The following is a 72,089-nucleotide window of genomic DNA, read 5'->3' on the forward strand; positions in this document are numbered from 1 at the left end:
AAAGGCACGTGTTAGAAATTTATACAAAGGCTCTAGAGACAAGCGGCAAATTCAACAGAGGAAGGTACGCACTCTGTGCTCCATTACATGGTGCATTTTAAAAACTCTTCAAACAGAAACAGTAGGGTATAGTCAAACTAAGTGAAATTAATTGCGTCGAGGGAAAGCAGCTGAATGAAACAGTCCCCAGCCACTTTTCCTAATTTAGTTGGGAAAACAAAGTTATAACAAGAGCACTCTGCTATGGAAGTCAATGAATATTCCGAAGAAAGCTCCGGCTTTGAAGGAAGAGAAAAGTGCATGATCAGTGGACATCATAAATGCATGAGTTTACTGATGCAAAAATGCAATTACTTTATTATGCATAAATTTCTTTAATGATCAGTATAATTTATTAAGAAGCAAATAGCTAAAATGATGCAGTAGCATCATTTTAGCTATTTGCTTCTTAAATAAAATCAATGGGAGGAAGAAAAATGAAATCGAATGCAGTGTTATCTGTCAAAAAGAATAGTAATGAAAAATTAGGATTTTGAAGGAGTTCGAAAGAATTGGATTCAAAATCAGGCCATTAACTTTATGCTAAAGTCTTCAAGGAAATTTAGTTTACCAAATGAAGACGTTTTGTGGATAATTTCCTCCGAACCCAAAATCCAGATCACGGTTAAGCGATCAGCTATTGTTAGCTATCAGATATTTGTTTATATATCCAGAGAGTTTCTGCATTTGGTTAATTTAGTTCCTTGAAGTTTTTCACAATCTCAAAAATTTGCCTTCTTGAATTAATAAAATTAATTCCAATCCTATTCTTTCCAACATTCTAAAATATTAATAGCTTAGCTTTTCGATAACTTTTCTCTGCAGTTGTCGTTTTCTCTTTCCTCTATAATTTGATGAAATGTCATTTTACGTGGAATCTTTAACTCAGTGACTATCATAGTTTTTTAACACCGTGTAAAAGGCTAATAGCAAAATTTCTAACTGTTACCATGGGGGCTCACTATTGTCTGCATCCAAAATAAAGCTGAGTATATTTGATTAAATTTTGGACCAACATATACTAATAATTTTAAAATCTAATGCAATTTAAAATACTTTCCTTTTCATACTATTTTACGTTAAAAAATGAACCGTCTAATATTCCTGCTTTTCAGATTCTAAACGATTAGCTTCAGGCGTTGATAATAATAGATATTTTGTATTTAAGGATGAAAATAACTATACAACTAAATTTTAATTTATATATTATTCATTTAAAAATTGCAGCAGTAAACTTTTCTTTGAGGTACTGTACCGTAATATAAAACTATTAAACATAAAACTGTTATTCATATTCTTGTGTTTAACTATACTTAAGCCATTTAAATAGCAAATTTTTTTTCAAGCGTGTAAATTTCACTTTGAAATATTCAGTATTGAAGTTGTAGTTTCATACAGTTATGCATTTTTTCCTCTCTTGTATTACGGTAAATTATCATGTATTATGGTAAAATGGCTTTTCATTCTTTTCAGTTTGTGTAGAATAGCTGTGTACTTAAGTTCTTAAATATCAATTCATTTTGCTTAATTGTATTAAATAACGTGCAAACAGTAGATTGAATTTTGAAAATATTTAAGATGTTTCCTATTGCATCTATTAGGTTTATTGATAAATCTGGCGTCATGTTCGCTATCTTGGTAAAATATAGCCACATTCCATAACTTCGGAGAATTTTAGAAAAAGTAATTATAGTTAGTAGAGTGCTTAAGGGCCCACTGAGATAATTTACGAGAAAAGTCCAGATCGCTTTCGCCCCACCAGTGGTCGGACGGTTAAGACCGCTGAAACTGGAAGCGCAACCCGAATTCAGTCCCAGTGATGTAGTAGAATAGTGCAGCACTGGAGTACCTAGGGACAATGATTTTAACTCCCTCGAAAAATAAATTATTTCGAATATATCATCATAAATACAAAATTAAAAGTTCTAAGGTTTAAGCAAGAGTCCATAAAAGTAGAGAAAATTTCATAAAAGTCACAAGTCCGTAAGGTACTTATGTATATTGAGCAGTAGGTATAAATATTGAGCTGGCGACACGTGATGAACATGAGAAAAATACGAGCACAGGCAGTTACGAAAATATAGGGCACGTAATGTATAATTTTAACATAATAAATACAAAATAACATCATAAATTGATAGCCCAAAATAGTCAAAGTTCCAGCACAAAATTTAAATTATATATATGTCGAAAGATTGTTCAATAGGAATCAAAAATGCAAAAAGTCTAGTTTCCATTTATACTAGATAAAATTCAACTAAAAATCTCTTCTAGTATTTTAAAGAAGACAAAAATGTTGTCTATGGAAGTAGGTGCAGGACGAATTTCATCCAATCGATTCGTGATTATTTTAATTACACCAAAAATAGAAAATTCTTTAAAGATTTTGTTTACCTCACTAATGACCTGCAAAAAGTCCTTAAAAGTAGAAGAGATAGTATTTGTAGAGATTTTAGTCTGACTTCTCGTGTTGGGTCTAGCTGCATTAGTGAGCGGTGGAAATTGTTTGTGGTCCTTTGTATGGATTCCAGATCGAATTTTTCTTTAATTACTAAGTGATATGGTAGGATGTTTTGACTAAGAGTGTCACTTTGAGTCCTGGGGGAATATTTCCACCACGTGGTTCTGAATGAGTGTTAACATTCTGTTTCTTAACATTTGTGTTCTTCGAATTACTTGAGTTTTGGGGACAAAAATGAAAGCTGGCTGCATTGTCACCACCACAGTTACAACACGTCGATTTTTCACTGAATTTTGATTTACAGTCCGCAGTTTTTTGCGCCAATGAACATTTAACACATTTCGGAGAAAGTTTGCACTCCTCCGATGAATAGTAGAAATGTTGGCAATTATGGCATTGGACAATACCGCTTTTGTATTTGTATGGTTGGTTCTATTTAACATCAAAACATAGTAAATTACTGATGTCATAGATTTTATCAGTGCCCCCAACATTAGCTAATTGTACTTGAAATAGAGGTAATAGAACACGAGTTTTAAATCTGAACATTTGGTTCACTTTAATAACATTAAGGCCTTCTGCAATTAACTCATCTTTAATTTCCTCCTTAGGGATAGTCAGAGAGTAACCTTCGAGTAACAACCTTCACAGGTTTAACACGTTTAGCATTTAGTGTGTAATACTGTACACCGTTGATATCTAGGTATCTCGTAATCTCACGGTGATGATCCACAGTGAGTGGTAATAATTTTAAGATATCCCCAGAAATGCTGCCTGTGAAGATCACATTTAGTTCATTATTAAGTTTCTTAACAAAGTCATTGAATTTAATTGAAAGAATGACCATAATCGGAATTATACGTGGTTGTGGTAGTTTATCCTTATCTGCAGCATTAGCACTATTAATATTTGTATTTATATTATCAACATTTTCATTAGCCTTCTCAGTATTATTTTCACTACAGTTAAGAGTAGCAAATTTATTCGAGATTGCAATACCAACATTGTTTTTTTAACATTTTATGAGGGCTGACGGTCTTCCTAGGGAAAGTAATCCGTTCGAGCACGTGGTTTTAACCTGTGCGCGTTTTTTAGAATTACATTTAAGTTTACTAGATTTTTCTAATTCTTTACCATTTTTAACGGCATCAGAGAACAGTAGTGCATCAGAAGGACTGAGTTTACTAGCACATTTCAATAGATTATTAGTATTCTTATCACTATTATTAGACATTTTACCTAAAACACAATTTTCATTCTCATCACAATTTACAACAACAGAATTGGCAATAGAACGATTACGTGCTCTAAAATTTTCGCACTTAACTTAATACGCTCTTGCGTTTGGTTTCAACTTCCTTAATTTGAGTTTCAGCTAGGAGTCTTTAAGACACAGCATCCACATTAGGATTTTCGTTAGTAGCTAATTCACAAATATTACGAAATTTTTCACCGAAATCCACAGTGATTTTTAGAAATCCAGTAGCATTAATGAAATCCACAGCTTCGAATTCCTTTTTAAGAGTCCTTAAGTACAATATTTCATCCATGTCTGAAGGTTCCATTTCTAGATCACTAGAATGGTCGTCACTATCCGAACCTGAATCATACACATCATGTGTTTTCATAATTTATATCACAGAACGCCAGAATACTCCAGCGTCGAAAGCAAATCCAAATGCATTCAGCTCGAAACACCATAAGCGTATAGAAAACGCGTGCTCACAACGGAGCTCCTGTAAACTACTCACACGGTGTCTAACAGTCGAATCCTTCGATCCCAGGCAGGAATAGGCTGACTACATGGTTGGTTTTTCTCATCTTCGCACTACGCGTCAGTTTCTCTTAGAACGTCCTCCGAAAGCGTCCCCCCCCCAAGGAAGTACCTCTTGGGTGTTTATACTCATATTAAAAAAGCACAAACTATTTGAGTTCCACACGACAAAAATTGACTAAGGTACTTAATTCCAAAACTAGGAATATTTGACGTCATTTCCAACTTGCTTTAGAGGGTCAATTGATAAATAGATTAATTCGAAGCTGATTTTATCCCTTACCTGCCATTCAGTGATATTATTTTCTTATTTGCTACAGTGTAACATTATTTAGTTCTCAGTTTTGTTATAATTGTTATTTTGAAATAGTTTGCACAAATGTAATTTATGAGATTTCAAACGCTGAAAATGCGTTGATAATATTCGCTTGAAGTTTTATTACTTTAGAACCAATTTTAATATTCATTGAAGAAACCTATTGAAGAAACCGATAAAAAATCTAGGAATATTTAAATTTTAATTTATAAGGTATTTTTTCCCTCCTTCCAGCATGCCTTCGTGGTGTAACTGTTAGCATATTCGAGCTGCAGGCTCCAGTCCAGCGAGAGCATTGCTCATTTTTTGTGTGTTCTACTTAAATCCTATGACTCAACAGTGGCAGCCGAAATAAAAAAAAATGGTGGATGATGATTCTTCACCACCAGGATTTGGCGATTAGCTCCCCTAATTCCCAGTCACCCTTTAAAAGGGGGAGTATATAAGATAATTTCTCCCTCCTTCCAGAACCCTTTCTTGGTGTAACGGTTAATACAATCGGCGCGTATTTGAGAGGTCCAGGTTCGAGTCCCGGAGAGGTCATTGCTGATTTTTTATGTACTTCTGCTTCAAACAAATAACCTAATGACTCTACTATACAAATAAAGTTACGAGTTATCTACGCACCAATACTGAAGCCTTTCAGAGTTTTCTACTGTGTGCAAGTTTCCTTAATATAAATACTGGGATCGTGAGGAACAAAGTAGATTGAGGAATATTTACAAAATTGATTTCTTTTAAAATTTAAAAATGCCAAAGCAGGAATATTTACCTCATTTGAAACTTTTTGGGAGAATTTTGAAATATTTTTGTAAACATTTAAACGTATATGTCTACGACCACCGGTTACAACTATAAGCAACCGAATAAGAACTTTTATGGCCACGGTGTGTATGTAGATTACCGGAAAGCCTTTTCTAGTCACCTTAGGTAATTCCAGGACGAAAGAAGCCTCACATTATGCAATCTTGGAACTGACTCAGTTATAAGGTTTGAGGGTTATCTTTTTTGAATCTAGAGTTATATTTAGCTTTAAAGCGACAATAAAAGATCACGTTTTCCTTGCCATCTTCTGGTTATATACTGACATCAGAATAATACATTTCATGAGCTATTCTGTTTTATCTGTACTAATTGAGAAACTGAAGTGCAATGTTTTATTTGTTACTCGAAAATCAGATTCCGACTTGATACTCGTACTCATTTTATAGGAATTCGAAGTGACTGTATAAATCAGTTGCTTACTGACAGCGCACTTATAAATTAAGTAAACTACAATATGGGCACAAGAAATAATTTTTATCTAAGCATCTTTATAATCTAAGCAACAAAACGGTGTATCAACTGAAATAAGGCACAAAATCACCCAAAATAATTGAAAGAACGAGAAAATAAAACCGAAAAACCAACTGGGAAAAAAATTCTAAAAAACAATGCAATGCGATAAAATGATAATCTAAAGCCGAACATGGAAACACCTAGAATTCCATTTTAAACGTCTCTTGAGGTCAAAGAGAAAGGTCCATAAATGTTCAGTCCCACATTAACAAAATAAAAGTTCCACTAAGTGACAGTGTGTGCAGTTTCACTGCTTACAGAAATTTTCTAATTCATGGAGTAGTGAGGGTTAAAATAAAAATGATTAGTTACAACTGGCGCGATTTTGGTTAACATGTAAGGAAAAGACTTTTACATAATTTCAGCTTGGCGGTGGAAAGTGGGTAATGAAAGAATTGTTGAGAAGCAAACAAAACTAATTACACATGAGAAATCCAAGCAAGTTTGTGAACAATTTGAAACTCAGGTATTTTTATGTTTAATTATTGACTGGTAGGTTGGATAACTGATTATGGTAAAGGCAAGCAAGAGTTATCATCTTTAAGAGAAATAGATGTCTTCAAAGCCATCTAATTGAAACTAGCTTGCAATCACGTTACTCAGTGGGAGAATGTACTTAGCGTTCCGGGAATGAATTTTCAAAGTGGTTAACTGTCCTTTCATGTTAAAAAGCTGTTATGAGTGTTGTGCTCAGCCTAAAAATTAAATCTAGTAAAATTCCTTTCTAATGAAAACATTTATAATAAGCACAGAGGGGAAAAAAAACAAGAATCATGTAATTAACCCATTCAAAAACTAAGGGATTGAAGCTAAGATCAACTTCATATCTCTGCTTCGCAGCTTTACCCACCAGTCTCTAATAAGTACAAATTAACGAGGTATGGCAAAATATGCATAAAAATGATGTAACAATTTCTTGTACATAATGATCCAAGAGTAAACTAAGAGTTTTACAAAATTACTGCTATGCAATTACTGTACCACATCATTATTTATCAACATATAGCAGGCACCCGTTACACCAAGAATTAAAGTAAACAATACTCCAACAAAAAATATTGTAAATAATTTAACTACAATAATGGTTTCAAGAACATTCCTGAAAGAATAACCAATTAGATAAACACTTTCTTAAACAGTTGCCCGTCACGCTTTAAAATATATACTTGTATAAGTTACTCATTATTATGAAAGCATAACATCTTTTCTTGAATAGTGACCTAATTATTATAAAATTGTTCAGTTCTAGAGAAGTATGTGGAGTTTACCATTTCTTCTGCTTTACTCTCTCTACTCGTCCAGCGAAAATAACTTTTTGACAGCCTGGAGAAAATCTGAAAATCATATTTATCCTTGAAGTTTTCCGCTATTATTTGTTGAATATAATTCGCAGAGCTTTACTCACATCGAAGGGCTAGGCTGTTTCTAGCTGCACTCGAAGTCTCTAGTATTCGAATGCAATCTTGTTTACGGGTTGAGCAAGAGCTAAAAGTTGAAAACAAGTTACGGGAAACTTTTCGTTCCAGCAACAAGAGAAGTTGGATTTCCAGTAATCAGAATATTTGACGATGTTGTACAAAAGCTAACAAACGTTTTTGAGACCATTTTTTTAAGGACGATTATTATCTTTCCTCTTAAAAAGTGCATTTCTTCACATTTTATGTCTTTTTTCATTATTATTTCCGAAATATACCTTAGCAATTTCAACTGCATTGTTTATTATCATCAACAATATAACATAAAATTTGTAGCCTCCACACATACATTACGTTTCAGGAAATTCTTTTCGAGATAATTTTTGATGGGTGATGAAAAAATTTGAAATTTTTTTGTTACATAATTACCAATATTTATTTTAAATTATTTAGAACATTTAAAGAAGTATTAACAAATGTTAAATTATTAGTTAATTTTTAATAATTATGCAGTTTAATTAGTCAATAATTACATTATATTTTAGTAACTTTCTTTTTTTGTGTGTCGTTTCTAGAGAAATTATTTAGTTATGAAAATATGTGCAATTGTATGAAACGAGAATACTTCAAAACGTTTTTCGATCATCAAAAGTTATCCTATAAACTTTGATTTAGAGCATTTTGCTTGGTCTAAAATATTAAGAGCATGTGTAGGCCGTACCTTATTTTTGATATTCTGTATCTAGGAAAAAGTGAAAATTTTTAAATGTCACTGATAGACGACAGCAGGACGCAATTATATGAAAATGCATATTCAGCGCAGTTACCAAAGAAAGTAATAAAGTAGTAATTAGATAGTATTTTTTTAGCAGTGCTATGAATCTCGAAATGCACTTTGTGCCCAAATCGCTTTTCAAATGGTTGCCATATGGTATTATTAAAAAATTAAATAATGAATAATCTGTATGAATGTATGTATATTCCTTGCAATACGGAAATAACGACGACGCCTAGAGCCACTTAATTTCAAATACGCATAGCTCTCCGTCCGAATATGGGCACATCGAAGCCGAATTCTGATTTTTGAATTTATTTCGGATTTATTTCATATTTGTACAAATTTAATGAATTTTTGATTCAGATACTCAGCGATTCGAAAGCAAGAAGTGGCTACTGTTCGAAATAAAACAGTTTTATCTCGAACAGACCAGACTCTTGCCATTCAGCAAAATATAAGTTTTCAGATTTAATTCACAAATTTCCGTTATTTGAAAGCATTGTGTTGCCACTGCCTCAGTTAGAATACTTATTATCTCCACTCAACAGAGTGTTGCCATTCAATGAGGTAATAGCTTTCATATTTAATCTTTCTATTACTGATTAGCAAATAAATTAGTTGAAAATCAACAAACGAAGTTTTAAAAATACTTTTTTTTTGTTTTTTAATATGATGCATTAAATTTAAAATGCATTTAAATCATGAGTTGTCTAATTAAAAATATTAAATATTTTTAGAATGACACTAGCATTAAAATCATTACATACGCTTTTCTGTTTTATATAACTGTTTTCGGCTGCTAGTTTCTAAAGAAATAATATAGAGAATCTAAAAAAACCTCTAACATTCTAACGAGAATTCTAAAGATATGCTATTTTTACATAATTTACGATTTTGCTCTTGAATTTTATATGGCATAAGGGAGAAGAAAACAATGCTTTATAATAAAATTAAAAAGATTAAAAAATTGTATTATTAGGAATGATTCCAAGAGTAAACTGGTAGTCTGTAATGTTCAGTGACAGTATAAAAAACCTTAGCAAATCCGCTGATGTGACTTTAAATCTAAATCCTTTCAGATTTTCTTTATTTTTACTTTTATTTTTATTTATTTATTATTTATTGTTTGTTTGTTCATTTGTTTGTTTTGTTGCTTGCTTAGCGCGAGTTAAACAAGAGTCGAATGGAAGTGATTTACACAGCAAAGTTTAGCATACAAGTAATAATTAAGCATTAGAAAATGGAAATCGAGCAGAAGGAAGGAAGTCTTATATAGACAAAATGTGTGAGTCCAACAAAGATTGCTCTTGAGAAAATATTACAACCAAATTTCACAGGATGTAAGCCGATCAGGAAATAAATCTGCAGAGATATTCGAGGAAATAGGGGCAAAATGAATTGCTGTACCTTTCGAAATGGTGTAGTTCGAAGCAGGAAAGTTACATGTAAAAATTCCCGAATGTTAACATAAGGAAGTTATGGCTTGGTAAGTCATTTCTTGCTTGAAGTGTCAAACTTCAAATGCGCAGAGGAATCTCTGAGATCTACTGAGAGAAGCTGTTAGCATTTCAATATCCTCAATGAAGAAAGACACATGAGCTGTCAGTTGGAGGTGATAGGCAATTATAACGAAACTCTTACCTTCTTTGTTAAATATCCTAATGATACATCAAGTGGGTGGAAAACCGTTTTAGTGAGAAAATCACGGGAACAGAAAAATAGCCATTTTCGTAATGCTCCATGTGAAAGATGACACAAACAACCTAAGATTTTATGTCGTTTTAAAGAATAAACACCTTCCTAGAAGGAAAACTAACGATAAAATATTGATAAGAGTTCAAGTTGACAAAGACTATACATGGATTGGCTGAAGTCAGTGTGGTTTCTGCGTTTTGGAGCATCGGCGGTCCCGTCCATGGTGGCTGTTGACAGCATAGATTGACAGTCATCTGAGTGGAAACCTACGTAAAAAAAGTGTACATTAGCTGTCCTTTAAAGACTCATCTGTTTAGTTTTCACCACAACTAGGGGATCAGTGCTATGAAGATGCCGCCAATCAGGAGACTAAGAAAATCCTTCCAGTTTCAAATGGGCGAATGGACTGAGAATTCATGGATTAGTGTCGAAAAAGGAATGGTGTCCATAGGTTCCAAAGTCATATTCGTTTCCCAAACCGATAGACGGATCAGAACCGATGCAGGACATCTCGCATCATCTCGGAATGAAGATTCAATAAACGCTTTTTGTGACTATGAATTTTCGATTGAAGAATAAAAAAATTTAAGTTTAAATAAAGACACTGATTACAGTTTCTTAAGGTATGTAATGACAATCAACATTATAAATTACTTAAAGGTATTGAATTTTCTTTCTCAAGTATGTGCCATTTTGGTCAAAAATTTAGTGTAAAAATGCGGTCTATATATGGACCGCATTCATGCAATCAGGTATGCGGTCTATATATGCGTTAATGCGGTATATGCACGCATTCGCGACGAATGGAAACTGTATACACCTGTGGGAGGCGACGCTAAAAGGCTTAGGAAACAGTAACAAAACTTTTACATATGCTACTTATTTTTTATCTAAAATCTATCATTTTACCGTAGTCTTCAGCTATACGAATCGGTATTGCTTTCACACTACATAAGAAGATAAAAGAGGTTGCATTTTGTTGCATTTCCTATACACGCATACGAATAGACCCAACAGGTTAAAATCGTAGTTAAATAACAAAATGAAATTCGGACATGGATGTTAAATAACGCGTTTCTTTTACGTTTGGTACTTTGTAAACATTTATCAATCCTTTATCAAAAGGGAATCCAATAAAGAAAAGCATTTCCTTTGTTTAGAAAGGTATTATCTAGTAAAATCAGGAAGTTACCTAAGTGTTGAAAATTCCACTGCAGAATATGCTTAGCAAATGTCGAAAGTCTTAAAAACAAAAGCCGAGTTAAAATATTGATTATATTAGAATTTTAATAAGATTTTAAGAGAACTTGTTGCACTTAATTATAATCAACTTCACTTGCTTTAAATCAATGATAAAGATTGAAGAGTTTGTCTACGATATTACCACTTTTCTATCTTTTGTTGTTTTGCTCTTAAGAGCTAGATAAAATGCTCGGATGCAGATATTTCGTAGAATAAAACAGAACAATGCTTAAAACTGTTAGTTGAAATAAGTTATTACATTACTTAATATAATAATAGGCACATAAGGGACTAACATTGACATAAAATAGAGTGCCTCCAGTAGAAGTATATGCAAACTAAACTCTGATCCATGTTAATTTGGTTATTGTTTAATTAATTTGTTGACGATTGTAATGAGAATGAACTTAAAATGCGCTCAATGCGGGCTATTACACAAACACCCGCATTATATTAACTAATAAAAACAGCTGTGTACCGAAATATACGGATATAAAAATTTTTTTATATGGGAAACTGTGGATAAAGAATGGGCTCAAAATATAGAGAAAAATCATGTAACTATTAGTGCATATTCATGTATATGGTTCGTTTATAAGTAAAGTAATAGACTTTTTTTTTAAATATGCGAAGGAATCATGAAAAGAATCAGTTGCGTTCTCGCTGGATTCGATCACGAGGCCTTTCAGCTATCACCTGGATGTGGTAAGCATTAGGTTAAAAAAAATTGTATGTGAGCTATCTCTCCCAGAGAGACTGCGGAGTGAAAAGACAGTCTTTCTGCCAGATCTCAGTGCTGATGAATTGTAAAAGAATAAGTTCTCTTTATTTCAATGAAAGGATTTTTAATCTTTTTTCTTTGAAAAAATATACTTTAGGATTTAAAAGGAATTTATTGTTGCAGCTAGGAGACAAATAACTTCCTGTAATGTAAAAAAAAGATGGAGGAGACTTCGACCTATTAATTACTGTCATAAAGCTGGAAACAACATCATTTAACTGAATTTCAACGGATTATGACAAGCAATGAATTACTAGTGTTAAGCAAGGTTTTCATGTAGATTGCTTACTTGTAGTTATGGTTTATTAGTCAATAACAACATACACATTATTATTGTTCAGTAACTTATTGCTATGGCCAATAGTTTCATATTCCCAATTTGGAGACCTTAAGTTGGGGATATGCAATTAAACTGGAGTAAGCGTGGGGGATAAGAGAAGTGAAAACTGCGGGTACGCCAAAGAAGTAGGTTCGCGATCACTTATGAATATATAGATCGGCTATCATGTGAGTGAGAGATTCTGTCATTGGTCGCTGTGTCGGGTTTCATTTACTCAGAAAAATATATATGTGTAAAATCTTTTCCTCCTTCTGGAACACTTTTTTTACCGTAAATATTTCTTAGATAACACCATAAACTAAACGGTGATAAAATCTAAGCTAATTTTCAGTAACCATGGTTAACTAAAATGAATTGTGTTACTTGATGTCACTTACTGTGTTACTTGTTACTTGTTACTTGTGTTACTTGTTACTTGTGTTACTTGATGTTACTTGATGTGCTTCTTCAAATCTACCTCTTCGTAACTTTATGTTAAAATTCTTTATTCAGCGAGTATTAGCATATTTCTTGATGTAAAAATGAGTAATTTCTGTAATTCAGCTTGATGAAGAGACCTAATCCATTGCATCTTTAGTAGATAAGGGAGGGTCTGCATCTCTTCCCGTAATCATTGTTAGGTCCGGTTACGATTAAAATGCATGCGTTAATAATAAAATATTAACTTCCAAATACGGTAGCGATAAGTTTATTCCAGTACATTTCTACATTCAAAGGAATATTACCTTTGAACCAGTTGAACATGGACAAGGTTTACATAATGATGTTTATTTTAATAATGTCAAGTCCAAATATGAATAATTTGATTCATTCCCGAAGCTGGCTTTGTTTGAGTTGTCGACGGGAAGCAGATTACCTAGTTTCTGAATTGTGTCTAATATGTTTACAGTGTCCAGTTACGCCGCAATTTATCAAAGCTCTGTCGTCGGGTTCACATTACGTCGTCCTTTCTTAGCGATTTATCACTTCTTATGGAATTCTGTATCAACAAGATAGTTATTCCTGATCTTTAAATTTACGTATTACTTGAAGTAATATCTAAATTTGAGGCTTAAAAACTAACATTTGAAATTAACTTGATAATACATTACTATAGCTGCAGCACCTGGTTAAAACAAAAGAATGTGAAGTGACCTGGTGAGACAATTATGGCATGTAACGGAAGTAAACATTCAGATATGGAGCAATTTTAAATTTCCTTTCAGTTTTGATGTTTCTTCTCTTTCAACAAACAAAAATGAATAAATCAATAAATGAAATAATAGTGATAATAAATACAAAGCATGAAATAAATACTTCTAAAGGAATAAAAAGTATTTGTAAGGTTATAAAGTATTCTCAATTTCCGTTCCGCGTGTCTTAGTGGTGTGACTAGTCCAATCAGTAATCGGGAGACTCGGTTTTCATGTCTGCTGCTTCGGAATAGTACTTAATGCCTATACAATGGCACCCAAACTAAAATGTAGTGAACGATAATCCTTTACCACCAGAGTTTGGCAAACGGGTCCTTAGCAAACGCCTACTAAGTGGAGAAGACTGTAAATATGTAATGAATGTAACCTTTTTTTCTTCCTTAGCTCGTGTCTCCGTAGTGAAACCTGAAAATACATCGGATTCGCGGTCAAGAGGTGTAAAGTTCGAATTCCGGAAAGGGCACTGCACATCTTTCACGTTTCTTGTTTCGCCAAAATAGTGAATGCAAAAAGTTACTCTTTAATTAGTGTTCATTTAGACACCGAGTAAGCGCTCTACACGGCAAAATGAGTTTTTGGCCTAGCCTGCTTTGTTAGAAATGTAAACTAATCACGCAAACTTATAGCAATGGCAAATATATAAAAGCAGTAAAGCAAATTGATAACAAACAGAACATACAAAGACCACAGCACAAACTGATAACAAAAACGAACATATGAAAGCAGCAACACAAACTGATAGCAAAATAAACATTTAAACGAAACTAAAAATATTTATTAGTACTAACTTATTACTTAAGCTTGGTGTTACAAGTAAAGGAATTAATAGAAACCGAGCTTCTGCTGCTTACGTCTTGCGAATACAATAGCAGCTCAATTATTTGAAAATCCAAATATAAGGCATCTTCTCACTTAACTACTATTGAAAAGCTAGCTCACCAAGATCAACATAGCACTACAAGAGAAAGATTCACAATCTCAACACTCTGGCGTAGAGTTGACAAAGCTCTCTTTCCTGAATTAGAACATTGTTCTTTATTTTAATTTGTTAAATTTCCGTTTTTCCGTGGACTAGAACAGAAGTGCAGGAACACAGGTAAGATAGCTGAATACTACTGATAATTCGACCTGACTTCTAATATCATAGGCCAAGGTGTCTAAATATTGATTTTCCTGGTTTTCATCCCAATGTGTAGTACGAATAAAAGCCATTTTACTTGAGAAAGTTTACCACGGAAGCTACTTCACTTTTACCATGTAGGCCTAGTGTGTTTACTTATATCGTCAAATAATTCAGTCTAATTCATTACAAGAAATAACACAAATTCCGAAATTTCGGTTTCAACATGCAAGGTGCTGAGGATAAGAGGATTCCAAATTTCATTTTGAAATTTCCTTGGTCAAATATTTGAAGTCGCACTAAAACTACGCCGTCTGTCAATGAGTTTAAGACTCTGATTTAGCTCTGACTTAGTTCATCGCTTTTTTAAATGAATTGTTCTCTGCTAGCTCACAACTAGGTTTCTATGTATAGGGGTTCGTACGAGAAAAGCCTACGGGTATTTTCAGGATCTCTTCATGTTTGTGATTTCACTGATCCTATCTTTTCCCAAATGAAACTTCGTGAAATTCACAAATGTTGCCAAACTTACGCCTGTTTTGCCAAATAGAGCCAACATATAACGATTTATCTTAATGTTGGCAAATTTAGAAACATCATTTGGGTATATTTAGCATATTGCAGCATTTTGCTTGGATTTACACAAGAGGTATTTATAATTAATAGTTGCTGTCCTAAATTTCAACCTGAAACATAAATAAAATGTTTTCAAATAAAAATACGCAGTAATTGTACATAAATTTAACAATGTCCAAAAGAAACAGATATAATTTTCAGTAACTCAAAATATAAAATAAATATACAAAAGGTTATAATACTGTAAGAAATAACTGAATGCTAACTAATTACCAATTATTTTAATACCAGCAACAAAGTATGAAAGACAATTAAAAAATGTGTTAAAGCAAAAAATATTTCCATTAAATTACAACAATATATGAAAAACAAAGGAAAAAGAAAGTAAAATTATATTTGTAATAGGTGAAATTCACGTTCATGGAAAAAGGAGAGTAATATAAACATTGAATCAAATTTAAAAAAATAAAGCTATGGAGTATGGACATTTTTCTTCATATCAGTTAAGTAAAACATCAGTAAAAACTGCAATAATTAATTCCATATTACCTCCACAGGAAAATTGCAGAATATCATTTCTGTTATTACTATACACTAAGTCCACTAAAGTCCTTACCTTTATTTTCACAACCATTCGACGTAGCCATGCATTTCCAGTTTCAAAAATATTTTAATTGACGCAAACAGGATTTATGTTTTAGCATTTTTAAATTAAAAATCAATTTTGTAAAAATTACTTAGTCAGTCTGACTTTTTATACGTGCCTCCAGCCACTGTACTTAATTTAAGAAAATATTGTACTTATTATAAAAAATATGGAACTAAACGTTTGGTTCTCATAAGGCAGAACTGACAAGATATTTAATTAAAAATTTCTATTTTTGATATCATATTCAATTTTCCATGAGGATTCGGTTAATAAAAATTAGAAAAATTCGAGGTTGAGGTTTTTCCTTAAATCCCATTCAGTAATATTGTTTTGAGCTTTACTAACGTCACTAAATTATGATTTTGTTACATTTAGTATAGCAAAAGGATTTTCGACAATTTATAAAATCAGTAATTTATAAATTTTCAAAATCTAAAAAGGCATTAGTAATATTCCCATGACATTTTATTACATTATAATCATAAGCTGGTAATCGTACAAAAAATTCGTTAATTTACAAAAAGGTTTCATTTCTAATTATAGCAAATATAGCGAGTTGGCTGCCTGACAATCTTTCACAGAACACGAATTTTATAAGATTCGGTTAATGAGATGTCTATTTTGATACAAATTATATTGATCAGAATTTTTTACAATAATCTGCATAGAAATGCTCATCACTTAATCCCTTAACATCAGAAGCTTTTTCCTAAACATATATTTTATTTTAAGCTACTTACTTTACAAATGCAAATTATTTATCTTTTTAATTTGTGTACGACACCTAATTATAGTCCCGAAATTTAATATCAAATATCTCCGTCAACTTTTGTCGTAGGGGAGTTAAATTTTTTTATTTTCAATTTTTATAACGAATACAAAATTTTCTTAAGTAAGGAACTAGAGATCATATAAAAAGCCAGATTTCGTTAAAAACGTTTTTAATTTAAAAATACGAAATTTCTGGGTCATTTAGAAAATTTTTGTAAGTATATACTAATATCTGAGTTTTGCGTTAGTTTTTAATTTAAATATGCACAACATCGCAGTTTTTGAATTTTAATAAATTTGAAAAAAGCGTTTAAGTTTCGTTATTATTATAACTGTATGAATTATTTCTTTTTTACAACAAAAACGGTAACTAATATTAAATTTTAATTTGTATTTATATGCTATAAGGATACATTTTCCTAGAAAGTATTTGCAGCCAAAAGAATAATTAATTATTACACAAGTTATTATTACTTATACTGGTAACATTTAACTATTAATTGTATTAGAAAATAATTCAGTTCCATTCTAGAAAGGAGGAAACGGCTTTCCGTTTCTTTAATGCATACCTTTTATCATAGCTGATGTGCCCCAAATTTATTAAAAAATTATTTGATTTTGATAATTTTACGATTTGTTTCAATTTTCAGTTTGTTTCATTTGTAATTGACTATTCTACACTTACGGGTATTCTTGTATTTTATTATACAAAACAATAACACAGTAGAATGAAGATGTTTAGGCTGATATGACGTTTAGTTGATTGATTAATTACTTATGAGGATGCACAGGAGAGCTGGGTATTTAAAGGCATGTTTTCTTAAAGGCATGGCAAATTGGTACTATTACCCATATGATGCGCAAGACTCTTGCCAGCGACAGACGCAATCTTGTATCCATTGCCACGATAAAATTCGTGGGCTTATTTTGATTAGATTAGTCACAAGAACACAACAGACTTTTGAGCAGTGAACGTGCTATGCAGGGAAGGAAAAAAATTAATAGAGTCTCATTTATTGTACATATACAGTATTATGAAAGAAATGGACATATACAGTATAATGGAAGAAATGGACTTGATTAAATTTGCAGGTGGTTTGGGGTGTATAGCATGCAGAATTCAGTACACAGAGCTGCCCCCTCTGGCAGCAACAACAGCACAAATGGGGCAGAACATCAAGTCGAACTGAGCTTCGATACATACACTTCATTCTCTGGGGCTTCAATTCTACGACAGGATTCATCATTCATAGCGGCTAGTGGGTGGTTGCGAGTCAAGCTCTAGGTAACGCATGACGAGATGTTATCAACAAATGAGATATATAGAGAACGCGCTGACCAGGCCAACAGTCGAACACCCTCTGTGTCAAGGAAGGTTAAGAAAGCACGAGCATCATGCGGTCGGTCGTTCATAATCTTGTTGAAAACTGGCGTTATGCGGGCTTCGAAGATAGGTTCCAACCAAATGGCAACTTAAGATGCCAGAAATGTAATGGCGGTTATCCAGATTACCAGATATGCGAAGAAGAAGTTACTGAGATATGTACTCAATCGCAACTCAACAGCACATCAGATTCTGGGGCCGTAAGCCGATTGCAAGCTGGCAACTTTCAAATATAAGCTGGCATCTGTGTCTCCATACACGGATACGTTCCTAATGATGCTGCATACAGAACCAGCATTCGTCAAAAAAAAAAAAAAAAAAAAAAAGGGGGGGGAGATGGTGCCACTGTGTCCAGTGTCATTGTTTGTCGCACCGCTGTAGGTCTGTGCTGAAGCGGGAAGGAAACCTGCAAGAAAGGCTGCCGTGTTGACAGTCTATGATGCTGCAGACTTCATCACACTGTCACTGCGAACACTTTTCGTTCTGTACATGAGCCAAGTTCCCGACTCAGATTACGTGTCGTGGCTATATGGTCTCCAAAGGTCGAAGGGAGAACGTGTCTGTTTTTTGCACCATTAGTGGCTTGGAGTCGATTCATGACCTATCGATTACATGAATCGTGAGATCTCGACCAACACGAGCGGGAATTATGCTGAAAGATAAACTGCAGTTCTCTTTCTTACACCTGGCATGACACGATTTCTGCACAAAGAGCCAAATTTCAAAAGCGGTTTTCAGAAAAGAAACTCTCTGTGCAATCTTTTTTTGTTTTCGGTGGTCTATTGATTTTCAAGAAGGTTTCAGCAAGAGATTAAACAAATCTTTCTTTCCAGATACGCGGGATATCTCTCTGTCATGAATCTGTAATACCACTATTTCGTTTACGCCCTCCTGTGCGCAACTGGAATGCGAATGAGCTCGTTCATGACCATCAGAGCGGTAAGCCGATTTCGGTCTAGTAAACGTAGAATAAGCGGAGTTTTAGAAAGGGTATTATATTAAAAAGTATGATAGGGAACACTAAAAAGCTGAAACTAATTTCATAAGCAATTTTCTCCTTCCCTTCCAAATACCTTTGTATCGTAGTTGGGAGAACGTTTGGCTAGCAATTGAAGATCCGGAGTTCAAATCCTGGAGAGGGCATTTTCGTGCTTTCAGCTCTGAAATAAACCTAATGACTCCAAAAATATGTTGCATAACAAGAATTGTTTATTTGAGTTTTTTGTTAAGTAGATTTCTAATTTTTCATTTCCCAGGTTACATGTTATTTTTGAGACAGTATAGAATTAAACTTATTGTTAATTTATTTAGCAAGTTTTAGTGTTTTCGTTGATTTAAATAATAGAGAAAGATAATTAAAGTGCTTTTTAACCAGTTTATGCGAAAGCGTTAGCTATGTTTCAAAATTTATCAATGCCATATAGGTGTGAGTGAGGCATGTGAGGAAACGCAAAATAAAAGTGTATACACATTAAATATCGGTGCTAAAATCACGCAAAAGTATTCAGAATGGTTGAAATTTGAGATTTACCTCAAATATTTAAATTTGTCATCATAGCTGTGAGACTTATATTAAAATTCATTTACTATGTTTACTCTAAGCCAAGGAATAAATCATGCACATTTATCTAATTAACTAAATAACATGTGATCACATAAAATAACATGTCACCATGTACCGTGTAGAAATTTTATGTTTTGAATAATACAACGTTATGTTAGCCAATGTGTAGCTCATAAACATTAATAGAAATATAATTATGTGTATTGTTATATGTCTACTGTTTTCTGTTTACTCCATGATTACTCTTTATACCTAAAAACTGACTTCTCTAAATATAGAAGAATGACAAGTTGCAATAATATTATGTTTATATCTTTTAGAAGTAAGAAAAAAAAACCGTGTTTTGTAATATATGGTGCAATTGCAACAAGTTGCTTTTCATTATAAAAGAAAAGGTATTGAATTTGTATGACTTTCTAATGTTAAATTAGTAAACGTACTCAATGAACAAATTTAAAACACTACAATGTATTTTCAAAAAATGATGTAAATATTAAAATATCATTATGAAATAATGTCAGTTACTTTAAAAGAGTTTTACGCATTAAAGTTGTAGAGCTATTAGGTTATTTGGAAACAAGAGACTTGAAAAATGAGCAACATTTTCGCCGGGAATCGAACCGCACGCCTCTGGAATACGCCCCAGCGTGCAGACCACCACACCACGAAGGCACGTTAAGAAGGCGGGAGAAATACCTTATAAAGTGACTGATACTATTGAACAGAACTGAAATACAAATTGTGTAGAACCAAATATGAAATAAAATCACACGTTTACATGCCTGAAATAAATCCAAATGGTTTTCTACTTGTCTCTTTAGAGAACTGCAATATTTTTTATCATGTCTTAATTCAAAAACTTTTTTTTTCTGCTTTATTTCAGCTCTCCTATTTACTTAACCTTTATTTTTAACTGTTGTTATTACACTAGATCAGAATGAAATATTTTCTGGAAAACATGCAAACAAGTCTTAGAATTTGAGACAATCATAACAGCGACAATGTTTTTTCAGACTCAGACACCTAGCTGGATATCACGAAGAGTAGCTACTGAAAAATTAATTCTGTAGTTTCTTCCCTTTGACATAAAAAATTTAACTTGCTTTAAAGCTTAAGCTTTATTCAAGAGAAGAACTCGAACTTTCTTTCCTAAATCTAGTTTCGTAGAATTTTTTGGATTCCACACCACATAGTTAGTTCACTAGATATCATAGAAGGCATTTTTATTTTGCAATTTAGAACAGAAATTTTTTGTAGTAGGTTTTCGAACATTCCCTCAAACTCTGCTTGTATGAAAACTAAGTAAATGCAAACTATTCGAAAGAATTTAAATATTTAAATTTATAATTTTTTATGCTTATGAGTATTCTGCTTATTAGAGCGGGAAATGCTAATTTTTTTTTTTCTGCGTGCCACTCGTTTGCTATTTTGTGAATGATGTTCAAATTAATAAACGCTCTCCCAACTACGATACGAAGGTACTTGGAAGGGAGGGAGAAAATTGCTTTTTGTGTTTCCTATCATACTTTTTAAATAATACCTTTTTTAAAACTTCGCTTATTCTAAGTTTACTAGAACGAAATCGGTTTACCCCTCTGATGGTCATGAACGAGCTCACTCGCATTTTAGTTACGCACAGATAGGCGTAAGCGAACTAGCTGGTATTACAGATTCATGACAAAGAGATATGCCGCTTCAAATATATAAATAACTACTTTATCTTAACCGAAAAAAAATCTAGAAATAGAATGGAAGTACGCTTAACGAGTATAATGTGTTCCTGAATCTTACTTGTCAGTCGTTAAACGAAAACATGTTTACTATAGGAACCAATGTAAAATAGGATAGTGCCTTCATTCGAAAAAAAAAATTACTCAATCAAACTGATAATAACGTAATTCATTACTTGTAATACATCCTCTTTTACAAAAAAAATAATCTAAATGCATTTGGTTTTGGCAATGTTTCAAAAGTTGGTGAAAATGAAACACAGGATTATCCTTAATTTACAGCGAGCACAGCTAGAGCGTTATATAAGGGCCTGCTTCTCAACGGACGATGTAATAGTTTTCTAATCTCTCAGCATATCTCTTATTTCATTGAAAGTTTTTTGCTTCGCTAAGACTGTTATTTAAGTTTTTGCAACCAATTGTCATCGCCCTGTAGTTTGTTTAAAGAATTTAACTAATGAGTAATATGTATGAATGTATGTATGTTCCTCGCACTGTGAACAAACAACGGAACCTAAAGCCATCAAATTTTGAATAACGTAGTCCCCCACTCAATTATGGGAAAATGGAAGCCCGAATTTCGAATTCGTTTTATCGTCCATTTTATATTTTGTAAAACTTTAACGAATTTTTGATAACGATTTCAAAGCGAGCAGTGGAACACTGTACGGAATAAAATATTTTCATCTCCACCGCGCGAGTTTGTCCATCGGAAATTCTAAAGATACGCGTTTTTAAATATTTTTAGCCGAAACAGGCGTCAGCCTAAATGCTCTCGAAACTTGTATGTGTGTGTAAATGAAAGCAATGCCCTTTTAGGCTTAACATAATGTCTGAAAGCTTTAATTTTTTTTTTTATTTTTTTTTGGGGGGGGGGGTTGTTATGCGAATCATTCGTTATGATGGACAATCGGCAGGTTTCATTGAAACTGAATGCTATTACTAATATAAATTAAAATTTAAGTGACGACGTAAGAAGACCATAAACTGGTAAGATACTTGTAGAGTTCGTTTAAATTAATTAATCAGTTATTTTATGATTTGGACTTTTAATGGCACTTCTTCATTCCATTTACGTACCAGAATGTAAATTAGCTCGCAGATATTTAAGATTAGGTTTGAGATTGTAAGACACAACGTGTTCTAACTTTCGAAGTCACATAGATTACTAGGCTGCTAGCCCAGGTAAGACTTTTAGTCTTTGCCAATGCATTATAATCGCCGATATTGAATCTCGTATCTCATTTGAATTTAAATTGCATTTGGCTGTTACTTAAAGTTATCTAGCCACAAATGCTGGCTGAGATTGTAAGCTCTAGGAGTGCTTTCTCTTCTTCCTTAGTTATAAACAAAAGGTATTTTACACACTTCTCAAGTTTCAATTGTTATTTTAAACCTAGCGATTATTCGCTTAACATTTACCAAGAGTTTGGACACTAAGAGATGACTGCAAAACATAACAAACTTTATAATAATACTAATATTCGTTTAAAGCAGAATTCGAAAAATAAACATAACAAAACAATCAAAGCGCATAAACGGGGGCACATGATGTCAAAAAATTATCTGCGTGCTCTTGACATGTTCACAACCCAACAATCATCGATAAAGAGAAGCAGAAATATACGTACCACATGACAAAATGCTATCTTAAGGCACATTATATTACTAATGTTAGATAAAGAAAGAGGTAATTAATCTAATTATCTATATACCACGGACAAAATGTTGTATAACACTGCTAGTTAATAACAGTTTTGATTAGATTACAATTAATAAAAATCTTTACTTTCAATTTAGCCGTTATGTAAGTAGTATGTGCTTATTGGTGTTATAAGGACCATATGATAGGGATTAGTTAAATTTTATAAACATTTAATTATTTTTAGAATAGAAAAAAGAAATCGCCAAAATAAAAAAAAAAAAAAATTAATAAATAAAAAAAAAACTTGAGGGATTTTTACGAAGAATTTAAAGTCAAAATTTATACCTACGTACCATATATGATAAAAGTTTAATTTAAGCACTGAATAATTCTCATGTAATACAGATAACTCATGTATTTATTGAATTGAAGTCTTTAACCAAAATGAAAGTGAGCTCTTATCTAAAGTAAAAATAACACCAAAGTTTTTTATCCGATAATAATCAAATTAAATCTTTTACTAAAATAATAGTAAAGCAATATTCTAACCTTTTATTGTGAAAGAAACTTTATTAATTGTAATTTAACATCAGTAGCATAATATTCGCTCTTCTCATGGTTGCTGTTCACTTAGAGGAACACATTTTCCTGTCATCAACAGTAACAGGATAAATACGCAAAAATATGCTTGTAAATATGAGCAACCAGTGCATCCGTTTGAAAGCTTGAATAGCTTTATTATGTTTCTTCAATCATATCTGTCTAAATAAAGATGATCTGTGAATATCCATAATATCCATAGCTGCCCCCATTATTAAAAAAAAAAAAAAAAGAGTATTTCAACATCAAAATTTTCTACGCAGTGCGACTTATTCTGCTTTTTGAAATAACAAAGATACACTCATGGACACAAAAAAATTAGCGCACCAAGAAATAATTGCGGGATCGTAACGAAACTTGCAATGAAGGTACATGTCGGGGAGATATGCAAATGATTAGAAATGCAGCATGACTGCGCATTACGTATAGCCGGTAGAGGGTGTTGAACGTCGTACTCTGTGGAGTATAAAACAGGTAACCGAAGCTTGTTTGTATGTAATGAATCGTTTACAAAGGAAGAACTGAGGTAGACATGCCATTACGCCGTGTTCGAAGTCAATATGAGCAGTTGTCGCAGTTTGAGAGAGGAAGAATCGTCGGGATGATGGAAGCTGGGTGGTCAGCTAGGCGAGTAGCTCGTCAATTAGGCCGCTCTGATTGTGTTGTGAGGAGGTGTTGGGACCAGTGGACCCGAGAGATGTCATGTACACGAAGACCAGGCTCAGGACGCCCTCGACAGATCAGTCGTCGAGAAGACCGCCACATCGTAAGAAATGCACGCGTACAGCCAACTGCTTCATCGGCCGCTATCCAGGCACAGGTAGCACTTTCACTAGGGGCCCCCGTGTCTTCTCGAACGATACGAAGGCGCCTGGCTGAAGGACAGTTGGTATCGCGGCGCCCATTACGTGTGCTGCCCCCTGCCTTGTGCTGCTCACCCATCGAAGCCTCCGTTTGGAGTGGTGTCGAACACGAGGAAACTGGACTGCAGCGGAATGAAACCAGGTCGTCTTTAACGACGAAACCAGATTCAATCTCGGTAGTGATGACAATTGTGTTCGTGTGTGGAGAGCCCGTGGTGAACGCCTCAATCCTGCCTTTGCTATACAGAGACACATCGCTCCCACAGTTTGTGTAATGGTATCGGGTGCCATTGCCTACAATACACGGTCAGCCCTAGTATTGTTCCGTGACACCATGACAGCCCAGTGGTATGTTGATGAAATCCTGCAACCACATGTGTTGCCACTCATGCAACGGCTCCCAGGAGCCATTTTTCAGCAAGACAATGCTCGGCCTCATGCGGCAAGGGTGTCGCAAGACTGTGTCCGCACTGTTACTACCCTTCCTTGGCCTGCCCGATCCCCAAATTTGTCTCCAATCGAGCATATCTGGGATCATTTGGGACGACGAGTTGGGAATCCCACGAGTTTGAACGAACTAGAGGCAAGATTACAGAAAATATGGAACGAAATGTCTCAAGACATCATACAGAACTTGTATGACTCAATGCCCGATCGTATCGCATCGTGCATTCGCGCTAGAGGGGGTCCAACGGAATATTAACTCTTCCGTCCTTTTGCCTTTTTCTCTGAAATAAATTATCCTTTTTCTTTGATTTTCTTATCGTTTACTTATATCAAAGTATTCATTACGCATGTAAAATTTCGTTTCATTTTGACGACTCCTTCTTTGTGCGCTAATTTTTTTGTCTATGAGTGCATCATCTTCTTTATCGTTACCTACAGTTCGTACCTTTGTCGTTACGCACACACACACACCGTATTCACAAAAGTCTTTGCGCTGCTAATTTCTTGCAACCGTTGTTCGTAAACATCCAAATATAAATCCTTCCAGTTACAAAAATGTTTTAAATGATCCAAATATTTTCCCTGCTAAAAATGCCCCGTAGAAACCCATAAAATTTTTTTACGGAGAATTGGCCTACGGGTACCCGTACAGCTCTGCGGGTACCCGTAGGCCAAATCCCCGTAAAAACCCACAGACAGAAATCCGTACAACTGTACGGGTACCCGTAGGCAAAATCCCCGTAAAAACCCATAAAAAGAGACCCGTACGGTTGTACGGGTACCCATAGGGAAAATCCCCGTAAAACCCATAGAAAGAAACCTGCACGGCTCTACGGATACCTGTAGGCCAAATACCCATAAAAAACTTGTAAACAGAAACCCGTACGACTGTACGGATACGAGTAGGCCAAATCTCTGTAGAACTGTAGGCACTATAAACAAAATCCCAGTAAAAACCCATAGCCAAAAATCAGAACTTTATATGCATATCCATTGGCCAAATTTCCATTAAAAAAATGGATATTCCGTAGATCTATGCCTTGTAAAAACCAGTAAACAAAAGTATGTACACCTATACAAGCACCCATACGCCAAATCCCGTAAAACCCACTACACAAAAATCCACAGCCCAATAAAGGTACCTCTTGGAAAAATCGCTGCACAAAACAGTAAACAAAAACCCATAAACAGAATCAATAGCATTATACCATAGTGGAGTATCTATACATAGAACAGGTATCCATATACAGAATCCCTATAAAAAACAATACACAAAAATAGAACTGTAAATCAAATTTTCATGAAAACATAAACCAGCAGAAGTACATAATTAGCACTGATGAAATGTACAGAACTAAATGGCGGAGAAAGCATGTAAAGTAATTTTAAATAAAACTCAATGCGAATAAATAAAAATTTTAAAATATCTAAAAGCCTACGAGTTCCTGTCCTTCTTAATGCACGTCAATATCTATAAACATATTACAAAATATTTGCATAAATTCTCTTTACAAAATTTTAAACTACCTTTATATAATTCTGAAAATAAAATGAATAGATAGATAATAACCAAAGTCATGATTCACAACCATCGAATAATATATGTACATATATATATGTAAGAAAAATTAGGAATATGCAAAAGATTAAATTAGCAGCGTAAAATTAATTTTCCTTCTCTATTCTAAAAACAGTAATCTTTCTGCACTGCATCATTTCGAGATTGATTCATGTCATATGACCCTTACATAATTTGATGTTGTATAAAAGAAACTAAAACTCAAATAGCCAATAGTAATTTTACAGCAGTATTAACTATCAAATACGAGTAAAAATGCATCAAGAAGCAAAATTAACTCGGTCTGTATTAAGATTTCACCTTTAACATAACGCATTTGCTTTTTACGCTTTGGCCTAGCTGGATTGCTCCTTGTTTCTTACTACACATTTATCAAATATGTTAATTTTTGGAATAGGCATAAATAATGTGCTAACTTGTTTGTGGCTGCAACATATTTGTTAAAAGAAAAGTTGAATTAAATCTACCTCGACTGCCAAATTTCTTATTCATTGTGGATTGGAGTTTCAACATCTCTAAGCCATCAAAATTCTTGCTGTTCATTATGGATTCAGCTGCTTGTATTCGACTACAGAATCTATTAAATCTATTACACATATATATATATAATATCATTTCATTTGATGGTTGCCAATCATTACTTTGACTGTATATATATTATTGATTTCATTATAAATATATACATATAGTACTGTATCTCACTGCATGTATTTGTATTTCAGTTCTTTAATTGGGAAATTAAACAATTGTATTTAATCACATCAGCTTGTTTAACAATTTGATACCTAATGAGAAATGTATTGCCAAAGGATGGTATTTTCTAGCATCTGCTTAAATTTTAAGTTACCTACAATGCACTAAACCAAATTAAAAAACAAAACTAGAAGAAACCCAAATTTTCAGGAAGAGAAACATTACTAACAAGCAAGCAAAAAGAATACGGGACTTGCGTATTAGAAACTTAACATAGAGTTCAAATTTAGCATACTTGCTATCCCCTTAAAGCTCGCTTACCAATGATAGTCACACCCTGCAACTTATTATGACACGCATATACATAGATGTTTTGCGTGGAAGAAAGGATGAATCCTAGAATATAATGTAGTGAAGAAATAATAATACACAAACACTGTGTCGACCCCTTATTACAATACTTTGAATGTTACCTGTATCTCTCAAAAGAAATATGAACTCAAAAGAAATATGAACATAAATGAAACATGAAGATAACATAAAATAAACTTAATAATACCCAAAATACAATAAATTATATTGTAACAAAACGAATTAAAAAAAATTACAAGTTTCAACAAATACCAATTCTCAATGCACAGTTCGGGAATTAAGGAAATATCTCATAGCGTATAATGTTTTATTCTGTATCTCACTTTTAGTGCTATATAATCTTCAACAGATTTTATATAAATAAAATCTATAACATAATGGGTATTTATACTATATGTAGTTCTTGATGTAAAAATGATCAACTTTCGTACTGTAAAAATTCCATCTATGTGAATAAGTATGAATATACTCATATACACATAATTATACTAAATAACTAATTTAATGAAACTAAATTTCTATAGCAAAATGGGGAAAGTGTAGAATCGCCCACTGCTTGGCGTGTTTTTAAGAATTGCACATACTCGGTATCCATGCACACATCGACCTATTTTCACTTAAAAAAACATCCCATAATTGCACAAAAATGCCATTGTGCACTCCTTTGACTTTATTCATGTACACATCGACCTATTTTCACTTAAAATGTCAAAAGAAAATTGACAAAAATCCAATTCCTTTTACTTTTGTAAAAAGTGCCAAATAAATAAGTGGGCGATTCTGCACTTTACCCGAAAAAATATATAAAAATACCATTTACTTATATATATTAATAATTTATTATTACACAATGTTTTTCATATATAATCTCAAAGGAACATAAATTTAATTAAAGCGATGCATTATTAGAATAAATTTGAGTCAGTATTTTAGGTATAAGTTATTTAGATTTCTATTGTAGAAAGAATACTTTAGAAAATGTATAGAAATATTATTTTGAACCATAAAAATTCTAAAGAGTAAAATTTAAAGTACTGAAAAGGTAGCTATTATTTTTGACAGTAGATTATATAATATAAAAATACCTCATGCTGAGCATTTTCTGAAATTACAATGCCAAATGAAATTTATATAGTGCAGTATTTAGCAATAATAACTTTTTGTAAACAAATGTAGCTATATTCGCTTAATTGTAATGCAGTAATTTTAACTGCATTTGTATAAGGCTGTACAGGAGATTTATTTATATGGGTTTTCATCCGCAGAGAACAACCGGATTCTCTGTGGAAGTGCTTCCGAAAATAATATTTAAATATTACTCTAACTATATTTGTTAACTATATTTGCAATGCTATAACAGTGCCCTTATAAGACTCATGATCCGAAAAGCTTTGGTTTTAATTGTCTCGTAAAAACTTTCAATTACTTCTGCAAAATTCATACCCACGTAAAAATTACTACACCGAAGTCAATTGATTATACAGCAAAACGTTCCTAAAACAATCAACTCCACAATTCAAGATAATGCCAGTTTCCTGTAGCCTTACAAAACTATGAATGAATTTTTAAGTCCTGTTATTTGATTATTGTCCAGACAAATGTGCCATTATCAGAGGTGGTCATTTAAGAAAAGAACCACTATATGAGGTTTCAACTTAATGTAATTTTTTTCAAATAAATAATTCACTTTTTATACTCCCAAGGCTAGTACATTTAATATTACATAAATCTTATTCACAAATCTATTTCTATTTCAAAAGCAATTTATGAAAAACACATTTGAAATTTTCTTCATCAAACTAATAATAATGAAAGTTAAAGTATGCATAAAAATGATTATATGTGTTTTAACAAAATAGCTCAAAATATTTAATGTAAAAATATGGTTCTAGTCTCATACATGTAAAGAGAAATAGACCAAAAATAAAAAACAATGTAAGCTACTATGATCATCTAAATTTTCACATAATTTTAGTAATGGAAAAAAGATTGCTTAAGCTTGTATGTCTTGTCTACCCCATTCAATAAGTAATAAACACATTAAATATTTCATTGTTTATTTCATTAATAAAACTTACCTTTTTTGCTCGCGAAATATAATTAGTATATTTTTTAAAACATTCTTTTTGCTCGGCCACATCACATTAGTCGAAAAATTGAAAATTGAATCATGCAAGATCCTTTTTAAGTAAAGTATGCTCAAATTTATTAGTACATAATATTAAATGATAAAGCATCTACATGAACAAGCTTTAAAAAAGTATTTCTAAACCGTAATCAAAAAAATAAATTTTCCAAAATATAGTTTCAGTAGAATTAAAAACTATATTTCTGCATCTGCACACTGAACCAAATTATCAAGTCTGAAATTATCACTTTTCAGTCTTTAAGCACATTGTTTTTCAGGTTAAAGGTAAAGATGGAAAATCAATTTCATGCACAGAAACTCCATTTCACTAGTCAGTTATCAGCAACGTTCTCTTAAACATTAGACACGATTACACGTGCATGGCTTTAGTTGTATATTCATAGTCAATGCTGGTATTTTATTATTTATTACTAATTTCTAAACAGTAAAACATAGTAAAATTTGTAATACAGTAAATCCTAGTAAATAATATATTGCATTAATACAACCACGAAGGAAATAACATCACCATCGCACAACAACAACTAGAGCGGCGCCATATTGCTTGTTTGGGAAACTTCTGAGAGTGGGGGGAGGGAGGGGAATTTGTTTTCTCAAGTCAGCGTTAACAGGAAGAAAAGTTTTCCGATTGTGAATGAACTTGTTCGCGTTAAAGAGATATTGGTTGATATCGATGTTTATTTGTAATATCAGAAATGTAAGTACTTATGTGTGTGTATTCAGAGAACCAACTCGTAGCAAAAACCACCTCCCTTAGACGACCGCCTCTGAAAGAGACCAGTATTTCTGAAAACATAAGTATACTTTGGTATTGAATATTCCCTCTGTAAGGCGACCATTCACAAAGAAAATTCTGCAAGTGTGTCTGGTCACCTTAGAGAGATTCATTCCGTAGATGCAATCTCCCTAAGACGACCACCTCTAAAAGATAAACGTATCTCTGAGAACGTGAGTATATATTGGTATTGAGCATCATCTCTCTAAGGCTACCACTTGCAAAGATGAATTTTTATTTAGAGAGACCTCGTTGTGTGTGGTGTATATGATTACTGTTATTGTTTCCGAAAAAAAAAATTAAATCAAATAAATAAGCATATTTAGTAAAAACCCTCTCTAAAACGACCACCTGCGTTTCCAGGTTATTCTGATGGTCTTAAAGAGATCATATTTTCATTCTGTTAATTTTATTGTTTACAAAAAGTCTATTAACGTCAGATAAAAAAATAGCATAAAACCATATAAACCAACAGAAGATTTATTATTATATTGATACCAGTAAGAAAACCAGTAAAAGTCAATATAAACCTATACAAACCAGTACAAAGTTCTCCCATTGAAATGTTGGTTGTATGGGTGTCAATTGATACCAGTAAGAAAACCCACAGAGATCAATAGAAACCAGTAAAATTCAGTAGAGACCATCAAAAATTCTATAGGTACCAGTAGAAAGTTTTACTGGTTTCTATGGGTCATTTTGAAACCAGTAAAAAAAAACCCACAGAGACCAACAGAAACCAGTAAAAGTCAATAGAAACCCATAAAATCTTATAGATACCCATAAAAAGTTTTACTGGTTTCTATGAGGCATTTTTAGCAGGGTTGGTATTTTTAAATTTAAAAAAAATCAGTTTTGCTCAGAACATAAGCCTTATATTTTGTAATATAATATTATTAAATATAAAGTTATCCTATCCTTATATTTAGTAATATTTTAAACGCATTATAAAACAACGCACAAAAAGTCCAATACGACAAAAAATGAATGAGATATTTCATTTAAAAATTTGTGATTTTTAACGCCATTTTCAGCTATGATATTACTTGATATTCTTTTGTGATTTACTTGCTTGTAAGAATCTTCAGTTTCTAATTTTGTTACAAATGATATGGAGAACGAATTTTCACAGAAAAAACTCAAATGCTAATTTTTTGCCAAAGTCTATAATGACGTTATAAATATCCTCATTAAGTATTATTATTTTAGAATTTACAAAAAAATAATAAATTTACAAAGTCATAAATCAAACTACAAATAGTTTTAATATATAATTTTGTCATTTTGTCATATAATTTACAAATAATATTACCTGTATGACAATCCTGAAGCCTCTTGTTGCTTTCAAAAACATGAATTCTGCAAAATTCTGTGAATGAAATTTCCTTTTTGGGGAAAAAATATATTATTGTTTATTATTCTTCATGACAATCTGCACAGAAAAACTCGTCAGTAAATCTATTAACATCAGAAATATATTAATTGGCATTTTACTTTTAGTTAAGTTCGAGTGCAAATACGTCTTTCTTTTATTTTTTTGCGGGCTCTGAACATGACGTCTAATTTTAAATTTATATATCTCGGTCAATTTCTATTGTATTGGAATCACACTGGCACATTTTGATATATATATATATATATATGTATATATATCAAAATAGCTATATTTGTATTAAACAAGGGTAAATGTATTAATTTCTAATCTTAATATCTTAATTAAAGGTAAACGTATTAAATCAAAATATCATAATTCTTAAAGTATATTTTATCTTAGCTTTATAAATTCAGGAAAATAATATAGCCAATTATTTATAACTTTCAAATGAAAATGTTAAGAAATTGTTTTTGATAAATAAGAAATAACATCGAAATGCTCATTGGATTAAATTCCAGATTTTCTTGCAATTCTTCCTATTGTTTTGTAATTTCAGTTTTCCGAAGCTTATATCCACTAGTAATAACTGACAAATTTAAAAACATAATTAATTTTCGAATTCGTATAGCCAATTTGCGACCCTTCTATTAGTGATTCACTTGCACTTGCCTCACCCTTGTACCGGCTCTGATTGCATTTTTTCATAATCATTATAACATTTTTCTAATTACATGTGTAGGGAGAGGGAGAATGTATAAAAGAAAAGATTCCTAAGTTTTACATAATTGCGCTTAAAAAAAACTAAAATATGAATATTTGTGTCATTTAAAATTAATTGGAAGTATAGATCAACGACAAACGGTTGAGAAAAAGGCGGCCAGGTAAGGACTTTTGTACATGCAGCGTGTGTATGTGTTTGTGTATTATGAGTATTAAATTACAAATGTTACAAAATAGTCTAAAGATATTCTGTTGAAAAGTAGAAAAAGCATGCTACTTGAATACATCTTAAACATCTTAAACTTTCACAAGCCAAAATTCGCATTCTCAAGTTTACTGCTAACTAACAGATATGATTGCACAATATTTTTGAAGGATAAAAGAAATAAACTTTCATTTATTTATCATAATGTTGACTTGAACAGTATATTACTTCTTCATAAACAAATAACCTCATTGTGCTGAATAATCAAATAATCTAATCTTATTTAGTTCTGTTTAGTCTAAAAAGAAAGTATATTTTCCGATTTTTATTTTCTACATGGAATTGAATTTGAAGGTTACAATTTATCAGAACTTATGATCATTTTATAGAATTTACTTGAGAATTAGGGTTTATATTTTTAACTCCTCGTAGGGCTTTCTATTCTTATTAAATTTTTACCTCTTTTAAAAATGGTTTCTTTTATCTTTTAGTTTTTTTCAAGAGAGAATTCTTCAGTCTGTACTAATCCATTCTCTCAGTTATTTAAAAATTATTGCTATCGACAGAAATCTCTATCTTTTTGTTTTTGATAAACGTAAAAAAATTGTTTTCCATGCCATTACACACGTCATTCTGCCGTTATAAACGATCGTGGGAAGTTTAATATTATCTCATTTAAACATTGTATCAGTTACAAAATTATCAGTATTTTCAATATCACTCATTCAACAGTCATTTTATGTTCAGTTAATAAAATTCACATCTCCGATATTCAAGAACGTAAGTCAGCCGGAAATTTATAATATAATCAAACTGATTTAAGCAGCATTATTTAAATTAAAATGGTTTATAATTTTTCAAGACACAACCTGTTTCTTAATCTAAAAGTACCCGCATGTCTTGTTACTGTGATGAATTCGTAGAAAATGTAATAGATGCTTCGGAGATGAAATTTTCTGTGATATCTGTGATGAGTTTTCACAGCGTTTTTCGAGACTCGCAAATTTGTAACAATAAGCTCTCTATTCATGCAGTCGGTGACCTGCGAGACCGCTTATTGCAAATAATGCTAAAATGATCTCGAATCCAGAAAATTTAAAATCTGACATTTCGATGGATGTTATATATGATATCTTTCAAAAAATGAAAAAAAAAATATTCCAGATCAATGTCAGAAAAAATTACGAAACTGGACCTGTAGAGTCATTACGATTTTTTTAGTCATAAGTAAAATTAAGTTGTAGAGACATTAAGTATTTTGGAAGCACGAAAGTTGAAAAATGAGCAAAGCCTTCGCTGGGAATCGAACTACGGACCTCTGGAATAGATGCCCAGCGTGCAGACCACTACACCGCGAAGGCAGGAGAAACACCTTATAGACTTAAATAAAATAAAACCGAGCATGACGCAGTTTCTTTAATGGAAATAGAAATTAGTTTTGTTTTTGGAAGGAACTAAATAAAACTTCAGAGAATAACGCATTTTTCTGTGGTTTCCAAAATATTATTTTTTCCTCTTGTCTATTAAACATGCAGTTTTGGAAAGTTAAATTATCAATAAAATTTTAACTAAATTAAAAAAAAATTAACTAAATTAAAAATAACTAAATTTAAAAAAATTACTTATAATTCTAAGCAAGTCTTGTACAAACATCAGAATTAAGTTTTATGATATGGGAACTTGTTAAAAGAACAGACGAAAAAGAAACTACTGTAAAATAAAAAAAAAAATAAAAAATAGGAAAGAACAGTTGTACTATGTTGAAGCAAATTTAACCACTCAAAAGATTAATGACGAGAAAAAATGACTCCTTAACACAATGAAATTAAAATTTTCAATCAGTTTGCACCTTCATTTCCCAAACGGATTTTAGCAGTTCGACTCGATTTTCTCACATTTGTTTTTCAAAATATTCACGCTTTTAATCTATTACATGAATTAATTTGATACATTTAACGAACTTATATAATTTACTATATATCAATATAATAACAGTAATATCTGCGTATTCCCTGGGTAATTCGCTTCAGGCTGTAACACCGATAACAGCAAAAGCTATGTAGAACAGGATATTCATGTAACTTATAGAAACTCGATGAGATTTAATTAATAAATATGGCACAGTAAGACATTATTTATATTAATGAATAACAATAAAATATACTGTGCACTATATCACTCTTGGGATGTACTATATGTGTGTTCTGCGCACTATATCACTTCATATACTGTATTGTTAATCTAATAATTATGAAATATATTCTACAGAATTTTGATTTATCACTAATGGATCATCATGGATTTAGTTTAGAAGCACTGGTAGCATCCTTAATCATCACTTACAAGACTAAAATATAATTTAAAAAAAAAAGATTGTTGTTGTTGTTGCAAGGTGTGAAACTCCCGGCCCCCCGGGCCGAGACAAGTTCAGCCTCGCATAACAGGAGCCAACCCGTTAAACAATAACGGAGAACAGCCAGCCAGCCATGTTCCATCAAATTATCCAATCAAATCAAAATCCCTATCGCTTTTCTATTCTGATTTCTTCTCATCATAATTTCTTCAGCTATTTGTTTAAATTTCTCATAATTTTCAAAATTCCCATTTTTATCAAACTGGTGCCTCTCAACTATGTCTCTAGTAAAACAACAAGATTCAAGGAAGTGGCAATTATTACCTTGTACTTTACAAAATTTAAAAAATTGAGAGTTTTTATTTTCTTGAAGGCCAAATCTTTTAAAATATGTTGGAAATCGTCCATGACCAGTAGTAATTAAGTTCATATCTATATATTAAGTATCTTTTTCCTTTTATCAGTTTTCAAAAATCTGATATAATCATTATTCTTTCTAGACGATTCTCAATTTTCTTTCCATTTTACAAATACCTTCTTTTTCATAATATTTAATAATTTTCTTTCCGAATACATCACTTCAATATCTTTCTTTCCTAGGCCTTGAGCAGCTTCCTTTACCAACGTGTCCGCCCTCTCATTACCAATATACTCAATATGGACCTTGATCCAGAGTCAATTTTTATACGAGTATTATGTATTTCACCAGAAATTTGAAATAATTTTAATTTGGTATATTAATAAATTATTAGTGTGTATATAAGAAATTGCGTATAAAGCAGACAAAGCATCAAAATAAATATCTATTTTATGTTTGTAAGTTAAGTTTTCATTAATCCATTTTAATCCACAAAAATCGCTCTAATCTCAGCTTGAAAAACTGAATTCAGTGGATTTAACGTTTATTTTTGGTAGTCGATTTCTGTTTTCATATAAATAAACCACACATGAAGAGCCAACTCCATTATTCGTTTCCGATCCGTCTGTACAAATATCAATCTGACCTACATCCAGAAAGTTCTTACGTAATTATTGTCTTTTAGGCCAGATTAGTATCCATATCACAATATTTGTGAAAATATTCTTTCTTTATAATCACATCTTTAGTCTCTAATTCATTAATAAAACCATTATCCAATAATAACAAAAAATCTGAAAGGTCTCAGATTTTAAATTGCGTCCGAAGGGACGTTTTTTTAACGTTTTGTGCGTTACTTTTATTTATTAAATATCATATTCTTTGCACTTAAACCATAAAATTCAGTTCAACAACAATGTCGCAAAATAATTTTAAAATGAGCATATCTTTAGAATTTCCGATACACACATTGGTACTATAGGTTCCGCGCGCTGGGGATAAAAAAAAAATTTTCCCCGGTAGAGTGTTGCCATTGCTCGCTTTTAAATCGTTGAGTTTGTTAATCAAAAATTCGTTAAAGGTTTACAAAATATGAAATCGATAATAAAATAATTCCAAATTTCAAATTTGGGGCTTCCAGATGTTTATATTCGCAGTAGGATTACGTCATTCAAAATTGGATGGCTCTATATCGTTGGTACTATAGGTACCGTTGTTTTATCACAATGCGAGAACGCATACATACATTTATGCAGATTCTTCATTATTGAATTTCTTCAAATATAATACCGGGCGATAGTATTTGGCGGCAACGATTTAAAAAGGGATACAGCCTTTTAAAATTTTCAACGCAAAGTCGCAAAACGAAAACAATAGTCCTTCAGGAACAAAGCCCCTATTGACTAATAAAAATTTACGATAAAAATACCTGTATTGTATTGAGAGAGGGGGCACACCGGCAAGAATACATGCCACTGCTATTGAGACAGTTCTAAATATTCTAGTGACTACTAGCACCCAGCTTCTCCGCCACACTGTCTAATTTTTGTCTCAGCTTTATTAGTCCCCCCACTCGGGCACCCCATATACCAACACCATAATTATAGGAGTAATGGCATTTCCAAATAAAAATCCCAGGGTGGTACTATTTTGAGAAATAACATCAGATGGAAATGTATTTTTATAATATTTTAACACACCGTCAGTCCTCCTTTGAATACGTTTAAAATTTTCTATAAAATTCAATTTACAATCAATAATGATGCCTAAATATTTGATTGAATACAAAAACTTAATTCTTTTTTTATTAAACTTTATTCTAGGGAGGCTAACGCCTTTCCCACCCCCGGGGATGAAGCTATATGTTTTTTCAATATTAACTTCAGTATATTCTTCATTACTCCAATCCTTTAATTTTTGTTCCACTTCCATAAACTTCTTTTCAATTTTTTTCAATGAAAATCATAAATCAAAAATAAAATATCGTCTGTATAACATATTATAACCACATTATTCATATATACATATTTCTAATAAGTTTGTTGGCGATGAGGCTCCAAAACAGGAGAGCACTGCACGAGCCATGCAGACAACCTTTATTAAAATATCTTTCAAGAATAATTTCATTCTGATTATCAAGGAGGACAATTTTTCTTTCACTAAAATAGTTCTTAATTATCTTTAGCATTCCACCAGTAACTTCAAGTTTCTTTAATTCTTCAATAACTGAAGCCAACGAACAAAGCCAAATGCTCCCTAGAAATGAGATCAGGGCCACGTGAAATTCCTTTGTCTAATTTTATTTATCAAATGAAATAAGGCTTGTTCCACTGATCTACCCTCAAGAATCTGTATTAAAATCCAGATATATTATTATTTGTATGCATATATGCATAATATAATCTATTTGTTAACAATTTATCCAGTATTTTATCAAACACCTTCAATAAACTTATTGGTCTAAATGCACCAATTTCTTTGGGAATCAAGATCAGTTTTACTGTTTTCCAACTTCTTGGAAAACTTCTCAAATTCAAACATTTATTATAAAGTATAACAAAAAAAGAAGGTAACTATGAAACATCAGTTTAACAATAGGGACCCCGATCCTATCCAGTCCAGGAGCACTCTTAGTTCTCAATCCCTGCACAACCATAAAAATTTCTTGAATTGTAAATCGTTTTTCATTATCATCATTTTCTTTTAAGATAATTTCAAACATTGTAATTGAGGAACGTACAATAATGATGAAAGGGGACTTTTAACGTTTGATTTTATTTTACAGAATACTCTTATTTTAATTAATAAAGAGCACTCTCCTCCTCATCGCCAGTGGGAGTGGGCCGAACTCATCTGTAATCTGGTCTCTCCCGGACTAGATATAAGTAAAGTAGTAATGGAAATTTTAGGGGAAGAAACTATGAGTGATCATAGAAATATTTACTTAGAAACATATTATTTTGATTTCACTAAAAAGGGAAAAGTTTTAGATTCAAGAAATAGAATTTATGGATTTTATAGAAAGATGCATCTTGGTATTTTTGAAACAGAAAATGAAATTTGTACAACAAATAGTGAGGGTAGAATGAAATTATTGAAGACTTTGAAAGAAGAATTCAGCTCAAGATGAATAAATATTTGCGTTTAAAAAGAAGTGATGGGGTTAAAAAGCATAAATCATGGTGGATTTAGATAATCAAAGAAAAATAGTTAAAGCCCTGAGAAAAAATATCAAAATGAAAAAATTGATGAACAATTGAGAAGTATTAGAAAAATTAAAAATAAAAGAGAGTTACCCAGAAACAAGAAAGATGTAAAATTTACTAAAACGAAATGTAAAATAGATAAATTTCTGAGGTCATTAGAAAACTAGGACATTAATTATAGAACAGCATCAGGTAAGAAGAGGAAAAATGTGATTTTATGTAAAAAAGTTTGAAGAACAGATTTCAATAAAAGAGAAATATAAGATTTTGATCGATGAAATTTTGGGAAAAGAAGATGAGACCTATCCACGAATTATTTTACAAGAAAAAAATTATAAGAGCTGGGACAGAATGTTGCTTACCAGAACAAGTAGATATTTGAGAAAAGGTGAGAAAAATTTAATGGAAAAATGGCGAGCGTGGAGAAGGAGTGGAATCAAATGGAGGGGAACCTTTAATAGACATGGTACCCTGCTGATATATTTCCAGAAGTTATAGAGGAAGAATAAATCTAAGTTCTAAGAAGCGATCTTTAACCATGTGGACCCGCAGATGACAATTTTTACACCCCCTCCAATTTAGTTACATCTGTGGAAAGTGAATGTCCATCCATATGATCCTGTTTACTTGTTCTAATACAACTTGCTTCAGTGGCTGTGTTTCACATTTGATCGTAGGTTGTGTATCACTTTGAAACATCAAAAAACATTTTTTCTTCCTCTGTAAACCACAGGTGCAGGTACTACTGTACTTAAATTCCATTTCCTCCCAAAATTTCAGTTTTCGTGTGATATGCAAAGTTCGGTAGAAAGATACTATTTATGATGATGTCTAATATGTTGATTAAAATGTATTCAAATATATTTTTTTCTCTGTGTTTAAAACCTGGAAGGATACCTCTCTGATGTGCGTATGGTTTTCAGTTTGCATATTTTCAGTAATGGGAAAATAGAAAGTATTGCTACTTCAGAAAATGTTGTATATGACTGATACGCAAGTTATTCAGAGAAATAAATGTGCTTCTAAGGCTTCAATACTTATTCTTTTTTCCTTAAATATGTTATATGCAAAAATCTCCATTTTTGCGTTGCCTTACAAGAAAATAAAATTACAGCAATATTTTCCTATCATTTGGCATTTTGAACAGCTCATTTGTAGTGCAAATATTCTGTATTATGTATCTTGAAATGATGGGAAACTACCTCTTAAGCTAATAATAAATCATAGCTGCTTAATTTAAAATTATCTGTTATGTTGTAAAGAATCATTTACTTTAAACCAACCAGTTTCTTTCAGTTACTTAACTTTTCTAACTTCCATCATTTCCATTTCCTCCCAAAATTTCAGTTTTCGTGTGATATGCAAAGTTCGGTAGAAAGATACTATTTATGATGATGTCTAATATGTTGATTAACTATTTATGATGATGACATATTTTGATGTCTAGGTTAACTTCATATTTCTATTTTGAGCTGCAGCAAAAAGTATTGACTTGATTTGTAAGCATTGGCAGTGCCACCAGTAAATTCCTTCTTGAATAACAGTGTCTGCTCACCCTTCTTACGTCTTGTCATTGATACAGTTTGAACTAAACAAATAGTTGCTTCACAGTTGAAGTAAAGATCTAGCCAGCAAAATAAAGTTAATTTAGCTAGAATTTTAATAATGTTATTATATGAATCTACATGTAGATATCATATTGCAATTATCTTTAAATTTTATGATTTCTGTATTTTTGATTTCTTTAATACTTAAAGCTGTTCAGAAATTTTTGAAACTTTATTGTTAAACTCTTAGAAGTATCAGCCTGTGAATATAAAGTCTTCATGTTCCAATTTAATTATTTAATCACTTTTACCAACGAATTCCTTTAATAAAGCAACTCTAAGTATTATTCTTTACTAAAACACTTATTTCTGTAAAGATTGAATTTACAAAAGCAAGATTAGATTCTAAATACCAACGGCGAAGACCCTGATTTGGATTTTCGGATTACAGGAAATAAGATCGCTGCCAACGGCAAATGCATAATTAATTAAAGTGAATGAGGGTTCTGTTATTCGTTACCTGATCTCTCACATATTTAATCAAGCACTAATAATAATTAAAGATTGTATGAAATAATAATACCATCAGTGTTTCTGCAAATCTATCGAGCCTAGAAAAAATCAGAGAGAGAGAGAACAGACTCTGAAATTCTGTAGTTTAAAAGGTTCACGATCTGCAGAGATTTACTTATGGATTAAAGTTTCCATAACTCTCTGAAGACATTTGCTTTTGCGTTATTTTTTCAACTGTATTTGCTTTTATTACTCCTTTATTTTCAATGCCTATGCTTCGCTGAATTTAGGCAGAAACAACTCGAATTTTATTTGTAAACATAGGAAACGAAATTTTAAATGAAAATACTTCATTTATTATTTTATTTATTTTATAGTTAAATTCTACTGTTTGGAGAATTCAACTAGCTGAATAATAACGCCAGATCAAAGCATTGTACTGATTTTTTTACAACTTGGGCTTATGGCTTTAAGTGGGAAAATTTTCCAAAGCTAGTGTGGGACAAGACAGAGTTTTAGAACTTACATGGAGGGGAGAAAAGAAAATAAAAGAAAAGAAAAAGAAAAAGAAAACTTTGTTTGAAGTATAATTTTACTGTTTGAAATAATTCATATTTTTTACCCTTTTTTTTTTCATTTGTTGAAATTGCCATATAACTAGAACAATAAATAAAATCCCCCGAATAAACGCTACGGTTTCAAATAATTTCTGTTTTTTGTGAAGGTTGTTGTTTTAAAGATTATGACTATCAGTGATATTTAATACCAATGTTTATTTGTATTCTCAGAAGTACTGCTCATGTTTAGAGGTTACTGTATTTATTATCGAGATATATGTTGTGTTTTTGAAATCGTTCTCAGTAAGCGGAATTCGATTATTAACTTTGCAGATTTGAAAGTAAACACGATTGCTTTTATTATCAGAAAATTCTCGTTATGTTTCTCTCAGATGCAGTTTTATACTCGGATAATTACTTAAAGTTTGGGAACGTATCATATTTTTTAAATACATGTAGAATAATCCAGTGAATAATTTTTATCTAATAATCAAAATATGTTCTTTCGCAAGTTAAGTATTCTTACACACACTTACATTCTACAACATTCATACAAATGATACAAGCCTGGTTTAAATTTCTTCGAAATAACTGAATTTTATTGTTAATTTTGAGATATGTAAAGCAGCTACTGTAGAAATCCAGAAATTTTTACAGAAACAAATCCGTATGTAGACTTTGCAAGTTCCTTGAGTGTACATTAAAGCTCAATTACCTGATTATTGAACGTACTTCTGATCCCTCAAAAATGCCTATATCAGTATATCAGTGATTCTCAAACTTTTTTTTTTTTGTTTTGTTTATCGCTCACTTTTAGAAAAACATAAATGATCAGTTCTTTCCTAGACAACCACATCTATATTTCTTATAAAAAGTATGGACAAAAATAAAACACTAATGATAAAGTTAGGTTATTTATATGTTAATGAAATTAGGAATAAAAGAACAGTCATATACAACTACATTAGATGGCAGACGGGAATAGGAACTAAACAAATAACAAAATAAGAAAGAAAAGGATGAGCCAAATGAGCTCCAGTCGATTTGTCTGTATCATAATTTTCCCAATACAGAACTCGAATCAGAATCCTTGGGTTTTTTAAACACCAATGTGTCTGTTTGTGTCACAATTATAAAAATAAATCAATAATATATTCTTTCCAAATAGGTGTTTTTAATAATTAAATTCATTTTTCAGAAGTTAAAATCAGAAGTATTTTTTACTGTTTATAAAATGTATATCAATTTTTAACGAACTGCTTATTAAAATTTAATTGAGCTTTTATATTTCTTAAAATTGTACGTTAAATAATGTTTTTAATTTCATAACGTGAGATTATAATAATGCTATTTTCCCGTCAACATAACGGTGGTCGTACTTCGGTATCCATTTAAAATATCACAAAAAATGAAAAAGATTTCTTTTTATGGTCTTTTGACTTCCAGTCATCATATACAAAGTACGCGTTTAAAAACATAAAGTCAAATGTTATGATTTTATCGTTAATCAACTAAACTCTATTACTCTGTATAGAATGATATAGATTAGATAGACTAACAGGCCTATTATTTATATATATTAATATTATACGATAATAACTTTTTAAAAAGCTATATAAAACATATAAAACTTATAATTAGTTCTTCACGATTCCTTAAAACAAGGCACTTTACTGAAATTCTGGATTCTAATTTTGGTACTATTAATCAATTTTACGACAGATTATGAGTGAATAAAATCTTAACGTTATCTTAGATTATGACATGCACATGCAGTGACTATAGTCTTTGCTTGTGGAGATTTTGTTCGCAATACGATTAGTGGCGTTCTTTGAAAATGGTTTATTCATGAAGAAGGGGGAAATACAATTTCCTGTTGGCAAAAATTCATAAAACACTGAATGTTTATAAACACACTGTATATGTAAAAGTGCAGCGATTTTAAAATTTTCTAAACAATTTTTATGGACTTGTTTTCAAGTCGTCAAATATTTCGATAAAAAATTTTGGTACTTCTAATAATCACAAAGACTCAATTTCAAGTGCATGTATATATTCGATTAAAGGTAATAATTAGTGATACTACTGTCTCCTTCAAGTTGAGCTCAAAATACGTGCAGAATCAATGCTTTCGGATTTAAACCTTTACATTGGGCTTTCGTTGGCAAATTTCAAAGGAAAATTAGGAGAATTAGAAAAATTAGTCTAAACAGATCACGTTACAACTGCAGGTGTTAGCTGGGAACGATATGATACTGAAAAGATAAGCAGAAGGAAAACTAGAATACTGCAGTTTAAAAGCCAGCTGACAAAAGGAATTATATTATTGCGGCAAAAATCTACACTTTAAATAATGCGTAATTAAATTTCGTAAGTTGCAAATAACAGAAAATTATGCCGTCAATATATTAAACACTAATATTTTTTACCGGTATACCGATTGTTATACGGGGTTGTCGAATATCACCTAGAGCTTACGGATGTACTATTATCAATAAAGCTACAAAAATAAATCTATTAAAATTTTAAAATTAAGGAACATACAATAACATTAATATAAAAATGACAAAAAGTTTAAAACTTACTAGAGTTAGTAGCTATGTTTCATTATTACTTCATTTACATTATTTCTGATATTTTTTCATTGATAAATCATATCAGAAAAATCAAAGTTTTCTTTATAATTGAATCGCGTAATTAACGGTTTTTCTTTTTATAGATAGTCATTCAATTAAAAAAGTCATTGGCACTCAAGCATTCCGTTTAAAGCTCTATCAGTCTTGTTCATTCACTTTAAAAATCCATGAGTTATGTCCATTACAGGGATTTAAATTTAAATTAGCTTTAAAAATGCCACTTCGTTCCAAATTTCTGCAAAAAAATAATAAAAACAAATTATTATGTCTTCGTTAAATGAAATTTTTTAATGGAGATACTTGATTCTTATGATCATGTATCCTAGAAGAGTAGGTTCAGGTATCCTCACTCAGCTTTTCAAAAAAAAAAAAAAAAAATGTATTTTGAACATTGAACGAAAAAAGCCAGTTTCCCAAAGGAACATTTTTTAATGTTTTGCGTGTTACTTTTATTTATTAAATATCATATTCTTCGGACTTAAATCATAAAATTTAATTGAACAGCAGTCTCACAAAATATTAAAAAAAAAAGCATATATTTAGAATTTCCGATACATAGCCTCGCTAGCTGGATGTAATTTTGTTTCCGTACAGTGTTGCCATTACTCGCTTTCAGATCGTTTATTTTGTTAATAAAACTTCGTTAAAGCTTTACAAAATATGAAATAGTTAATAAAACAAATTTCATATTCCGAGTTTGGGTTTTCAGCTGCCCATATTCAAGTGGAAGACTATGTTATTGAAATTTTTTTTTTTCACAGTGCGAGAAACGTAACAAATTCATGCAGATCCTTCATTATTTAACTATTTTGAATATAATGCAGGCTCTATTTTTGTTGGCAACAAATTGAAATGTGGAACGCCGTTTTATAGTAGTCGATGCAAAGTGCCAAAATGAAATTAATAGCCCTTCTGGGCAAACTGCCCGTTTGAGCTAAAAAAGTATATTTTACAGAAAAGATGTGAGGTTAAGTGATATACAAGGGTGTTTTATCATTATTATTAGGAAAATAAACGATTTACGTTTTCAAAAATATATAGAAGAATTGTGTACTAACCGAAGGATACATATTGGATTTTGCAACGTTTATACACCCACTGGCAAACATTCTTGACAGAAAATGAAAATGTATTACATACAGGACACTGTTAGTTTATGAATGATGCATCTGCAACGTATTAATTCGATAAAATTTTACATCAAGACTCAAAATTGAAAGCTTTGTGCCCGGGCTAAAGGAATTTATAGCATCAGGCCTCTCCATTTGTGAGATGCAATTCTGAAATTTCTCAGACATGTTTTGAAATTCATAAACTGAATTAGTCTCTTCGACAGAAATGAGGGAGCAAGGAGGGTGCGAAATGTGTACATGAGAATTCTCCGAAGAGCTCGTAATAGTTTTTGATTTATGACAAAATGATTTTAATGACTCTCGATTGTTCTCTTTCTGGGAGATGCTGTTTTGCCGCAGAATAGCTAACAAAGTTTGATTTTCTATGATCTTAGCATACATCATAGGATTCTTCGTAAGTGAGGTATGAAGTCAGGGAGTCTGAACATTGACGCTTCGCTTTTGAAGTTTTCTATTTTCAAGAACTATGTAACATCAGCTGAATGAGCTATTAAATTAAATATGATTCACTATTAGGTTTCAAATGAGTAACTACGTGACAATGTAAACACAAGTTTTACAGAGGGTTTTCGGTTGTTGTTTTTATTGCTCAAATAATTTGAAACTTTACTCAAAAAATTTGATTCATCGCGAATTTAAAATATTATTACTAAAAAATTACATTTTAGAGGAAAGATTCACTTGAGATGCTCCACAAAATACTTACTTAGCTTTCCGTTTTTGACCTTTTGGTATTTTTCAAGTGACACTATCTGTTAATATGAATTTTAATTGGTATGATCCATGAATGAACATAGATAATAGAAGTCAGCCTTACAATTCACTATTTTTTGCATGCAAAATATACAAGATCACTGTTTTTATTGTTAAATATGCATTTGCTCTCTTCGTTACTGGTTATCGGACACACTGAATCAATTATATGTCGTGCATATTATTCTTCAATTCCATTTTGTGAGAGGATTTAGGACCTTTTTTAGTTGTTGAATGAATGGGCCTGCATGAATTTTACTTATTTGTGTAAAGAAAAAAATGCATAATATAAAATAAGGGTTACAAGAAATTGTACGTCGGCTAATCTTTTTGAAAAAGCTCATGGTCATGACATGTGAGTGTAATCGATAATTCTTTACATAAAATCTACTTATTCTTCGAAGCTTTGTATATCGGTTTATTACGTAGGGCATTGATATGAATTCAATCAAAAGAAACACAACAGTTTCATCCTATGCAGAATTTGTGATTTGAAGTGATGATTATATTATTTTTATCTCTTCGATACTTCTTATTGGAACACTAAATGAAATAAGATTATATCACTAATAATAAGTAACGTTTAATTCGCTCATGCATTATATGTTATTTTTTAATTACACCTTTAATTTTTCACGTTAAAGTACAGAGTTAATTTTTTAAAAAGGATTTTCGTTTCAAATTTACTATCAGTCTAAGTATCGAAGACAAATTTCTTACATGCATTTACATCAAGACGCTTCTCCTGTTTTTTATCTTTTTCTATAAATTTCTCTGAATCTTAAATCTTGAAAAACAATCGAAAATCTGAGTTTTCGAGCTTTTTCCTTCATTTGAATTATTCGGATCCTGCACTAAAAACACCATTAATCTCAGAATTAATTAACCTGGATATCAACAGTATCATTAAGTGGTTACCTTTCATTCATTAAATTTCATTTGTATTTTCTTAATAAAAATAGCTGCATTCTTGATTGATTTTTCATTAACCACAAATTAAAACTTTGCTTAAATTTTTCATCTACCTTTGTTTTGGGGAAAAGAGCGGTTTTTTTTCTGAGTCTCTTTCTTATTATTCTTATGTAAATGATTCAAGAGATTTAATGTTTGAACCATCCGAGAGCCTTTTACGATTCAGATTCGTGAAAATTCCAGTTTCATTCCATCTTCGGAAAAATAAGCCCTTATTAGGCATAATAATATAATCACGTTTAAGATTAGTATTGTTATAAATTATAAAATTACTGTATGGGGAAATCAGCAGAATAATCAATTGGTATCGATAAATGCAATTTTGAATTTTTGTTAATGCAGATTCTTTTATAACAACAAGTACAACTGCAATTATTTCAACCCAAGTTCAATCTGATCAGGTTTAGAATTATTAAAGCTGCACTATGGTAAGCATATAAACAACATAAGCATATAAGTAACAAATATTCACTTTTAATCTTTCTTTAAGTTTACACACGAACATGCATAGTTTAATTCAATACGAAATCACTGCATCGATATTTTTGTTTTTAATTGTAAAAATCAATTATTTCCATTTCATTTGATTTTTTATTCAACGTATTTGCAATCTGTTGCAATATTTCGGAAATATTAGTATCAACAAATGGATTGGAAATGAATGAAACAATGGGCTACATTTTACAAAAAAAAAAAAAAAAAAAAAAAAAAAAACAGAAAATCTCTCTTCGACATTCTTTTTAAGCTCGACGTGATGGAAAATATCGTTTAAAACCACAGAACCTAAACATGCAGTTAACTCTTTCGCCTTAAATCGAACCTAAGCCATATCGAGTTGCCAAAAATCAGCGGTACTGACCATTTGGCCACTGGCATGGCTGTTATGTCTTGAAGGAAGGCCAAGTCTCATGACCAGCTATGGTCACTAAATTCTTCATAAGTTTTGTTTCTAGATTCTAAAAATCGTTTTATCTCTGGAAGAAGCCCTAAAAGTCGTTGTAGGATTTTAATTTTATTAAGACATCTAATTTAATAATGTAGCATTAAAGTTCATTTCAATTTTCACGAAGACACTTTATTGAAGCACAAAAACATACACGGACACAACAATCAAAATGTTCGCTTGAAAACTCGGCACAAAAGAGCACTAAGCTACATCGATGGATCTGATTCTTATAGACATTTATATATCTATGATGATATAATGATATAATAATGAAATACAATTGTGCATTTGTAAAATAGTTAGACATTACCTGCAAAGGTACTAATAAGAAGAGGAAATGCAGCCTTCAGTTCAATCTGAAGCACCCATTGTAACGCCAATGATGGCGCGTGGATTACTGAGAGCAGTCTTATATGGTGCAACGTCTAGTGTAAAATAGCGTGTCGGCTTAAAACCCTTGAAGAAGATCTGAAGATTGGGGTTCTTGGGTTTGCATTCTTTGGGCTGAGCATCCCTGATTTCGAAAGTATTTTTTGTTTTTTTATCGCACTGTGCTTTTAACCTGTTTTTCATTTCTAGTCCTTTTTTTAATTCGCATTCTTTCAGATTTTTCTTACATTTCTTTTACGTTCTCTTAATATTTCCAAAAATCATATTTAAAACAAAATACTACTGCATGCTTTTTCTGAGACATTTTATTTTCGAACTCTATTATTCGTATTTGCCTTTTAAACCAAAAACGTTTGAAACTAAAATAGACCATTCTGTTTCAAAAGAAAATAGGTGATTGAACTAACATGAAATAAAACTGCTTAATCTATTTATCAATATTTATGTCTATATATAATTACATTCTCATACTAAAAAATTAATAAAACTGAAGTAATACTTTTCTTATAATAAAGCAGATATAAAAAAACTTATTGGTTATTTCCTTAAGCTATGGTCTTCATACGTGCTCTTAAAAATTTTAGCTCATTCATTTTTACTTTATTTTGTTAATTTTTAATATAAAACTAGTTTACGTTCGGTATAGGATTCATTCTATGAGTGTTTTGTATTTCATTTGCCTTCCCTTGTAATTTTTTATTTAAAAATTGTAAACACATTTTCGGAGTTTACAAAGAGTAGGTTATCTGTATAAGAATCTGACAAGAACTAATATTTGAACTAATTCTTTGATTAACATGCTTACGTATAGAAATGTTACACAAAATTATCCTCTACAAAACATTTGAGTGCTATAATCCATGCCGTCGTTTACGTACAATATCTTAAATGGCCTCTGTGTTTAAATGTTCTAAAAAACTGGTTTCCGTACACAGTAAAATAAGTAATTTGTTTATTCTTATGAACTGGAAGATTAAAAATTATAAGTTTCAAGATGGCGAAAGTGGATGACAGCAAAAATTTTTTTTTTATTTTGAAAAGGGCATGTGATCACGCAGAAATTTTAAATCATTCTATTGTTTTCTGAAATAAGCTTTCTTAGTCAGAAAAAATGGAAATTTATGTACCCCTTTGTTTCTAAAAAGCTGAAAAAATTTTAATTTAAAAATTAGGAAATCAAGATGACCGCTAGTAAAAATTCTAAAACCTTCATCGGATGATGCTTCATATGCAAAAGAAACTGTAAAATAACCACTTGATCTGCTTCTGAGATATTGTAAATCTCTGAATTTAAAGATGGTAGCTTAGACGGCCGCTTCATTTTTGAAAATATGAAAAAGTCATGAGATAAGATTTCACATGCAAAACAATTTTTAATCCGATCAAATTTTGTTTTTGACCGTAGGAGAGCAAAAAATTGAAAATACAATGTCAAGGAGGGTACAAAATAATTGTGGAAATCTGGAATTCTAATCAACAGAGAACTAGAGGGAAATTTTAAGCAGGACTATTACAGAATACGTAAGTGCCTAGAATTTTAGCTCTGTATGTAAGAAATTGTCAGGCTTTATCATTAGGATAAGATGTTAGACATTTAGTGGACGTTGCAACGTATGCGCACAAGTGATCAGAATGAAGAATACATCACAAAAGAATTTGACTCTTTTCCCATTCTCATGTCATCGTGAGCACAGTTCTGCGATCTAGATGTAGGAAAGATGTTAAAACGGTATTTGAAAAGAAAACAGATAAATTATATCACAATATTAGAGTACTTGATCTGTTATTTAATGCGCAAAAATACAAACAGTTGCGCAAATAAGTGGCTAAACATGAAGAGATGAGGCATGAACATTAATTGATGAGACATGATGAAACATGAACTAATTTAAATGCATGAGAAAGTGCATAATAACAGCTTGTTTAGATAAAGCTGTTGTAAGAATGTTTAATCTTTTAATACTGAAACATAAACCTATGCGCGGTTTTGCATCAGAAAGTAATCTTAATGATTCGTGTAAAAGAATTGAAACAATGTATATTTCAGCTAATATATATCAATACATAGGAAATTCATTTGGATTCATTTTTCAAATAAATCTACAAGTTAAATTTTTCTAAAATGCAGTGTTCAAAGAAAGGAGAATTCTGAAATATTTTTTTTTTTAAATGTAGGAACAAAGAAAATAGAACTTGAAGAAATAAAATGAAATTTAAATGCCCTCAAATAGAATTGAAATTAGACCTTTTACATTCTATTTTGAGTACTTGTTAGGCACATAAAAGTGAAGGAAGTCTCTTTAAAAGAAAACATTCGTCGGCATTTAATACAGAAACAAAGGCGTCATTTTGTGTAAACTTTCACGATATAATGCTTTAAAAAATGTGTTTTATATGCATAGTAAACTTGAAAATATTCATGACATTTTAAGAAGAAACTCGGGAAATGTATTTAAATCTCCGCATAAATCATTCTTGTGGGCGATAGATAAATGGATGTAATGGATTTTCTCTTTCGACATCGAAACCTAACAAAAGCTTTGGAGGCATGCATTCATTTTTAAATATCCTGTCGAAATCGTTTTGACTTGAAAAGACAATTTGCCCAAAAAAAGAACTAATGACAAAAGACAATGTATGAAGCAAGGTGAAAATAATAATAATAATACTGTTTTAATTAATTAATAACGCAAATTGCGGCTTCATTTTTCCATTTGATGTTATGAATTGTTTTAATTTCCATGCTAATAATGAAAATTATGAATTAAAGAAATATTACTTCTCAAATTACGTCGGTATGCAACATTAATCCATCCAAGATCCTTAGACGTATACCAAACATTTTCCCAGTAAAAAATAAAGGGAAAATAATTAAAACCTTTCTTACAAAAAAAAAAAAACATAAATACAAACGCAATGCGTGAAATATATACTGTGCATAAACGAAGTACAGCACATGATACTGCACATAAAGGTTTCTCTGCTAAATAGAATTCCAAAAGAAATTTTCAACTTTTCTGATCTTTGTCTGGTAATCAGTTTCACTCCCTTCGCAACGTTACCGATATAATAGCATCTTTGATTTTCACAATCGTAGACACCGTCGTATTCGGCATACGGTATGCAATAGCCAAGCACCGGATAAGCATGTCATCTTGATACTTTTCAACAACTTCTTTTACCTCCATGGATATCTTAACAATATTTTTTGTTGCTTGACTTTTCTCATTAACTTTCCAAAAACTCATAATTAATTCATTTGCAAAATATTTACGCTTGAAGGTTCAGAGTTACAGCACAGGTATTTACTAAGTAATAGCAATAGGCGTATTGATGATCTTGATCAATTGTAGCATTATCTTTCGAAACAGGTAAACAAGTGTAGTGTTCGCAGCCGCGACTCATTGAACTAGAATCGTATGCCAAACAAATATTTTCACTTCTAAACAAGACGTATACCTAGTTGGACGTATTTAAAAGAGGACGCATGCCGAGATACCACCGTATACTCCCAATTCTGTAATTTCATTTTAATTGTATTTAATTATAAAAGAATATTTGTGTATATTTTACTATGGAATTAATTTTAATAATTTAATGCCTTGAGCCTAAAAGTATTAGGAGTAACTTTTTCAAATTTGCTTTTAAAATGTGGTATGAAGTACCAAACTACATCTTGGTTTACATGTGTAGCGATCGATTTTGCTTCGACACTTCCTACATGTTTTGCTTTGACATTTCATACACGTTTCGATTAAACTCAAAAATTTCAAAACGCGAAGTACTTTAATTACCTCATTTATTACTACAACCTACGTGCAATAGCGAAGATTCGAACCGGTTAATATTTTGGATTTTAGAATATTGTTACTATATAAATGCAATTATTATCACTAGAGGTGCCATGAGTCGCGCTTTTGATAAGAATAAGAACTTAAGAATAAAAACTCAGAATAAGAACTTAAAACACACAGTACATTCAAAATGAGAAAGGAAAATAATAGAAGTTATAAACTTACCAAATTATGTGATTCAAATCTTATTTATTGCAACAACTTAAACTATTATGACACTTTGAATTGCACAAGAGGCCCTTGCTTTTACGACTGCATTTATTTGTCGAACACTTCCTTTTGGAATAGCAGCGTGTACATATACTCCTCTCTTTTCGACCAACACCAGAGCATATCTGTGATTGTCGAGATACACCGGTGAGGGTCCGAATGTACAAGAATGTAAAGAAATATTCGATCTTTCACCGACGTATTTGGTGAATGTTGACATTCTCCGGTGAAAGTCAACATTCTCCGATTTCGGTCTTTCACGGTAACACATACATATATGCAAATAAATAACAAACATATATTTAAATAAATTGTGTGATGTTTCAATTACATGCATGTTTGCATATGCATACACATATGCAAATAAATAACAAACATAAATTTAAGTAAAATGCGTGATGTTACAGTTACAAAGCTGTAGAGTTATTAGGTAATACCAACGAAGGAACATGAAAAATGCACAATGCCTTCGCTGGAACTCAAAATCCAGGCTTCCCCGATGACTCATCGGATGTGCTTTATCCACGAACGCATGCGGAAAGGAGGGAGAAAATGCCCCATTAAAGCCTGAAGTTTTATTCTTTATTTTGGTTTATGAAATTCGGGAGAATTTTTTAAAGAAATTTTAGACAGGTTTCCAAAATTCGCTCTTGACTTAAAGAATTCGGGTTTATTTTTAAGTTTTGCAGTTTTATCTAAGAATGAGAATTTATGAAATTTTTAACTGTATTCTTAATTTGGTTTACTCCTATTTAAAGCAACAGTTCTTAACCTTAAAAAGGTTGATGCCCCCTTTCATATGATACGCATTTTGTCAAACTGCTTATTATTAACTTGCATTGTTATAATTATCATAAAAAATAATTAGGTAAAAAAAATTATTTTAATTCCTCGAAATCCTCAGATTATTTATTAGAAAACTATTCTGAATAAATTGTCCTTGTAGCTGTATTATAAAGATTACTTTATTTTGAATAATTTTCAAATGAATTGTTGTCTATCTTTCTGACATATTGGTACAGTTAGTTTTAATATAATGTATTTTCTCTCAAATACTTTTCATATAACGTTTTTCCATACTTCATTTCTTTCGTATAATATCTGCAAACAGCTTCTTGGTATATGAATCATCCAAATTTTATAAGAAATATTTCTCGCGCGTTGCAAGGAAGTTGTGATTTAACGCTATCATATAAAATTTACCTTTCATTCCGATTCTGCTCGATAGATGGCGCACATGTCAATTAGAGTACGTCTTTTGACTAGCTTTACTAAGTTACGTCGAACTTTTGCTATGACACAGTACTGCCATCTACTCATTAATTTTATTTAATTTATGCAGCTTTGAAAGGAATTTGTACTTTGTTTCATCAAACACAGCAATTCCTTTGAAAGATGATCCAATAAAGAATGAAAGATGTATAATTAATTATACTGCAAAACTTTCCATAAATTCGCTTTGTAGAAAGTTTGATTTATGAAGCATTCTAAAACTTGGAACGTTCATATACACAAACTTATTCAGAAATTTCGATACATATTAAGTTCAGCCTTGCTTGTAACTTTCCGCATGCAGTTATATTTACAAAAGCTATTCACACAAAGTTGTGGTTCAGTGTGTGTATTTAATTATGGCAAAACTCACTAGGGCTATCTGCCTAAAGGGAGGGATGCCTTCGTGGAGGACTTTCTAATGGAAACTGGCTCGTATACACGTTACGCATGGGGAAAACCACGAAAACACCCATGCAGCCAGCCCGTTCGCGGGATTCGAACCTCAGACCGAACTACCAGTGTTCAGCGAAGTTACCGCTCGGCCGCTGGTGGGCAAAGTTGTGGTTCAAAGAGGGGAAGTATAAAATTTGTTTCGTAAATAGCTAGCGGCAATAGTTTAAGTTAAAATTTTTTAAAGTATCGCTAAAATGCATGCCATTTTGATTTCGTAATTTTAATTAAATATTTCAAATTTAAATACACATATTATCATACATACTCATTCAAAAAAACTTAAAATTTTATCTTCTTTTAAAATAATCCTAATTCTCTTAATTTCACACAACGGCTATATAATGTGTAAAAATACAAAAAGGTAAGAAATTTTAAATCAATTTCACAAAGACCCAAAAGAAGTGAATTTCGAAACAGTAAATTTTAAAATTCCCTATAAATATGTAAAATTAACCAAAATCAGAAAAACTAAAAATTCCCGATTAAATTCATAATGTGCAAATAATCTAATGAATGTAAAGTACTAAAACCTCAAAAAGTACAAAAGGAAAACACAAAAAATAAATACAAATACATACAAAGGAAGGGGGAATGCCATCAAATTTGGTGAGAATTGCAGGAAGAGGGATGCAATTAAATCTGATTAGGAATGCTTGGAAAAAGAATGAAATCAAATCTCTTCTAAATTTACTACTTTTTCGTCTATAGTGATTAATTTTTAGGAGCATATTGCGTAGGAATAGCTGAGGACCATTTTATTTCAATTAATTAATTCAATCTTTGATATATATATATACAATGTTGTATGATCTTAATTTCATTTTGTGCAAACACGAGTTATTCTACTACTTGCTCAATTCCTGCAAAGTAAGTTAATAATAATTTATTTACTAAATAATATTGATTATATTATCTCCTAAGTTTAATTACATTCAAGTTACTTCAAAACATCTTTCAAAATAGAACTTACTAAGTATGGATTCACTCTTTTAAGATAATTCTACTATAATTAAACTTAGGATATAATATAATCAATACTATTTAGTAAATAAATTATATATATATATATATATATATATATATATATATATAAGATAAAAAAAATATGTGAATCAAAATTATAATTTAAACTAACGGAAAAACTTTAATTCTCCCTCTCTGTTTTAAAAATCGCAATAACTTCTCTGGTTTGCGTCATTTCTAGATCATTCTATGGCCTGCGTCCCTCATGTACCTTATAAGAAATAGACCAATCCCAATGGCTTTTCTCCCTCTCTGACGCATTCCCGGCCGTCACCTTGATCACATCCGGAGGAGTAGGGACGACTTGCAGAAACTTACAATGGTTGGCTATTGCAGTCTGTATAACTGTCAAGAAAACGTTGGTTGTAACGCCTTATTTCACAAATTATAATTTTTAGATATTTTTATTTTTGAAACTGAGATTAATTTTTAAAAATTTAGCATATTTATCAAGCATAATTAACGTTCCAAATAATTATAAAGCTGTTGCATACTTTGAGGCCAGGCTATTTTTTTAGCTTTTCTTATGCTGTAAGGAAATTTGTAACTACTTCTTTTAGAAAATAATATTTTAAATCTGAACTAATAGACAATTTTAAACAAAGAGTTTTCTCTTATAATTCTTATGCTTTTTATTGGTAAAGTAAGTAAAAAATACTAAAATATCTAATAATGAAATTTTTAAAGTTTTTGCTTAAAATTCTAAGTTGTGCTGCATTTGTATGATTATAGGTGAATATTTTATAGCATATTTTTTATAAAGGAGTTTTATTTCAATTATATTTAACAATACATCATAGTGATAAACACTTTTAGCACCTTAATAATTTTTATACATTAATTCTAATGTCAAAACTGTAAACTGTAGTAATTAATTGTGCTAACATTTTATAGTGATTATTTTTTAAATTTAATTCTAGTTCTGCATAAGAATTTTTTATTTACTGTGAATTTAATTTATTAGCCTAAAGGGGCGGCAGCCTAGAAAGGCTATTAGTTTCGAAACGGAATTTCGCGTTGTTTCATTATAAACGTCCGTTTCACTTGCAAACTGTTACCACCAAATATTATCGCTTTGTATTATATTTAAAGAAATTTAATAATATTTAATCTGCATGAATGCAGGTATGTTTCTCGCATTGTGAAAAAACGACGCTGTCTAGAGCCATCAAATTTTGAACAACGTAATCCTTCACCCAAACAGCCGAATTTCGAATTTGTTTTAATCCATTTCATGCTTTGTAAAACTTTAACGAATTTTTGATTAAGAAACTCAAGGAGTTCAAAGCGAGCAATGGCAACACTGTACGGAAAATAACATTTTTATCTCCACCGCGGAAATTTTAAAGATATGCTGTTTTCAAATATTTTGTGATACAGCTGTTGAATTGAATTTTGGGTGGTTTACGTGCGAAGAACATGATATTCAATAAATAGAGGTAACACACAAAAACGTACGTTAAAAAACGTACTTTTGAGCCTAACATAAAATCTGAGTACTTCCAGATTTTATTTATTTATTTACTTATTTTCATTACACTGAGAAAAGTTTATGCTCCGAATTTTATTAATTATTAAAATAAATAATCATCATAAGATGTTAATAATTAATAATCATATGATCAAATAAATGATCGTCTTGTAATGTTATAATAATTTTATAAACCACTGCCTGAAAATGCTCATAAAATTTAAAAATACATATATTAGATCCTGTTTAATTTTGCTTTATTTGTTTCAAAGCTTCATGCACTATCATTCTTATTTAATTTTGCTTTATTTGTACTCAAAAGTAAGTTCATAAATTTTGTGTTTAGAGCTTTTACTCTTTTACCAAAGTAAAGATGTTTCTACATGCGCGAAATGCAGTAAAAAGTGCTTTAAAGAGATATATTAAGTTTTATTTGAAAAAACTGTAACTTTCATAATTTCATCACTTATACAACGTATCACATTTAATAATTAAAAACAATTATGTGATACAAACGCCATAGGTTTCAGTGTTAAAGTAATGCAGATCATTCCTACTCCTTCTTGGGGACATGTGGGTGCTGCGCGCCCCGCCTACTGGGTTAGTATATCTCTTATAAGGTCCACGGCGCAGCTCTGATAATTGTAATTATTGCCTTAATAATTGGCAACTGAAACGACCATCGTAAACCAAAACTTTTTCTCTTCGTGTGCTTTCATCTTGTACAACTACGCACTTCAGCTTCTATCTGTGCTTCTTTGCTTGGATGTAATTTCTCTATACTGCTTGCTATAGCAATAATAGAAAAAATGCTAATGTTCTTGAATAGGCCCAACTCTACTGCCAAGTGAACTGTGGCCACAAATATCAATTGCAAATAAATAACTGTGATATTTTAGCAGTCGTGGTGAAGCTTGGCATCAAAGTTCAGGCATGGCTTTTTGCAGAGTGGTAAGGAGGATATTCAAAGACGACACAAATTGATTTAACTTTTAATCACACATTTTTATTTAATTCAATTAGCAGATTATTTTCCTTTTAGATGAAAACTCTCTAAATTACATATCTATAGTGATTTTAACTAAGTAGAATTGAATTTAAACTTTCTGCGTCATAACTAAATCTAACAAAGAAAAGAAAGAGGGACAGAGCAGCGCGGAGTCTTGTAGCAGCGATATTAGGAAGCAGTCTGACTGAGAAATGGCGCGTACTCAGTATTTATAATAGCGGTTACGTAATAGGCTAGAAAATTCTAGAAGGTACTGGTCTAGAAGGAAGATCCTAAATTGCAGAAAATTAATTAAAGGCTGGCGTGTTCGCAAAAAGCAAAGCCATCGTATTTTTTTATATTTTACATCTTAAGATGTAGACAAGTACCTTCTAGAATTTACTAGCCTATTACGTAATCGCTGCTATAAATACTGAGTACGCGCCATTTTTCAGTCAGACTGCTTCCTAATATCGCTGCTACACGACTCCGCGCTGCTCTGTCCATCTTTCTTTCCTTTGTTAGAATTAGTTATGACGCAGAAAGTTTAAATTCAATCCTACTTAGTTAAAATCACTATGGATATGTAATTTAGAAAGTTTTCATCTAAAAGAAAAAATCTGCTAATTGAATTAAATAAAAATGTGCGATTAAAAGCTAAATCAATTTGTGTCGTCTTTAGATATCCTCCTTACCACTCTGCAAAAAGCTATGCCTGAACTTTGATGCCAAGCTTCACCACGACTGCTAAAATATCACAGTTATTTATTTGCAATTGATATTTGTGGCCACAGTTCACTTGGCACTCGAGTTGTGCCTGTTCAAGAACATTTACATTTCTGATATTATTGCAACAGCAAGCAGTACAGCGAAATCAGCAAAGAAGCACAAATGGAAGCTGAAGTGCTTCCATTTGTGCTTCTTTGCTGATTGAAGTGAAATGGAATTTGCTGATTGAAGTGCTGATTTGAAGTGAAATGGAAGCTTCCAAGCAAAGAAGCACAGATGGAAGCTGAAGTGCGTAGTTGTACAAGATGGAAGCACACGAAGAGAAAAAGCTTTGGTTTACGATGGTCGTTTCAGTTGCCAATTATTACGTCATCAGAGCTGCGCAGGCCATAGAATGATCTAGAAATGACGCAATCCAGAGAAGTTATTGTGATTTTTAAAACAGAGAGAGAGAATTAAAGTTTTTCCGTTAGTTTAAATTATAATTTTGATTCACATATTTAATTAAAGTTTTTACGTTAGTTTAAATTATAATTTTGATTCACATATTTTTTTTTATCTTACATATATATATGCATATGTGTGCGTGCGTATGTATTGGATGTGTATTCTGAATTTTAATAAAAGGTATACTCAATGAAAACTCTATTTAAAAAAAATATATTAATGAACGGAAGTTTGATTTACGTATATTCAAAAGTTGAATCGAGTATTTTACCTACTGATACATTGTTAAATGTCATGTAATATGTAAAATAATGAAATGGTCATATTTACTAAATTTCAAGCCATAATTTAATTTTGATTTATAAATACATTTTCGAGCATAGTCAGCAGAGAAATTACATGAAACGATTGTTATATTATGTTAGTGCCAGATAAAAATCAAATACTGGCATACTTAACTCTCATACTGGCAAAATTAGCGAGTTAATCTTTTAAATTTCATTTATCATGTTTACGAATACCGAACACATGGACAAAATTTACGAAAACATTTTTTTTTTCAATCTCAAGAGAAAAAGGGAGCATATTCAACTCAAATAATTCCATAGGACTAGTACTAAATATATTTAATAAAATTTAGGGATAACTGGAATTAAAATATGGAAATTTATCTGCTTTTAGAAACTCATAATTTACTATTAGAATTAAGCATTTCACATTCTGTTTGACGAAGAAAGGGAAGTTTTGTTTTGTCTCCCTTCTATATTGACTTTTCTGTGATTTATGACTGTGTTTTTTGATTGAAATAAAATGACTAATCGCTGTTTTCTGTATACTGATTTCACATAATTTTTAATTGAAATTTATAAAATCATTCTAAGAAATAGCTACGTTAAATTATACTTATATTTATTTACTTTATTTATTTCATTTAATTTTTTCTGGTTGTGAAAGTAGCAGACTGATCAAGGCATCTAAAGGCAACTCTTGTTCCATGAAAGCTTATATATAATTTATAAATCAATTGATTTATTATTTTAGTAATTTTTTAATCGAATCTTTATGAAGTTTTACAGATATTTTTATTTGCTTAATTTACTGAAGATCTGTTCTTTATCGCTCGTATGTGAAAATCTCTAAATTCGTCCTAATATTACAGTCAAGGCTTAATTTCTAAAATTAGAAATTTTAGAAATCTATAGAATGTCGTCAAGAACACGAGCAAACGTCAATAACTAAAATAATGAATAAAGCAATAATTAATGAATTGCTAAATAAAATACAAAAGGATACAAATAGTAATGCTTTAAATCACTAATAATTAAACAAATAATGAATTAATATATAATAAAAATTAAATAAAAATGAGTAAATTGAAATAAAGTTGAACCAATTAAGTGAAATAATTATATAAATGAAAAGTAATTAGATTTAAAATAATAAAATACAATTTTAAAAAAGGTTCTATACGATAAGCTTCTGTTTAAAATGTATATGATAATAAATGTATTGAAAGAAAAAAAAATAATTTATCATACAGTTGATTAATACGATTAATAGATTAAATAATTCCATTTACAGAATTAATCTGTAATTTTATTTTGCGAATATTAAAAGTATGATAAATTAAAAGGATAACACTGGGAGAACAGCAGTTTCGTTGTCTTGGGTCCGTCGCTTGTTTTGACTAATTTTTTTAAATGACCTTTGAGTTGAAAAATAACCTCCGTTTTTGTGTACCACCTCAACGTTTTCAGCTGCAGAATATCCACTGTTTGTCTCAAAAGATATACAAAATATGCATATAAAGGGAAATAAAGGAAAAACTTACCAAATATACTGTTCACAGAGAATAATTTTATTAATACAAAGGTTATATTTAGTTACTGCAAAATAAATTTTGTTCATACAAATAGTAAAGTTCTTTTAACCGAATGATAAATATACATATTGAGATAAAAATATTCGTTTATGGATTTTCCTGGAATGTTTAATCTGTTTTTCTTTCGCTTGATGCTCCAGCAATAATCAGCTATCATATGTACATTCCATATCCTCCAAAACCTTCAAATCTTGGTGAAATCGCTCACTTTGCTCATCAGTGATTGCATCAAAATTAAATGTTTTTAGAAGTTATCAAGATGGCTATGTAAAAAATGCACTTCGATGTTAATGGTCAATCAAGCATTTAAAGCTCTCTGAAGCATTCTGAAGCAATTTTCACTACCATTCTGTTTTCGTATATTTCGAAAAAAGACGTTGACAAAGTTTTTGAATGCCAATTAAGCATTCTTTAGCATTTTGAAGTTCTATCATTGTTCCGATAAAATGTTCATCTTTAAAGACCATCAAACACTTTTACTTTTCAGGCGACAGGTTAGGAAATCCCGCAATGACATACTTGAAACAGGTTCCTTTAATTGGCAAAACTTTAAACAAATTGCTTCATGCGACCCTGTTTTAGAAGCAGAGGTAAAATTATAATGTTTCTTTTATCGACAAGTGGCTGATATAGAATGTTTGAATCAACGTTTCAAATCAGATCTTGGCTGCCAATTCGGCTGCACCCTATTCTTCTCACGAGCTCTGCTGTCCCACATGCACAAAATCAGGAATGCGTTGAATCTGCGTTGTTGGCCAAGGAGGAAGCAGACCATTTACGGTCAACACAGCTGATTCATTTGTGCATGTGATTTTGCAAGAAATCAATGACTCTCTTTATGTCTTCATATTCTTCACGAAAACTGAATGACCTATTGGACTGCATCAAATAAATTTCCATTGTGGAGGAGGATACACTTCAAGCTTCGCTTTGAGCTATCGATGAGCAATCGCAGCTGTATTGCGTTGAAATTCGTAACTCTTCCATTAAATCATGTACTTTATGGCAAAACGTAAATTCATCAGAGCTTCGAAAGTATTCCAAAACGCACTTTCTCTTGACCAAAAGTATGATAACTTAACTCCTTTTTCAAGCGAGGTTTTCGAGTGCAGTCTTGATGCTAACAGTTCTTAAGCCTTTTTTTGATAGTCCCAAATCTCAAACCAAGTTATTCAAGTTATGCTGGTCAAATTCCTTACGAATGGAATCATCCTTCAGTTTCAAAATTTTTGTCATTGGGGTTAATTCAATAGTCACCAGAAACGTATTCCTGTATTTCCAAAGTGAGTTATTCATTGGAAACTGGCACTGTGTATTCAGGTGGGTGAGGCACTGAGCTATAGCCCCTGATGGTAAACTAGGATATTCTATTTTACGTTTGTTTTTCTTGTTATCTCCTGAAGTTTTCACTACACAAAAGTAACAATCACTTGAATGATCTTTGAACTATAGCCAAATCATAGATATAACAAATGGAACTTTAGAACGTGTTCTGTTCACCCACATCCGTAAACTATTGACATACTGCTTGCACACTTTGTGAGAGGCCCATGATTTATCTTGATCACCAGTTTTCATATTAAAATAGGCAAAAGCAGCTTGCTAGAGAAATATACTGATGTTTGTCCTTTGACTGGGAATAGTTAAACTGCCACATATATAACAAAATGAATCGGGGCTGTTTAAGCACTTACGATGCGAACTAGCTGAGGCAGAGAATCACTACTAGTACACGCAAACTAACAGAAAGGAAAGGAAAGATTTCAGGTCATGTATAAATGAAAACTAAACGCTGCTAATCTTGTATAGGAACAAGAACTCGGACTCCATGTCGGAATGAGCTTCACTATATCAGAGTGATACACAACGTCTCACTACAGTATCTCAGCCGTAACTGAACTAGCTTAGACAATTATACACCTGTCTCTGGTCTCCTACTCGATCATTCACCCAGCGCCGATCGGACGGTTTGTGTCAGCCAGTAGGATACCAGTAATATTTCCTAAGTTAAACGCTCGATGCCACGGGAAGTCGTCACATTCACATGAGGTGTATAGAAATAACTTGGCGTGCGGTAGACGAAAACTAACTACAGTTTTGAAATCAGCATGCCTATTTAACTCTAAAACAACTCAAAAATCGAACTCAACAGAAATTGTGTTGCAAACAGTTCTCCAGTGTAATGGCTTATAAATTTGACAAAATAATTAATCAATAGAATTCGTTATTTAAGCGCTCTGCGCTTTTATTATTCACGATATAGATATTCTATAAATGGAATTATTTCATCTATTATTTCTATTAAAAATATGATAAATTATTTTTCTCCTTTTGTGCATTTATTATCATATTAGAAAGCCCGGCCGTCATACGAAATGACCGCTGTTCTAGATATTATAAATTGTAATTAAAATGATTTGTGCAAAGGTGTCTGCTAATTTAAACCGAATCACCCAGGGAAGGCAGCGAAGACGCCCCTTTGCTTACTGCCCCACGGGCTTTCTCCTTTCTAATTTCCTACTTGCTTTCAGAAGAGTGCACTGATGAAAACCGCTGGCTGTACATTTCTTAAGAGCCACCGCTAGCTCAATAAATAAAGGTGATTTAAATAATGAAATGTTAATTCACGTGTCAAAGATTTCTTTGTACGCAACATTTCTCGTGTAGATATTTTCATCATTTTTAAGCTCGCCTTGCAGAGGACCATCCATTATTTTTAATTTTACGTCCGTTCTTTCACGAACTCTTGAACAGGCAACATAAAGTTGACCGTGTCCAAATGCAGGCTCAGGTAAAAAAATGCCAACCCACTTAAGCGTTTATCCCTGAGACTTATGGATAGTCACAGCAAAGGCACGTTTTAACAGGAAATTGTCTACGTCTCAATTGAAACGGCAGCCCTGTGCCGTGGCATCTTCACCCCATTGGCTAGTACAGTTACGCAAGCAAACAATAAACTATCGGCGACAAACATACACTTAAGCCGCATATATATATATGGGGTGATGTAACATTATCTCCTCCGAAACGGCTGGCTCCCGGGCTTAGAGAAGCACACCGTTGGATAATAAATTATACGCATTTTTTCTTGCATTTCATTTAAACGTATTGGATTGAATTAAATCTACTTCTTCGACAGCGCATAAACCGCAATAGAATAAATGCTTTCTTTAAAATTCACTACATTTGTTTATCATAGCGACACTCTGGCGCTAGGTTCACTTAATATTTCGTTCATATTATAACTCAGAATGCGCCAAATTTATATCATTTGAAGAATTATCTTATCGTTGCCACATGCTCTATTCAAATACTATAATAAAGCTAGAAGGATGTATAAAAGTAATTAAGGAAACAAAACAAAAAAGAAATAGTTTCTCACAGACGTATTTCTCATTCAAATAATTCAGTTTTCCCTTTGCAACAAGACAAAAATACATAAAAACTCAAAATATATGTATTAAAAATTAGGAAGTAAATCTGAAACACTTATTTCCTCTAAAAAATTCCAGAAAGGATTAAGCATGATTTAATTCGCAATAATAAATGAAGGCGTTATCTTTGTTGTTGCGAAGCTTAGTATATCTAGATTGGCAGCAAATCTACTATTCTGCTGTTTCAAATGTAAACAAATATGTCCGCCATGTTATTTAAAACTTAACCGCACTTAAATAACTTTTAAATTGTTGATAATTGTACAAATATTGCTTCCAGATTTACGAAAGTCATAAAAACCTTAACCGGAAGATAAGAACAACATAATTCAATCATTTTTAAAGCAAAAAATGTACAATTTACAAACATAGAAGAGTAAAGAAAGAGATCACTGAGCCGAGTAACAGAGGGGATATATATATAAATATATTTATATACGTTTGATGCGGCCGACTGCAACCAAACGTCTACATGTTATAGCAGTCCTATATACAATATTTCAACGTTCTGAGGCTACTCGTTTTTGAGTTATGCGAGATACGTACGTACGTACATACGTTCGCACAGACTCCACGAAAAATTCTCTTCAGAATTCATTTTAAAGCAGTTTTATAATTTTTTTGGAGGAAAAGAGTCTTTTATTCTGTCCTTACGTACAGATGCCACGCAAAAACGTCGTTAAATTGCATTCGATAGCTGTCAATTGGATATTTTCGTTGAAATATGCTGTCTGAAACTTTTCGCGATTACAATACTTCCTTTTTACTTCGTACAAGGAAGTAAAAGACTTTGCAAAGGGTAAATTTCAGATTACGGTCTATCACTTCAAAGAAGAGCTTACTATCAAAATAATGAAAATAGTTTTTTAAATATGTGAAATTAAAAACAAAAGATATGAAAATTACAAGAATATTTCTGTATTTTTCTTAAACAAAATTAATGTCTCTTACAGTCAACTCACAAATGTAACCGAAAAGAGAGAGGTGGAGATAACTATACCTTTGGTGGCTAGATGTGTTAGCATTAATTAAATGAATTATTGCGAGGAAAGATTTTTGTATTCCGAAAGTAAAAAATTGTGATTTTTATTCCAATAATAAAAACAACTGAAGACTTTTTATTTCCTTTTGTTTGACATGCCTTGTCCTTTCACCCTAAATTTCAAGATCTGGAGGTTCGTCCTACATACGCTAGATTGGCTCACAAGGAATATTACAAATGCCTTAAGAATGAATGTCTGAGCTTTCATCTTTTTCGTCATGAAAGATAAAATGAATCGTGTGTAGTTAATGTGAAAATAATTCCCAGTTTTATTGCACCTTAATTTATTCTCACTTTGGTTCATTAGTTTTTAAACGGAATGTGAACAGTTATTAAATACATGTATTCAAACGCAAGCATAATCCATTTTAATTAGAAAATCAAGAAAAAAAACGCACAGACACACAATTATTTTGCTAAAAATACAGAACATGTTACCAAACCACATATATATACATCTAGTAGGTTTAACTAATCGGTAAGGTTTGAAGTATTAATAATCTGTATTTAACTGAATCAAAGTTGGATGCATTTCATTAAATTTTGAAAAGGAAATATAATTTCATTGGAAGCTAAGCAAATGAACTGAACTTTTAATTTGAAAAAAAGCAAAAACTAAACATCATTAATAAAGGGATACCATGGAACATCAATATTCATTACCACGCTTTAATAAAATTAAAAGGATTGGCACTGTCTTGGTATTCTAATATTTTACTCGTATAACATTCCCTTTACACTATGCACAGTCTCTGAAAATGATCGGATTTTTGAAGTATGTATATTGCAAAAAGAAAGCAAGCGCTTTTTTTTAATTGACTCTCTCAAAATGATCATGAGTGAAATCTGTAAGTGTCAATATGTGCCCCCGTAAAAGCACGGTAAACGACAGAGCGATATTTAGTTTCAGCTGATACACTGATAGTTATATCTGGTTTAAAACTTGCATTTGTTTATATTTGTCTCTCTTTAAAATGGTCAAGGCTATCAGTTCTTTCATTATAAATCTAATTTTTGACAAAATCCCAGAGTAAGAAGTTTAATTAGTGAGATCAAGACACCTTACAGGCCATGGGATACATCCACATCTGCCATTCCACAGTTCTGAAAATTGACATTTCAAGGGCTGTGAATGATAACCATTCATCGTGTGCAGAAAAATAAAACACAATCACATAATCTTTTTGTGTGACTGAATTAATTAAAAGCACTTTCTGCCCTTTTCGAATAATACATACTTCACACTTGCATACTCACTTACGTTTACGTAATACGTACTTACACATATTAGTCAACTTGCTGTCATGACAGCTGCTCACAAAGAAAGATACACACACAGAATATTACATCATCGTTGACATAACTACCGTTAATATGTAGACTACAGTGAACAGTAGACTACAGTGGACTATGTGGTCATGGTCTGCAGCATCAAATTCATTTATCGAAGACAAGATGGTAAAAGCTTCTCACATAGTTCATAAATTACCCAAAACAACACAAGGATTTTTTATTTTATTTGTGTATTCATTTCATAAGGTGAGTGAGTGAGTGCACCGCTATGATGGCTTCCGACCACGGACATGAACCAAACGGAATTACATACCATCACGGCGGGGAAGACTCCAGAGTAACAAGGTTGAATATTATATACTAATAACAGTTTTTACATATTGATAACTGCAAGGCACTAAGTGTTATTCTGGTTATCTGCTTTAAGTTCTGAACATTTGAAACATTATAATATATTTTCTCCCTCTTTACGGCTTACCTTCATGGTGCAATTGGATGACATGTCCGGCTTACAATTCGGTGGTCCTGTTTTCGAATCTCGGCAAAGACATTGCGGATATCTTCCGTTTCCTGTCTTCGGTAAATTCTAGGAAAGGTCTATACTAGAGACGCCCGAACTAAAAGTCATAATTTGTCATTGCGAGGATTTTCCATCATCCCAGTAGTTCTTTAAAAGAGGTTATATATAAGGAGTTCTGTCTGTCCTTACCGCATATCGAGCAGCCGAGAGGTCACTGCACATTTTTAACGTGTCCTGCATCGATGAACTTTAATGACTCTACATTTTTTAAATTTTATTTACGTATGACTTTTATTTTTAATTACTTATTTATTATTATCTTTTTTATTTCTATTTATCTATCTATTTTTTGCGAGATACTAAGCCGATCAAAAAAAGTTTTCAAATTCACAATGTCCAGAAAACATCCGAGTTGCGCGTAGAAACTAAGATTTACCTGAATCAGATAGATATTTTCTCTGCCAATAAAAAGCATGAGCTTGTTCAAATAAAACAGTTCTGAAAAAGCACGCAATATTGTTTTCTTCATTGCAAGGCAATGCCAGATGTATTATCTTCAAAATTGCATTTATCTCTTATTGTCTGAAAACTTTTTACTTCTTTATTTATAAAAATACATACATGTTTATGAATCACGTAAAATCTCAAGATAATTCATGCTTTCAAAGAAATAAGATGCTTTCTTGGATTGCGAAGCTACCTTGTTAACTGTAAAAGGCAGAATATGTTCAGTTGCTTTACAGTTTTTAAATTTAATTTTTAAATAATGCTAAAATGTGAATGGTATTTATTTTAAAATTCCCAAGAACTTTTCTAAAATAGCTTTCCAATGAATATAAGGATTCTGTAGAGACAAGAACTACGTTCGATTCCGGGGGAGAGAATATTCAAGTATAGATAATTTCTGTTATATACACTGGTGGCCATTAAAATTTAAAACACCGTGAAGGAAAGCAAATAAAAAAAAAGATATTTATTGTACGCAAACAGTATAGCATGAGGACAAAATAATTAAATTTGTAAGCAGTTTTGGGTTTTAGAGGGCAGCGAAATCAGTAGTAATAGCTACCACTCCTGGTAGGGAAAACGGCCCTTACCCGGTTAGGCAGGGAGTTGAATTGGGCTTCGATGACAAAAGCGGGCAACTCATGACAGAAGCGGGCTGCTTCAAGTCTTTGCTATATTTCATCAAACGTATTAGCTGGACAGGGATAGTGGGCCAGTCTGTCAGCAACCCATGACCAGATGTTTTCAATGGGTGACAGATCTGAAGACTGTGCAGGTCAGGGCTGCAATCGAATACCCTGTGTATCGAGGAAGTTCAGAATATGACGTGCAACGTGTGGCTTGCATTATCTTGTTGGAAGATGGCGTTTAGCAGTCGTCGAAGATAGGTCATAACCACTGTACGTAAGATTTCAGAAATGTACCGATCTGCGTTCAAATTACCGTCGATCTAAACTAGAGATGTGCGTCTCGTGTACACAATGGCTGCCCAAACCATCACACCAGGTGGAGGGTCCCTATGCCGATATCGAGTGCACACAAGCGACGTGCAGTCTCCTCGGAGCCTTCAGAGCCGTATACGGCCATCAGAATACTGCACGTAGAACAGGGAATCGTCTGAAAAGACGACATTGTGCCACTCCTGTATCCAGTTCGGCGCACCAGAGTGCTGTCTCTCTCTATGTTGCATTGTCAAGGGAAGCCAAGTATTGGTCGCCGTGCTGATAGTCCACGCTGCTGCTGAGGTCGAAGCACCGTACAAACTACTGTGCGGATACTGTGCCTGCAGCAAACACGCCCATTTCCTGACTAATGGTCCGTAATGTGGCTGTCCGTTTTCGCAGGGCTAACCTCACAAAATGTGTGTCCTCTCTGGCGTTAGTCAAAGAGGACAGACATTTTGTGGAGCGTTGAGATCCTGCATTGCCTGCATTTGTGGAGCGTTGAGATCCTAGGAGGGCCTTGAGATCCTGCATGCCGTTCAGTATGACCTATTGATTCTGTATTCGCATGACAGTGGTTGGATGTCGACCAGTGAGACAGGTGATATCAGGGAACGATAATCTTCACTCTAGATAAGCAACGATCCTCCATCTATCGCGTTCCGAGACATTCTGGTAAGCATTTCTTCTTCTTATTCAACGCATAGCACAATATTATCAGCAAACTTCGACCTTACAAAGCGCTTTCCGAGTAAGAAATCCACTACACATCTTTTCTTTTATGCGGTATTTCAAATTCCGATTCTCCCTCCTGCGTTGTCTAAATGCGCTGAAATACTAATCATTTGTATATCCCAACCTCTTCTTCCTTTCAAGTGATTTTGACGTTCGTCAGATCATTCCTTCCTGGTACTGCAATTTTAATGGCCAGCAGTGTAGGAAGCGAATCATTAGGCTGAAACTTGTTGTGTTCGTGATATTGTAAAAGTTCTGGAAATGAAAATACATTTTATAGAGTCGCTTAAAAGGATAACATTACCATATCTCCTTAAGTTGACGAAATAATGTCTGAAGAAGAAGTAGCTATAAAAATTTAAGTATTTTGTCATGGAAAGTTCTAGCCAAGAAACCGCCCAGCGGCAAAAGACTAATAGCTTATCACAAATTCGATTTTAGAAGCCTGAAAGATTTAGTTGATTTACCGTTTTTGCCGGCGTTATTAGTAATGCACTTTATGATACAGAGGACAACTTGTTGTTTGAGGACTGAAATGCTGATTTAGAAAAGGTTTCATGTGACTCGTCATTTTGCTCTGGAGATGAGTTTCTGGGTTCATTTAGCTCTGGAGATGAACGTCTGGGTTTTGTCGAAGAAGATTAAAAGTGTTTTTTCCAAGACAGATTAGCTATTTTCGGAAAGTGTATTACTTTGTACTTGTATTACACTGTATTTAAAATACTGCAAATCCATTATAATGATAAGTAATAAAGTTTTATCCTTCAAAAATGTTTATAAAAAAGGGGGTGTGTCTTATAGGCCTGTGCGTCTAATACGCCGTCAAATACGGTAATTATAACTATAAATAATATATTTAGAAAATCATAAATTTTTAGAAGAGAAAAAACAGCTTCAACTATATCATTTAATTCTTCACCATTACCAGACATTATGTAGTATACTCACATTTGTTTTAGGGGTGATATCGCCATCTGGACTACTAAATATTGAAGGCGAAATCAATTATACGACAGCGCTCAAAGCCTCATGAGATTAAGTGCATTTTTCTAATTTAATTCATATACACGTGCATGAAAAATTATTCATAAAAAGCCCTAATAAATAAAATAACTACATTCGGATTATCTTGTACATTTAAATACAACATCATTAAGGCGCGTAACAAAATACATAACACTGCATCACGATATTAAATTCTCTTTGAAAACTGTAAATGCATTAAAATATTAAATTCACATGCAAATATGAAACTGTAAATATTTCGAACACTTTCGTGAATAATTAATAGTTCGAGATTCATAAATTCACTTAAAACCTTTTGTAAAAAGCATGTAGTTAGGTTTGATCTGCTCGTAAGCTCAGTCCGAAATTAAAAAACGTCATAAAATTTTTGAGACTAAACATAACTAATGTTAGAAACGCTAGGAATTTATTAATTTATTCATTGTAGAAAATTTTAACATACACAATTTACATAAAATATCTCACAGTTTTCTATTTCTTTTACTGTGATATACTCCCATTCTTCGATTACTTTTACAAGTGGAAGATTCAGCTATTCTAGACATTTTTTTCCTCATCTGTGGTTAATGTTTCGTAAGCCACAGATATCAAGATGTCTGAAGCCATTGGCTTTCTCTTTTTCAGGATGGCCTTAAAATACCACGGGATGTTGTCATTCATTCAAACTGCCACTCTATTGACAGCTTGAGTTGATGTTACTACTAGTTTCTGGTGTGAACCATTGTCCGTTTTCACTAGCAGTTTTTTATGGTTTACATATTATATACTTCCTCAACTGAACTTCCTCGTGCTTCTATTCAAGGAAGGCTTAGGTTGCGCCGGGTTTATTGGAAAATTTTATATATATATATATATAAGGAAAAAAAAGTGCAATAACTAATCATATGGTACATTTCATTTTCAATCACCTTTCTTATTCATCGGATGCTATTCCAGAAGGTGTTTATGAAATTGCAAAACTCAGCAGTTATGTCGCCGTATGAGTAAGTAAAGAGCTGAAGTCAAACTAATGAGAAACAGCAAAGAGCTACTAATGTCGGCAGTATAAAATTTGCTATGAATGTTTAGTCTATAAAATTCGTTACAGAAAGTGTAATTAATTCCTTAAAGCTACTTTCAATAACAAATTTTAATGTTAGAAAATATTATATGCACTACTGTGAAAGCTCATGTCTTTTGAGAATAAATTAATGCTATTAGTTTTTCTTTATCTTTTTTTAGCTGGTTTGTTTATAACATAAAATTCTTTTAATATTCACTGATGTATTCCGAAATTAAAAGTTAAAAATCATAAGTTTTAAAAATAAATTTCTGAATTTTCGATCGAATAGGTAATTTGACGCCTCTTCTATTTGTTCACCCGGGGCAAGTGCCTCACCCTCGTCCCAGCCTTGGTTGAATGCATCAATTATACAAAATTCTATACTTTTGAAGGATGAGGTGAAGTTCACTGATATATTAAAAAGAAATATAGACAGTTAAAGGAATCAAGAAAAATAAAGAAAAATACAAATATTTTTTTTTAATCTTAAGGTGGCTTTTCAGAATATAAAAATTTGTTTGAATTGTTTCTACAGTACGCTAAAAATTTCCTTCATGCCAGATCTGGTGCATCTGAAATAAGCATTTTTTTAATTAAAAGTAAGGTTATTTTGGTAAACATAAAACATACGTATTGAATTCTCCTTCTATCTGCTGAAACAATAATTGCTCATCAAGTGAATTATGCAATGTCCTACTTGTTTCCAATGTGTACGTTCCGTCGTTTAAAAATAGTGGAATGTAATTGACTTGATATTCCCTCAGTGTAGAACCCAAGAAACCTCAGAGTAATAATGTTGAGTGAAACTTCTTTATTAGCTTTCAAACATCAAGTTGGTTGAGGAACGGCGAAGACCACATTGGAAACTTCGACTTCGGTAGCGGCTTACCAAACAAACTCAGAAGAATCTCTGCTTAATTGAAACTCCAGTAACTCACAGCAACCTCTGTAACGAAAGTTCTAGATCAAAGTCGAATCACTTATAATCCAAAAGACGAGATGCATGGCCTGGAGGGTTTTCCATAAATTTTAATTAAGCTTAATATTTACATATATACAATGTAGACTAAAATGCCTGAATCGAATATTTAAGGCTCAAAAGGCAAGAACTGAATAGTTCCAGCTAAAATCTCAATCGAATTCTATTGCGTAGTGCATCGAAATTCTACCTTCAAGAAGAAGAATATTTTTTCAAGTCACGTGTTCAGAAGGGGGAAGGTTAAGTAAGCCAATAGATGGACTCCTAACGCCATCTCTTGGCGAT

This window comes from Stegodyphus dumicola, chromosome 4 (assembly GCF_044657685.1).
Source record: "Stegodyphus dumicola isolate Sdum_Otavi_A_Nest chromosome 4, ASM4465768v1".
Lineage (NCBI taxonomy): Eukaryota > Metazoa > Arthropoda > Arachnida > Araneae > Eresidae > Stegodyphus > Stegodyphus dumicola.